The following is a 72,089-nucleotide window of genomic DNA, read 5'->3' as shown; positions in this document are numbered from 1 at the left end:
GCTTCCTACTGTCTCTAACCAAATAGAGTACTAAAACCCAAATGCCTGGGCCTACTGTCTTTCAACTAGTTTCCTAACACCCTCTTATGAGGAAATACAGGACCACTTGCTTGTTTCAAAAGAAGGCAGGGTGTGGTGTGGGCCAGTTTTGACTCTGCATTACTTGGAAGAGTCAAAGCAGCCCAGGGCTGCGGTCTGCAAGCATTTGGCTTTATTAGATCTAATCCACTGATGGCTTGTGTGGTAATGAATGTCTGAAATGCTTGTCTATGATTAGAAATTTTTCATGCTGTCCTCATGGGCTCTGCTGCACTCTCCTGCTTATAAATGGAGGCTTAACACACTCAAGTCATCCGTGGAGCCCTGGAACCCTGGGAGCTGGCAACACCCAGGGAGCCAACTCGCCATTGTGATGCTAATTTTCTTCTAACCTTTGACCAGCAGGGGTAATTATATACAACTTGCAGAAACAGTTCTTCTGGAATGAGAAAGCCTAAGGGAAACATGGAAATTTGTTTAAACTAAATTGAATACCTTTTAGATACAAATGCAGTTTGAACTGGATTATTCTCTCTGTCCAGTGATCAAAGTACTGGGGGATTCTGACAGCTCTGAAAGCCAGGAAACAGTGTGGACATTCTTACAGGGACCCCTCTCCGCAAGGCTAAGACTAGACTTGATGTAGCAAAGACCCTCCAAACAGCTGCCAGGGTTTTTGTTTTCTTCCATGACTGACATGTTCCAAAGGCACTGACAGTGACTCACCATAAAGGACTGTCCGGGCAGCAGCGTTCAAGCAACCTCTCTCTGTGCTTCTCCATTGCCGCTTCCCTTCCCTCTCCCCTCTACCAACCTCAACCAAGTTGTGTCAGGACAGACACACATGGAAAGTCAGTCTGCAGACGTGTGTAGATGACTCCCATGTCAGGTGGCCACCATTGCTGCCCTGAGACCATTGTATAAGGTGTGTGTTCCCTGTGCCTCTAAGACGAGTCTCTTGAGATATTTGCTCTGTCTTGTGTCCTAATTTCTAGCATTTTTTACATCAGAAGTGAGCTCTTCCAAGAGGTAAACTTTTCAGCAGTGCAGAAGAAGAAGAAGTCCAAGCAGACTGATGTGGACAACGGTCATGATTCCCAGGTTTAGCAATAACTCCCTTTCTGGTATAGATGTTGGTAGCAGAGGTACATGGATTTTAACCACAGTCAGGCCAGGAGCCAGAATGTTGGTATTTTACTATGAACTGAAACATTATTTCTATTGATTTCTACTATTGATTGAAAGTTTCAAAAAGTGAAAGTCAAATCTGGCCACTCCCATGTCTTGGAAACAGCATGAATTTTCAAGTCAGACAGGTCTGGATTCACCAAGTCAGACAGGTCTGGATTCACGTATTAGCCACACCACCTATGAACTGTATGGCCCTCGGCTTCTCCCATCTTCAATAGCCTCACCCCTAAAATGAACACCGCCTCATGCGATCTTTAAGATAAGATAGAGAAAGTGCTTGATATGTTAAAGCAAAGGAAAAAGAGGGAAAAAAAACCTCAATACTCAATGAAAGTTAGTTATCTCTTCTCCACTAAAAATAAGACAACAATTTTGAAGGGAACCATTTTGTTGCAAATCATTCTAAAGTCTAGCAATCATCTCAACTTAGTAATTGATGTCCATGGTAGACCACGAGAGAACAGCACGATTACAGAAATTAAAGAAGACGTGATGACCGATATCCTAAATGCCGTATCTGCTCCGTAATCTGCCTTTGTACCAAATGTCTACAGACAGTTTTCTTATGCTGAATAGTCATAATTCTATCTTCTTGAACATTGTGGTAAGAGCTGTTATCTTTTTTTCCATTTATTTCACAAAACAAATTTACAAAGTAGTACTTCTGTTTTACAAATGAGAGTATTGAAGCTCAAAATGGTAAAAATATTTGTCGCCGCACAAAGAGTGGAGATGAGATTCAAACCCAGGTCTGTTTGGCTCTAAATCCTAAGTTCCTCACCGCTGTGCACCCCGCCTTGTGCTGTCAGATGACGCGGTACGGAACCTCACCGCGGCATCAGTGCAGATAATCGTTCAGACTCTACTCAAATATTCCGATGACACGAAATTCGCTGTGCCATCTAGGCAACTCATTCCACTTTGGGATAGTCCCGTTTTCCTATGGTTCTTTCCCTTGAGTCTGATGATCGCTGCTGTGAGGTTGGGAGGGACCCCTGAACAACTGTCTGAAAAGAAATGCGCCGGAACAGGCAGGACACATGAGAAGAAGCTGTTGGATTCTCTGCAGGTCCCCTGGCCGTTATCCAGTTTCTAGAAATATGCCCCAAGGTCATTAAGTGTTATTTTTCATTTGCTGGAACATTTTCATGGCCAATATTTTAAAACTGTCCTTGCTACACTTGGCTACTAAGAACTCGAAATGTGGCTAGTCCGAACTGGGATGAAAATGCAACATATACACCGGATTTCAAAGCCCTCGCACCAAAAAAACAGTAGTAGTAAGTTTTAAAAATAACCAAGTTCTTTAACAATTGACCACATACTGAAATGATAATATCTTGGATATGAATAATACATTATTAAAATTTTCACCTGTTTTTTACTTTTTAAAATGTGCTTACTAGAAAATGTTCAATTACAGTATGTACAGATTTTCGTCAGCAGCTGACATTATATTTCTCCTGCACAACACTTCTGCACCCTCAAGCGGGGAATGTACCACATGTTTGAAGTGTATCATAATCCACACCTTGCCCCCTACAGTCCCAGAGAACAATAAAAGCAAAACCTTATTTTCCTTCCAACCTGTGCTGCTTTAGTGCTTTGAGTATAAGTTACTTTGTATGCACAGAGACTGCTTATATTTTGGCATGTGACTATTGTTAAAACGACTCCCTTATTCACCCTTATTTATGGTTGACAGAATTTTTCTTTACACCAGAAATAGGACTCTGTGTGTTACAGGGGAATGCATGGTCTTTGCTCTTGACATCGGAGTTAGCAATGGAAAAGTTCAGGCACTCATCCCCAGTTGTGTGTAGTACGCGTAGATGCCTACGGAGGGGTGACAAATGCGAAGCTGTGCTAAACGGACTTCGGGGGGAAGGCTGCTCCCCTGAGCATCTGTAAGGTCACCAAGGTCTCCTTACGTCCTGAGGTCTCCGTCTAAACACAACAAAGCATTATCCAGCGTAACCAACCATGCTAAGGACCCAAGCCACCTCTCACTGTTCCCCGAGAAATCAGATGGTGTTTCCAGCCACCCTACCTAGAAATAGTGTTTTTGGGTCACAGAGAGGAGGCTACAGCTGATTTCCATCTTGGAAGAAGGAACTGTTCCGTCAGCCTGCCTGCTGCCTGCTGCCTGCCTTCCTGGGATTGCAGCTGAGCCATATTTAGCCTCTAAAGCTCGATGTTTTAGTGCCTGGCTCTTTTTAACTGGCATATGTTAAGAGCTTTGAATTAACAGGTGCATAAAAACTGTCAAAAAACACTTAAATCTCAAGACAGACTGTCAGTTGTATTAAAAAATATGGTGTTACATAACCACGCACTCTCAACACGTCCAGCGTGTAACAGCTTGGAAAGCCCTTTCTCCCTGCTAGCAACCCAGTGGCGCTAACCCGGCCCAGGAAATAGTCCATGGTCCCTCAACCTCGATGGAGGATGCAGGTTGCACGTGTGCATGTGCTCGCACATGCGTGTGGGCAGGGCAATGGGTTAGAAGCACGGTGCGAAAATTTTCCCTTGTGCAACGGAATGTTCTTTCAGTTTCCAAGACCCCCATTTGTAAACTAAGCTGATTGAAGGAAAAAAGAACTCTTAGAGTCCTGGAAGGCACACACTGAAGTTGTTCTTTTTAAGGGAAATAAACAATTTATCATGTAATATGGTGAAATTTAAATTAAAATTAGCACAGGATGGCAGAGAGAGAGGAAAAATGTATTGCTTAAAGCTGGGTGAATGACAACAGTTTCAAGTGAATGTATAATACTCACTATGTGGTTAGAATAAGCAGAATCAAGTGTGATCCGGTTAAAGAGCACAAATAATGTTTGCATGATATTAAGAGTTGCTTTTCTGTGTTTTGAAAGACAATAATTATATATCATTCACTCTAAAATTGGGATGAGAGAACCAAGCATTTCTGAATTACATCCTGTATTGCACATACTGCATACTATTTAATTTAATCCAATTAAAAGTTAAGTGTGACCTTGGCTGTGTTTTAGGGAGTGATGTCTTGGATCGAGCATTGGGTCCTCATCTACTAAGTAGCTGGGTGACCATGGCCAAGTCTGTTACTTTAGCCTTATTAATTTTTTTTAAAACTGGGACGTGACGGTGGAGAGGGTGCGATGGGAAAGAAAGACTCCTTCAAATTCATTTTGATTCTAAAAAGAGGAAAAGCCTATGATTTATGGAATTTTACCTGGAGCAGGGGTGTCACTTCTGAGTAGCCCTATGTAGAATACTAGAACCACTAGGTTGAAATGATGAGGCAGGTTTTTGTTGATCTTTTCGTTTCTTCTGTGTCCTAGCATCACACTTGTTTTTCTGTCCAATGTTTGCTTCCATTTTAATATGCATTCCAGAAGGCCATCATAGGTCAGACTTCCCGGAACACGGACTCTGGGATGGAAACGTATAGGCGACAGTTGATGGGAGTGTATGTTTGAGGACAACAACGGCTAAGTGGGTCAAGGAAGCAGCACCGGCATAGAAAGGTTGTGTTGTGATGCATCACAACATAGACGTCAGCTGGCTGAGGAGCTCTGGCCCCCGGTTCTTCCCAACTGAGACAAGAGCGCCGGTCCTTCGTGGCCCCTCAACTACTAGTCTGTGATTGTAGGCTGCGTCCTGGGAGGGGTGCAAGCTTCAGCAAGGCTACTCTCATTAGCCGAGGCCAACTCCCGGAGAAATCATCACCAGTGAGCCATCAGTGGCTACCACTTCCCACAGTTGGGGGACACAATGTCTCATTCCTGAAGGCGGCCATCTGGCAGTGCACCACAGCACCCACTAGAGAGACAAATGTAGGATCTGCTTTCATGGTTATTATTGGAGTTTTCTCTTATTAGATATATGATCTTAGACAAGATACTTAATTTTTGTCTTCTTAACCCATATTTTGCTCATTCCCAAATTGGGGATAATAACAACCAGGTAGGGGCGCCTGAGTGGCTCAGTGGGTTAAAGCCTCTGCTTCAGCTCAGGTCATGATCCCAGGGTCCTGGGATCGAACCCCCGCATCAGGCTCTCTGCTCAGCAGGGAGCCTGCTTCCTCCCTCCCTCTCTGCCTGCCTCTGCCTACATGTGATCTCTGTCTGTCAAATAAATAAATAAAACCTTAAAAAAAAAAATCAACCAGATAAAGTTATAATAAAGACTAAAGGAAATAATATTTATAAAGCAGCTAGCAGAGTGCCTGACACATAACGGGCTCTCTTTAAATGTGCATTTTGCCTTCTGCTCTTACTAAGTGATAATCCTTTTTCATGGCTAGGGATAGTTTCAAGAAAGGAATATTTAACAAACATCAGATTGCTCTTGAGGTTAGTCCACAGATGAAAATATTTTCCTGTTGTAAACTGCCTTCCTTTTTGAGGAGTGCTGACGTCTTGGATCTAGGTTGTACTTTCTGCCTTCAGAAGGATGTCACTCTTGTCAGAAAAAAAAAAATACAGAAATTATGTAATTTGCACCCCCCCCCACTATCAACCACCTCTTCTCCACAGTATCTCAGGTGCTAGCATCATTGGACAGTAACTGCTAATACGTTAGGGCCTGAGGTAGGATGCGTCCTCCAGAAAGGCCTTTTCTGCCCTACGTATACGTTAATTTGAGAGGCCATCACGAAGCACCCTGCCAGACTCCTCTGACATCAGTTTATTAAGATGCACAGGGTTTGGAAAGGAGAGAGAGGAGGTAGACAGAAGCCCTTAGTTACTTTGCCAAATCCCATTTTAAATATGAAACCAAGCCAAAAACAGATAGCACATAGTTCCCAACACCGTTTTCCCATTGGAAGGTGTTAACATTATTGTTATTGTTGTATCCTTATTGATTGGCAACGACAAGTTAGTTTCTGTAATGGGTATGGAGAAGAAAGAATTTTTGCCAAAAGGAATTACATTCTAAGAAAGATCAAAGTGTGGGCGTTTCATCTGATACACATTTCCTCTCTGCTTGGATACCGGGCCTTACGGCCTGTTCTGAAATTCCGACGTGCGTGTCAAACAGTCAGGGTCTGCCCCCTCCTCCCCCGCAGACGGAGGCTTCCTTGCAGCTTCTCCCTGCTCAGCGCCAGCCGGTCGGACGTAACTATCACAGGCCAACGAAGGACATGCGATGTCATAAAACCAAACCCTGTTGGTAATTATTTTGATTAAGCTGAGAAACAATTGTTATTTTGGAAGTTGAAGGGCCAAGTCCCGGAAGGAAATTCCTGAAGAGGGACCTGGCCCTGGCACCGACAATGTCTTCAGCTGGGAGATATTTTTATCTTTGAATATGGAACAGAAAGATCATTTTCTCCAAACATCAGAATGAAACTGAATCTTTACCAACCCACCAGCAATTTATAATAGAATAGAAGAAAACTACTTGATTTCTAACCATGGAGAAGTTAAAACCATATCAATAAAACAAACTAAAAAGGCCCAAACAAAAACCACTTTTCATTTCACTGTGTGAGCTAAAACAATCCCATCCCTCAGGGTGTACTGGTTTTTATTTTAGTTTATTTACATTTAAGCATCCATTTTGCCTCTCTTTAAAGGAGTCCAAGGTGTCTTAGGGATGCAAGTTTAGTTTTTCTAGGTTATTTATACTAGCAGTTTTCATCATGCCATCTTGATGACTATCTAACGCATCAGATACATTTTTTCAATCTTTAAAATATGTAAGAAGTCCCTGAGAAATATTATTCAATTAAAACTCTATTCATTTTTAAGCCTTTAGTTTTGCTAAAAAGAGACCCAATGGCCTCATAACTGATTTATACTGACACTGTCAAAATTTAATGGACTGCGTTTCTATAGCACAAACATCAGAGTAAACCAAATCTTGAACTGAATTACAGAGTTCCTGGGGGGCTTTGATGCTCACAAGACTATGGGAAAGAGCAGGACAGAGGGTGAGGGAGAGACCTGGAGGTGAACTGACACCTTCTAAGCGTCTCTCACGACTACCGGAGCCCCTCGCTTACCAGACCCTCCCATCTTCCTTGCCTTGCATTGCCACACCGCGCCAACTCAGCTGGCCCTGCTGGGGTGAGCAGTCTGCTGCCTTGTGAACGCCAAACCCTCCCCCTCAGCTGCCCCTCCTGTGTCCGGACTTGGATAAAACAGCATACTGCAGGCTCACGACACATACCACACGCATTACATATCGGCATAGCAGCCACCACCAAGATGGTGGCAACCAGAAGCAGCGTTCCCCGAGGCCAACTTCAACCAGTGAGAAAGGGAAATAGGTAGAGGCTGGCTAAGTGAATTTCCTCTTCTTCTTCATACCCATTGACTGCTCTGAACCTCATTTCTTTACACAGTCTATCTGCAGAAGCTCCTGCTGGATACACCTGCTGTGCGACCAGCTACGTCTCTGTACTGTTGTGAATTGAGTATCCAAAGCAGTGGCCAGTGCAGTATTACTTCCTCTTCCTTCCCATCCTCCCTTGCTTCATCCCCCCTCTATCTGACTTCCCAAGCAAAGGCTAACCAGTTAGTTAACACTTGCCTCAGGATCTAGCGCCTACGGAGCGGGAGCCAAGACAGGAGAGCAGCATGAAGTCTTCTGAGAAACTAGTCTTTTCAACAACCCCTGTGGACCATTGTCTGAAACTTAGAAAAACTTGCGAATAAGAAACCTCTCTGAGTAGCTGGGAACGCTAGTTCCCCTTGAAGATCCTGGCAGCAGAGGTGGCACGACACACAGCTTTGAGCAAGGGCAAGAGAGGTCTCTCTACTGGCCCAGAGCAGTGATTCTGCAGGACAGTGAGGGCACCACTGGGGACTAAGGGACCACCAGGAGGAGGAAACAACTCTAGTGGCATGATGAAGACTCTCCATAGGAAGATCGCAAAAGAAAAAGAGAGAAGGAGAGAATATGGTGGGCGGTACACGGTTGTTTGAGGGAACTTGTTCAGAAGAGCTTGCGAAACCCCTCTTAGACATTTTAGAACTCTTTGGGAATTTGGGAAAGGGGATAATTGAGGAAAGGGTTAAAGGTTCTTCCATACAAGTTGGACCAAATCCAACTTTTACAATGTAGTTGTTTGGTTAAGATGACGAATGGCACTCTACATGAGCTAGCCACTGTGACACGTATGTGCTGTATATCCTTGCCAATTTGTGTAGGGCTCAGAGTGACAACCGTGAAGACCATTTACAAATGGGATGTATCATGATTGGCTTGACTTTATTACCTGCTTTCCTACATCCTAAACCCAGTCAACAACCCACGAGATGTTCCATTTCTATTAGAAATGATCATGCAACACCAACATCAAAATTCTTAAACAGGACTTTCCTATTATATACTCAAAGCTAAATGCCTCTCAGACAATAGCTCGGGGGAAGGTGAGACAGAAAACTGCACACTTGAAAAAACGTGTTCTGGGGAAGGGCTCCTTGGGAGAACCTCACCACTTGTAAGAAAGGCAGTCCAGACACTCTCAAACTGTGCTTGGGAAATTGTCAGTAATTCTAAAGCTCGAGAAGACAGTGACTTCAGGGAAGAGCAGACAGCACGACAGCTCAGTAAGAATGAGGACAGAACAAATGACTCCTTCCCTTAAATCTTAAATGACCTATCTCTTAATTTTTAAATTCAGCAACAAGCAAGGGGCCCTCCAAGTGGACCAGCACTAAGTGTCTGCGCAGCAAGGGGATCAGTGTGACGCGGCGGCAGCCACATCTGCATGCCCCCCAAGCCATCAGGACAGCACAAGAGTCCACCCCAGCTGTGCTCCTCTAATTCCTATTTTGGAATCTTGTGATTTTCTTTTCCTCCCAACTCTTTCCTCAAGTAGTTAGAGGGATCACTATTGTTTTGATTTTAAAATAAAAACAACAAATCAAAGAAATAAACTGTCAGAAATACTACACACAGCACAAGATTTGAGGTTCAAAATCTATCTTGTTTTCAGTAGATCTATTATCACTGCTTTATTCTAGTATATACTCGACCGGGACAGGTTTGCACATACGTTGTTATGTGTACACAAACGTAACAAATGGCTACCGTTCATTGCTGTTCCTGACGGTCTCTCTCCTCATACATCCCCTCACCGCCGTCACTATACCTTTTTTATTCAACCCAGGAATCAAATTTTGGTTGATTTTCACTGATGGGTTTCTAGTATCATAGCACCTGACATATGGTCGATGTTCAAGGAATGAAATCTTTTAAAGGAGGTCAGTGTTGTAGATTGAAGCTCTTGAAACCATCTCCTATTGTGAAAAATCTCTTCGGCTGTGCACTATGTTGTAGGAAGCACATAACTTTGAGACCTAACATTTATTCCTTTTATTCTTTTACCCTGAAGAGTATATTCCAGTTAATCAAACAAGTTGAGAGACCACAGGTATAACCATACAAATGGGAGCAATTATGTAAGTTTCCAGAGAAAAAATATACACAGTTTTTTTTGTGTGTAACAGGACATTCTCTTCCTCATCCTCAATGTGATTATCGCCAGCTTTGTCATCTACTGCAAGCTAACAAACACCACAGAGGAGGCAAGGGTAGTGCCAAGAAGGAAGTCTCAGAAGATAGTAGGATGTACTTGGAAAAGAGCACTGTGTTAGGAATCAAGAGATGGAATCTTGGTTAAATTCCTTAACCCCTTGATCCGCTACTTCTTCAGCTATAAAACTAAAGTAATGGTAATGGCCATGGCCTTGGCCTTGTCAACCCTAACTGGCCATGAGGAATATCCAGCAGGATCGGGACAGGAGGACTCTGACGTCCTCTATCGCTATAAAATGTTATTTTATTCTCATAGCACGTACTGAGGAGGAAATGGCAATGGCACGAGCTTAAATCCCGAGCCCGCTAACCAGAACTGTATGAGCTCGGCTGGGTCATTTTCTGAACCTCCATCTTCATCTTAAAATGTGGCTAATCGTCCTTATTAGAGGAGACATATGATAAAAGACCATCATGTTGCCAGGTGCAGCAGCTGAATACCTTGTTCATGTAAGTTTGATTTAAAATGTGATCATTTTAAACAAACAGACATTTGTGGACTATCTCCACTCAAGAGTTTGGCAAATTGAAGCCTGCCATTTATTTACTAAAGTATGTGCAAAATTTAATGCACTATATAAAATGCCTAATGCAAAACTAAATTAACTCCTTGAAGATGAAACCATAATCTGTCTCCTAACTGGTGGTGAGGCCCAGGAGAACCCAAGAAATAGCAAGCACTTAGCAGCACTTTGGTCACTTGTTGCTTACAAATAGAATAACTGTTTTCCATCAGATCCTAGTAACTACGCAGAGCAATAGTGGATATGGACTAGGAAAACAGCATATGCCAACTGAAACGACTCACCCATGATAAGTGACAAATTTTACAAATGGCATAGGGTATCATAAGAACCAGCAATTTGAATCATTTAAAAAATAGATAGAAGACTGGAAACAGTAGCATATACAGTTTTGTGGGGTTTTTTTTTGTTTTGTTTTGTTTGCCGCGACTGCTGGATTTGGTGGGCAGAAAGTCTCAAGTCTACTTGACTGGTTTACAAAATTTGCAAAAGGGCAAAATTACCCCGGTGTCTTTTTCTATGTCATTTTTCCATCTCTGATGGGACTTGAAGAAAGGCATTTGCTAATGGAAATACAGCAGGGGCTCAAAGGTAAGACCACTTTTCATAAGACAGCAATAAAGAGTAACACAATCATGAAGAAATGTACTAAGGGCAAAACCCACGGTGTCATAAGGAAATAATCCTCAAGGTTTCCCACGGATAAACAAGAGTGACCTGAAAAGATGGGTGACCAGATTCTCCTGGACCGGAAGGTTTATAGGTCAAAGAGTAGGAGAAGGCGAAGATGAGGCACACGCCTGTGGTCTCGGAGACCACCTGCCCCCGGCAGGAGAGTGGAGCGAGCCCTAGCTGCCAGCTGCCGCCGGCTCTGAGACATTGTGCTGAAATCCAGGACTTCATTCCTTGCTGCCTGATGAAAACCTCTCCGGCATCCACCATCAGATTCTGTCTGCCCCCGGCTTCCTTGCTAAGATCTATGTAGTCACCTGTGTCCACTGCTCTGGGTTTGTGCCATTCTGGACTCCTCTAGTCTCTCTGGGGGCTGATTGTAACATTTCTATTTTTAAAAAATCCTCACTGCTTTCTACTTTTCTGGTTAGGAAAACATGTGAATAGAAGAGAAACAAGAAAGGGCCGAGAGAGAATCATGGCGTGTGATCACAGGTGCCTTGTAGGACTGATTTATGTTTGGCCAACGTAGAAAATGTTTTTACCAAAGCAATCCGGTCCCAACTCATCGAGCTGTGCAGCCTTTCGCCCTCGATCTGATGCAAACTACGGACATGAGGTAAGCTCGAAGCGCACACACTGCCCAAGGCAAGGGTTTAAAGTGAGAGTCAAGTTCGTCGTCTTTTACAAAGTATACTTTCTCACCCCGTCACTTCTCCAGTTACCAAATCATTTCCAACCTGTCTGGACCTTCTGGGGCTCGTGCATAAATCAGGAGAAATGTGGTTGGAAATGGCTTCCTTTTCTTCAAAGCAACATGTACCCAACTCAATGGAGCATTAGAAATCCATAATGATCCATGTGGTTTCCATTATGCCAAGGGAAAGCCTGTCCCGACTGCTCCAAACTGTCTCTCTGTGCACAACATCAGAGTCCAAGTTGATTAAAAAAATTATGGAAAGGTCCCTGGGTTATAGTCAAGAAGGGATCTTCTAGCATCTCAGACCTAGTTTCTCATTCTGATAGAAGAGGCCAATGTACAGCGGTTTGGCATCATCTCTGAAGAAGAGACTCTGTTATGAGATTTCTGGACTTTAAATACCACTATCCTTTTGGGATTTTAGAACTCCTCTGAGGTTGTTCCCAGCCTGAGCCAGAACGATCACGAGAGGCCTGGGAACAAACATAAAACACGCAGCCTTGAGGCAACAGCGGTATGTTCACAGCTTTTTTTTTTTTCCTTCTTCTATTTTTCTTTCTTTCTCTCCTTCTATCTTCTTTTCTTCCTCCATCCCCTCCCCCTCCTTCCCTTACATCCCACTTTCCTTCTTTAATACCTTTATTATTGGCAGTTAGGCTTTTATTTTTTAGTTTTATGGCTGGGTTGGTGAAAAAGGTTAATAAATGTACATATTTGTCAGATGTCTTCTTCTAGCTCCCTTGTTTTTTCTTAAGACAACAATGATGATGGTCTGTTTTTATTCTGCTGTGACATCCATCTGTGGGGAGTAGCGTTGAAGTTCAGAGACAAACGGGTTAACCACCAGGACACATGGATCTTCAGGTGCCATTGAGAGTCACCTAGTACACAGGGAGGCCAATGACTAGGAGAAAACACTCATCAGAGCTCCTCGCAGTGAGTATACCAAAGACATACGCATAGCCCCATCCTCCAAAAATTACAGATAGTGGAAACAAAACAGAAGAAAGTCAATATTTACTACACACTGAATGTTCATAAGCATTAACTAAGCTTAATGCTTATGATAAATTAATTTAGCGTTTGCTTAGCAATTAATTGAGTTAATAAGCATTTTGAGCACCACTCTGTGCTAGGAACCCTTCTAGGTGTGAAAGATAAAGCAGGGTACAAGAGACAAAACTCTGACTTACTTTATAGAGTAAGGGATTAAGGGTTTTGGATACATGACTTTATTTGACATTGCCAGAACTCTGTAAGCTGGGTATGATGATTTCCAGTTTACACATGAGAAAATGAAACTTCAGAGAGGTTAAATTACTACAGTTTGTTAGGGACAGAGCCTCGATCTCCAACCAAGTCTGATTCCAGCTTCTCTATTTTCTATTATCCTCCATGGCCTTCAGGGACCAATGAAATCATGAGTGATCTCACAAGGCAAGGTAGCCTAGGCTGCGCATCAGCTGAGAGGAATCCAGATGAGAGCCGTCCGGGTCTGGCAAAGGCTAGTGCAGCCCGTGAGAGTCTCATGGAGGCACCCAGTCTAAAGGACAGGAAGACATAGCTTAGACAGGGAAGAAGGGGAAACAGTACAGGAAGGCTCAGAGGCACGTAGGGGCGTGGCCAATCAGGGACAAAGTGAAAGTGGCTTAATTGAAAAGACTCTTTCGGGACAGAACTGGGAGCCAGAGCCAGAGCCAGAGCCAGGACGCACCGTGGCCTGTCGGAGTTGGTGCTGCGTCTTAGGACACTGGGGAATGTGGAGTTTGGACCTAGATATCGTGAGAGTATGCATTCCCTCGCTCTATGATTGCCGAAAATTGTTTCACCTTGGCAAAGTTACCATTCCCTTGTCAGTAAGAGAGAGGACATGGTTTTAGGTGACTTCAAGAATGACCCACTTATAGAAACACTGGAAAATCGCTGGACAGAAAGGCTAGCATATTATTACATTTCCACCCTGGATGTTATTTTTAAATACCCGCTCAGATTCTTCTTGGGGCCGGCTTGGTGTGCATACAACTGGATACATGAGCATTTAGCCAATAAAACTGGTTGAAGAATGTGAAAAATTTATCTACTCCATGAAGTCATTGTTTCATATTTGTCTGAAGCTCCCAGCGGGCTCCGAACACCAGATTTTTGTTCCCTCTGCTTTCCACATTGCTCTTTCCCATGAGGAGGTTCTTTTGATATCAGCATGGGGTATATGGAATTCTTTGGGGGGTGAAAGGTGTTCTTTCTATTATAGTAGCTTTTTATTTAACCAGTTCATTTCCATGGAAAAGCTGCTTTTAATGCAATAAACTTAGAAGGGGCGTACCAGGTTTGTGTTTGAACTCTCCTCGGCTGGGGCAGTGCTGCTGAGCAAATTTGGTGAGCAGCTGCAATTGCTAAGGTCACACTAACACTGAAAAAAGAAGGTCCTGACATAAACATACCCAAAGGTCTGAATAATTCTGGGCTGCCTCCAATTTTGAAATCCATTTCTCCGGGCTGTTCGTTTCTTCTTTCTTTCTCCCACACCAGTTTCTGGCTTTTCCCCATTTCCTAATGAACTCAATTTCATGTGAATGTTTTAATTTTGCCTGCTGTAATGCAAACAGTTCCAATGGTATAACCTTTAGGTCAATTCTATCAAGTATTATTTGCTCGGTCTGTTCAGGGGGGAAAAAAATCACTTTCTTCTGCCTAGACCTTGTGTAATTGCATGAATTCTCCAGTTTAGTTGGCTCTGCAAATCTATTCCAAGGTGCACTGACTGCAAGGATGGAAGGGAGCTCATTATGCATTCCCTGCTGAAATGGTGACCTGCAAATAATGATGGGGAAATCAAGCTTGATCGCTGTGCTTTCTCTTTAGTCTAATTTCTGCTGAACTTTGGACTGTAACTTGTTTTTTGGCTGGAGAGCCCCAGGACATACTGGAGTCTGACCAAGGGGGTACCCAGACCTGGATTTTCACACCATGAAGCTGGTAACAGTTTTGACTTCAATGCCTTGAAAAGTAGGTGATTTCAATTGCCCTGTTTCCTTTCAGGGGAAAATGCTTTCTTTGCACCTAAACAATCTTCCGGTGCTTTTGACTGACAAGCATATTGTTATGATTATGACTGGACTTCTTGACTCCTGCAGGGATAGCATTTAAAACTGCCTGAGACTGGCACAAATCAAAATATTCATCAACTTAAACTATGTCAGCTAAAATGGAAAAGCCAAAATTGTAGTGTTTTATATCATGTCAGAAGTCCATGAACACAGTGCAAAACTGCTTAACTCTTTCCCTGCCTGAAGAAAATTGCAGCCCGTAATAGAAGTTATATGGCTGTATTTACAAAATTTTACCTACCATATAAATGCCCTATTATTCTCTCTTGAAGTATCCATTGATTTGGGGGGGGCCTTATTGATTTAATTAACTTTCCCTCATTCCCATTCATTGATTCATTCGGTCTTTCAAAGAATACATCTGAGTGCCTGTGATGTGCAGGGCACTCCGTTTGCCTTTGTGGGGAAGGGAAATTAAGTTCTTGCCCACAGGTTGCTGGTGGGCAGACATAGAAGAGACAGACATATCCATAACTAGCTATACAGTAAGCAGTATGGCAAGAGCTATGCTATAAGGAGAACTGCTGACACAGGTTAATGAGGGCGAAATCATCTCCATGCAGGTTGTGGTAGATGAGAGATCTAAGGAGTTACTGCTCAACCTCCACTTTTTCAAGAATCTTCTTCTCCATTGGTGATGCATGGTCCACAAGTCCTCCCTTAGGTACAGCCGCTGGGTCACTGACCGCACTGAGGCCAGTAGCCCTTCAACTGGAGTTCAGGTAGCAGCGTGTGAGATTTTGGTCTCACCATAGCCGCTGGAGTTGAAATTTAGACCATATCTACAGAGAGGCCAGGAAGAGTGGAGTGAACAAAACCAGCATGCAAGGAAGGGCAGAAATCAGAGCAAGGGGGTCCTGCTAGGAACTGAGGCCTTCGGTGCCTTGGTAAAAGACGTGATTACATTTCCGTCTCTGCCTCCACTCCTCCCTACCCCTTCTCCCAGCACCTGCATGTCATTTGCAGCGAGATGGTAGGCGAGAATGAGTTGATTTTTAGGACTCACATCCCAGAGAACCCTATCTAAAGCAGAAGCTTTGTAAGAAAGGAGAAGGATGGGTTTGTCTCCACTTAACAGAGTGTAAGAAAGAGAATAGAAATCCTAGTGTTGCAGGATATTTTGATGTATTAACAAATGTGTTTTTCCCTGTGATTTCCTGTTACCCTTGACCCTCCCCCATCCGGGCAGCTAGACCATGAGTCATTCCTTGCCTCAAGGGAGGGTTGTCACAGCAGAACCAGAGAACAAAAGAGACAAATTCTTGGCTTTTGAGTTTAAAAGGCTGAGCTTCAGGCTTCAGACAAAAAAGATTTGGAAGAATATTTGATCAATTTGAGCCAATTTTTTCCTGCCCACGTAAAATAAAAATTCCCCTGGCTGGAAGACAAGTTACTGCAGAGTAAGAGGGTTGGATGCTGGTGAATCTCTGAAAGCAGTTCTTACACTCTCTTCTCCCCTGCACCAACCCCCCAACAGGCTGAACCCTAGCATGAATGTGGAGTTTTCAGGTTCTAAGAACAAGAAGACATGTGCCTTCTTTCCGGGTTAGAATCCAAAAGATGGCAAATGTCAGAGAGATCCCCCCTCTCCACCCAGCACTGTGCAGAGAAGCTGTCGGGCACATCTAGAGCAAAAGGGTAATGGGTTTTTCAGAGTTTTCCATGGTCCCAGAGTGGTAAAGGAGGCAAGCCTAATGTCTTCAGTGGCGCCCAGAGACATGTAGAAGGGGTCGAGAGAAAACCAACCCTGGAGGTCTCCCAGGGATGTTGAAGATGTAGTCTATAAGAGTTGAGTAAGAGGAACCAGTGGTACCATATAGACCTTAGAGGATGTCAACCTGGACAGGTAACAACAGTCAAGAACCAAATCCTGAGGGGTACCTGGGTGGTTAAGCCCCTGACCCTTGGTTTCAGCTCAGGTCCTGATCTCTGGATTGTGAGACCCAGGCCAGAGTGGGCTCAGCACTCAGCACAGAGCTCTGCACTAATACTTCCCCCAATAGATGTCCTGATCAGATCACGCAGGCATCATTTGGATATGGCATATACCGCCCTAGATGGGGCAGAGTTTCTGCTAATTACCCTAAGGGTGGCTGGCCTCCTTTATGGCCAGATTGAATTTGGTTGTGCACACACATACAAGAGCTCTTGATTCAATCTCCTGAGCCATATCAATTAGCTACTGCTGCATAAAAAACTACCCCTCAAATTATTCTCCTAAAATAACCATTTTATTTGTTACTGATTCTGTGGATAGAACAGCAAAAGAACTAACTTCCCATCTGATTCTAGTCCAAATTTCTGACATAGAATGGTAAGAAAATAAAATAATGAAGTTCCTATTTTTCCTCAAAATCTCGTTTTGGAGGCATGATATATATGGAGTGAAATTTACCCTTTTGAGAAGCCTGTTTTAAGGAAGCCATACCTGAGTGAGAGGATATGCAGATGAGACTCTGGACTTCAGACCTCAGATGTTGGAATAGGTTAAGATTTTTGGAGCTGTGGGATGAAATTTGTTACAGCGGCATCCCACTGCCTGCTACCAAAATTGGTATTAGCTTGGGCCGCCTTAACAAAATGCCGCAGGCTAGATGGACCGCACACCACAAATGTATTTCTCATAGTTCCAGAGGCTGGAAAATCAAGATCAAGTTTCCATCAGATTTGGTTTCTGGTGAGCGTTCTCGTCCTGGCTTGTAGATGGTCACCTTCTTACTGTGTCCTCATATGAAAGGCAGAATGAGAGAGAGACAGAGCCTGTATAAGCTCTCTGTTGCCTCTTATGGGGACACTAATCCTATGGGATCAGGGTCTCACCGTTATGACCTCATTTAACCTTAGTTATAAGTAAGCCCTATCTCCAAATACAGTCACAACAGAGGTTAATGTTTCCACATACATTATTTTAGGACATAATTCAGTCCACAGTAGAGACACTGTGTCATATCTCCCTCACATACACAAAATCAATAGAGGTTTTCATTAAAAAATAACTGCAAACATGGCTTTGGAATTATGTGTGAACTCCACTAAAAGTCAAAGAGAACCAACAAAGTTTTAAGAGAGTCAAATCGACATCACCACCACCAGTTTGAACTGAAAGAGACTAAGACTTTCCAAAATGAAGAGAGGACTCTGGACCCTCTAGTTTCTATGGACAGGAAGCAGGCTGATAAGTTTCTCAGTTGCAAACATGGATCATTTCTTACGGAAAAGCAAAGGTATCTCCCAGTACAGAGCCGAGAATTGTGGAAAATGCTGAACTAGGGAGCCACTCCCTGAGATGAGAAGAACTAGGCCCTTCATTACACTCCCCAGAAGAGGGAGATGTGACAATGGACCCCAGGTTAGATTTCAGAATGCCTTCTCTCTGCCTCTTGGCCCTCTTCATTTTAAAAGGGAATGTCCGTGGAAGCTATCCTGTCCTGTCTCACACTGCACGCTGAGGTGTGGGAACAGGTGACGTTTCGTTTTAGCTCACAGATCTTTAAATGAAGAGGAGCCACACCAAAGGCACTAGAGTTGAGGAATTTCCTTCACATAAGGGCTGGATCAGATGATGAGATTGTGGACTGCATGCCTGAAACCATAATGGGATGAGACTTTTGGGGAGGAGGTAGGACATTCTGTGTGGGAAACAAATGTGAATTACCATGGCAAGTGGGGGCAGACTGTGGTAAACTGTTTGAAAAAATGACCACCACCAGTCCTCCCGTTCCTAGATGACGGTTCCTTTGCAATGCGAGTCTCCTACTTCTCCGAACAAGATGCGAAGTCCACTCCCCCACCACTGGAATCTGGGCTGCTCTTATGAATTCCTTTGATCAGCAGAATGCAGCAGAAGTGATATATGGGATAATAGAGCCTCATCTTTAGCTTGTCTTGCCATCCTGAAACCCTGGGACCTCCATAAATAGAAGTTCAAGCTAGCCCTCTTGCAGATAAGAGACTAACTGGAGAAGAGGCCCAAGTGACAGGCCACCAACTGCCGTAATGTGAATGGGGCTCTCCTAGACCATGTAGCCCCAGGGAAGCCACCAAATTACAGTAACCACTGGAGAGATCCCAGCAGTATCAGCAAACTGCCCAGCCTAGACCAAATTATTAATCCATAGAGTCATGAGAAAAAAGTGGTTGCTGTTTGAAGACAGTTAGGGGATGGTTTACTCTGCAGCCATGTATGTGGCTAGAATGGCAGATGTGGTTTCACTTCTTCAACTACATGTGCATTAGCAATAGGAAATCGGGGGAGGACAGCTTGCGGTAATTTTCCTCAAATGGAGATTAAAATGCCATGGGCAATAAAGGCTGCGGGGACTCAATTCCCAGTTCATGGAGTGGAGTAAGACCACAGGATCCCCTCAAGCCCTCTCCAGGCAGCTTACTCCACCTTCATTCTCACATCTGCTCTCTGATGCTTGAAATTCCTTTGATGGGGCGGTTAAGGTTTCCACTACGCAAGCTAAAATACATTGCTTTAATATATGTCATTGTATTAAATGGGGACACACAAGAAAAGTAACCTACTTCGTTTCCCCAAGACATAACTGTTGTCTAAGTCTATTTGGGCTGCTGTCACCGAGTAGTACAGACTGCGCCACTTAGAAACAACAGAAGTTGATTTCTCATAGTCTGGAGGCTAGAAAGTCCAAGATCAAGGTGCTGGCAGATTCAGTATCTGGTGAGACCCTGTTTCCTGGTTCACAAAGGACTGACTTCTTGCTGTGTCCTCACACAGTGGAAGGAGCAAGGGAACATTCTGGGGTCTTTTTTTAAGGGCACTAATCCCATTCATGAGTCTCTATAGGAGACTCACATTGCAAAGGAACCGTCATCTAGGAATGGGAGGACTGGTGGTGGTCATTTTCTCAAACAATTTACCACAGTCTACCCTCCGCTCTACCCTCTGGACCTAATCACTTCCCCCAAGTATCATGTCCTGACACTCTGGTGTGGCAGTCAGGTTTCAGCGCATGAATTTTGGAGGGATGCAAACATTCCGTCTGTAGTACTGCCATCAGTTCTTTCCTTAAGAGCAGGTTTTGGGGGCAGGTGAGAGCACTGGTCGCCTGGTCTATCTAAGTTAAAGCACTATTTGGCCAGGATTCCGTCCAGGGTACAGCCTTAGCCTGTGCGATGGGAGACATGAAGAACCACAAAAATTCTCAGAGGTTGGTTCAGAAGAGTTTTAAAGATGTTCTGAAGTGATGAAAAAGAACCACAGAAACATGGAGAGGGACCTGGAAGTCAGACAACTGCCTCTGTTCGCTTTTGAAGGCATCTGTCAGTCTGGAAAATTTTCATCCCACCGTGCTTAGTGGGGGTCTTGCTTCTCATCTGGGGGAAAGGCCTGCCTCTACCACAGAGTGGCTCAGTTGCCCGCTGGCTCTGGAGTTCTCCCTGACTCCCGCCAGCAGCACAGCGCTTAAGGAAAGCTCAGACTAGAAGACCAGCGATGTTTCTGGACCTGTGTGATGGTGGGGCCATGTCTCTTGGTAGTTTCTGAGGGAAATGCAGGGCAGGTAAATGAGACGAAATATTGCAAATGACTTCGGGTGGTAGCTTCAGCTATTTTTCAATTATAAAATCTAGGTCTATGTTCCTGCAATGAAAATTCTACCAGACTGTGGTGCCATCTACATGGCTGGGCGCTTCCAAGTCTGTATCTTCATGACTTGATTTTTGTTTGGTTGAGAAGATAAGCAGATGGACATGTCTGCAGGGTTAGAACATGAGTGAAGGCTCTGGTGTAAACCGAGAGCTACGCGCACTGTACGCGTGGGGGTATTACTGCCCAACGACTGGAATAACAGCTCTGCAAACTTGATTATTCATTTCCGTCTCCTTCTCCCTCCAAGTGTGATGCTATACATCGCAGGGTTATTACTTCACTCATCACATGAACCTTTGGCCTAGTGACTTATCCCTCGAGGCATGCTATAATCACTGAGAAATGCGTTCCCTGTCACGTCTTATTGCTTAATTATGGCTCTATTTTAGGCTCCTAGAGTCATTTGGCTTGGAACAACCTCTCTTCTATGTGATCTTAGAACACACATTCATGTTGAGTTCACACGGGTCTGTTCCATGTCCACCTTGCTCTGGCTTGGGTAGTAATTACTGCTCTTTGACTCGGCAACACCTGCGGGTACTGTAATGAGTTCTTATCTTTATGCTCCTCTCCGTGTAGGACACCATCAGAAAGGCGTGTACTTCCTTTTTCTAATACTTGGGGGTTTTTTGCACTGATGAATCCCAGTGGCCCCCTCTTTGAAATCATGCAAAAACCTCTTTTCTCAATAGTCTCACTGTCGTGGTGACTGTAATTTTTTTTGAACTCAGAATGTGTACCTGTTGTGTACCTGAGGCTTTTTGTTGTTTTAGTTGGGCGTGTGTTGCCCCTTATTGCTGAAGGCAAACTGAAAGATAAGGCAGGCCCTAGATACATTCATAGATTGGGGGAGGGGGGTGGAAAGTGTACAGAGTATTTAAAATTAGAAGTGTTCTAAAAATTTGGGACTTCCGGAGGATGCAACCATGCTGTGTTCCAACCAGTCATCTTGCCTCCCATCAAGAAGATATGATCTGTATCAGCCTTTGAGTGTACATCTTGGTCCTTCAGGTAGATGATAAGCTTAAGGACAAAAGGGGCAGATCACCTCTCACGTGGCTCTGTCCATGTATGCAGCTACATACAGTGGTTTGATCAACTGCATAAAGAGATAAGGTTGCATTTTCAAGACAGCTGTTTGGGATTAGGAGCTTGCAAAAGTAGTTGACATTAAGGTAAAGGCAGATGGAGAACAGTGTCCTGCTTCGTCCCTCCAGAGAGTAGTTCAAGTCAGGCCTGGGGCAGATCTACGTTGAGAGGGGCTATAATTACCCTGGTCCGGAGTGGCCCCAGGTCTTGTCTGGCAGACTGAGTTATATCTATCAGGGCCTTTTAAAATGCTGACTTGGCTCCTTAGAAATACAAAACCCAAAACATCATTTATAAAGGTCACTGGGAATGGCCTGGGTCAGAATAACTTGAGTCCGTTCTGTGCCAATGTTTCAGAAGAGGAAGTTGCTGAATACTTAAAGCTCTTTGAGAGTACTGTGTTGCTAATTCCAAACAAAGAATGAGAGACACTTAAAGCTGAGTTTTTACTCTCTAATTCAAACGCCAATCTAGCAATAATGTATGTTCTAGAAATTCCAATCAGAGATTTCTATCATCTGACTTGGAAACCAGCTGTGCTCTCAGTGAGTACAAAGATTTACCACTCGCAAGTGCTATAATTCAGTGGAATTATGCAGAGGTGAAAAGCATGAAAAACTCTCACTGTATTTTAAATGCAATGAGAACTGTGCTTTAAGAAATTCTCTGAAACCTATAAAAATGGTTTTATTTTAAGAAAGTAGTAGGAATCTAGGTATCAGAACTCTTAAATACAGGAGTACAAGTTTACCCTTCAGAGTATGGTTTTTTAAGACAATGAGTATGATATTACTGCCACTGGTTATCTTTCAAACAGAACAAGTGAGAGAACACAAAGTAGTTAACTCCTAAATTACACATCACCTTACTAAGAGCCCTGATAACCTTATGCTCCAAGAGAAGCAAGACAAAAGGAGTTTAACAATGAAGAGGGACAGCTCTACAAAGTGCTCCAATAAATTCAGGGCAGTAATTTTGAACCAGTAAGTTCCTTCACAGAAAGTAACAATTATGTGTGGATTTACGAAGCCTTATATCAAGTCCTTCGAATTATGTTTTAAGATTTTTAAAAGATATCAGGGCTACCCTGGCAAAGCCAGTGCATATGGGCCTCATTCCAACGAGCTCCCCCTTCTTCGTCTGCGCTTACTCCTCCCACACATGGAATACAGCTGCCTCGTGCAAAACTGATGCAATATAACTTTGTCACTTATATCATCACCTGAGCACTCAGATACCACCCTGGGAAAGCCAAGCAAAGCAAGTTTTTCCAAATAATGGTATCAGCAGACCATTTATAGACATATTTGAGAGCATTTCATAAGCACAAACACAATCCCTGAATGGGTTATAAAACAAAAATTTCAGGCGGAGGGATGCAGTGAACTTTACGGCCTGATACACGTTTAAAGGACCGACCAAGAGTTTTAGACCAGCGATGTTACTAGCACTTCACATTTACGCCAACATGCCCTCCGTGAAATCGCCAACTCTCAAATCCCTCCTCCACAGGGTAAGATGGCAAAATCAGATGATCTCTGAGGTCGCTTCTAATTCCTTTATTTCATGGTTCTTCTTTCTCCATCTACCTTATAAATACTCTGACTGAGAAGTAGATTATAGATCCCTGTATGTAGCTGATCTTCGAACCAATTCACTGATGAATTTCCCTTAACAGACGCTCACACAAAAGCAGATGACGGCATCTACCACAGAGAGACACAGGCGCGTGACCACCACGGAGCGTGTAAGAATACGTACTAAAATGCTTGAGGTTTTTTTAAGAGTAAACAAAAGACCACATTATAGATGTATCAGACTCGTTTATTACTTAGAAAAATAAGAGTATATTGGACAATGATGCTTTCAGTTTTTATGACTATCATTCATAAATAAAAACACAACTATCTATATAAATGCCTGTTTAGAGAAGTCAGTAACGGAAAGCTATAATTTTAACTCAAATTACATAATATAAAAATACACAGCTCATCCACACTGCTAGGATACCCTCAAACAAACTCATTTAAAAATAGAATGTACCCAACTTTTTCAGCATTACTATAAATACAATATTACATTTGTCCTTATTCTCTTTTATAGCAGTTCTTTTTTCAAGACTTAAAATGTAGTATTTCTATTTTTTGGAATTTCTGATAAATAGATCACGATTTAATGTGAATTCACGGATTCTGTGACAAACCAACAGTATTTATTTACACATTCACATACAGCACAACATGGTGGCCAAGAATTAATGACAATAATTAACAAACTATCAAAACATTAAGAAAATCATCATTTTAACAATTTAAATGTTTTATGATAATTTACATTCAACACATATTTCCTAATAACTTTAGAAAGTATATCAATTTTTTTTGATAGGATTCCTGTATTATTTTCACCCTCGCTGTAGAAATGTTTTCACTGTCTAGATTTAAACAATGTGCTAATTAAAAACATGTATTAACAGTAAAGTTACGTGTATTAGTGTTATATTTGTGTGTGTGTATCAAGTAATCAAAACTTAGGGTGTGAATTAAAGCCATTTAGAAGGCAAATTGAAGACAAAAATAACATTACTTAAGTGTCTTTCGTAAACTCCATCTCCCAAGTTGTGTTTTGCAGCTCTAGTTATGATCCAATAAACAATTCAACATGCTACTTTTGTTTGTTTTCTTTCTCCTTCTGCCTCTTTTCACATGTTAATTTTGGTGTCTCTTTACTGACCACACAAAATAGGACTCTCATCATCAACACCTCTCCTAGGAGAAGTCAAACGAGTTCGGTGAGGTGTGAAGTATTATTTTCCCTTTTACTTTTCCATATTTACCTGGTCCAGCAACACTCTTAACCATGTAGTTTTTCTTCTGTCTTTTTAGGTTGTCTGTTCTCCCCCAGTTATCAGGGTACACCAAGGGAACTGGCCCGGGATCAAGGTGAGCTGTGCGCCTCCGTAGAAAATTAGCATCATGTGAGGGTTTAGAATGTCAAACGTGTTCTACTAAAACTAACCAGGGATTCAAAAATTAACACAGTTTTAAAGCGCACTTATCCGAGCTCACGGCATGATCTCCAGCAGAAGCGCGCGCTACTGAACCCTGTACTAGCCACATGAACAAACGCCGGCACTTCATGTGGTCCGAGCAGCTGAAATGGCCTTTACAAGAGTTTTAATTTCTTGATTTTGGCCTGGACTTTGAAGGGGAATGCTGCTGGGATTTTCACGCTGTTCATCTATCTTTAGGGAAGTGGCGTGTTCTTGATCATTTTTGCTCTCTTCGGCAAATCCTAATGTCACACTCTCCCCAGAGGGCTGAAACGGCCTCTCCAAGTGAAGCACCTGTTTCCCTGCTCCGGTTTCTTGCTCGTAAAGCAATCTCTCCACCTCCACCTCGAGCTCCAGAGTCTCCTCGTCAGCTTGTACATCCAGCTGCTGCATCAACTCTTCCAACTTCTTAGCCTTGCGGAGCTCGTTCTGCTGTATGATTGTACAGAGGTGCTCAGTGAGTCGCTCTTTAGTCTCAGTCTTGCGCTGTAGCTCTAGCTTCGCCGCGACATACTCTGCTTCAGCCCTGTCATAGCGCTTCCTGTAGGGACAGGTACAAAGATCGGTCCGTTGGTTTTCCACTTAAGAAGATATTCAAAGGAGGGCCTAGAAACAATAATTAAACTCCAGAATTGGGAAAAAATGAAGTATAATGCAGATATGGATACTCATATTTTATGTACACTTGTCCTACATGTCAGACAAACCAGGCTGGTGATGCTGAAACTTTTACAACATCCACATTTGGACCCTCTTAATGTAATGACATTCTTCTGCATTCACTTCCTCTTTCCGAAGCTGGGCTTGGATGAAAGCAGGCTGAGAGGTTAATTCAGTGGTGAGCTAGCTCTGGTCAGGGAGAGCCCAGATTTGTAGGTGTTTCTCAATTTCTGCATTATAACTATCACCACCATGGCCAATTTCAGGCTGTTAATGTGACATCGCTAACTGCAGAACTGGAAAGAGATACACAAAATCTGCTCTCATGAACCAGTGTAACCTAGCTCCAGCACACAACTGGTCAACATGTATGAGAGGCCAAACAAAATAAGAGAAGAAAATCTGTATCTCTTAACAGATAAGAAAAGGAAGAAGAATCTTGGTAGAGAAGGATATGGACAGTGGTTGCAAGGTGAATGTAAATGATACTAGGTGAGGCAAGAAGCAAGCATCAAGAAGAACAGAAACATTTCAGGATAGGTTTAGGATGGATTTCTCAATGCTAGCACTATTAACCACTTGGACATATCATTCTCTGTTCTAGGGAGCAGTCCTGTACACTGTAGGACGCACAGCAACATCATGGGCTTTCTCCCATCCACTGGTAGCACCAAATATTTGTAATAACCAAAAAGGTCTCCAGATGCTACCAAAAATCTCCTCAGGGGCAAAAACTGCCCCCCGTTGAGAATCCCTGGGTTAAGTTGTTCCCTCTCCATTCTGCAACAACAGACTACTGTTAGACTTTGTTTAGGGCACTTTTCTATTTACACACACACACACACACACACTCTCTCTCTCTCTCATTCTAAAGATAGGCAACACCAGTCTTAGAAGTAAGGTGATTCTGCTGGGGAAGTTACCCTGTAATGTCTCTTTTTTTCCTTTGTATTAGGTTGACACAAAAAGAAAAACTAGTCAGTTTATTGTCTTTTACCTTTTCTTTCAGCCAGGAAAAGAGAATGACCCACATTTATCAACTAATTTTTCAGTTTAATTACCACTAACAGTTGTGAAAGTCATGGTGCCTTACCTTTACGAATGCCTACATCAACTCAATGTAGTAAGTACTTTCTGGCACTACAGTTACAGCAAAACAGAAACAGTTTTATCTCCTAACGCAAGATTCTCTGTCTTGAAAAAGAATATAGTGAAAAAAATGAAAGGATTTGATTTTTAGAAAAGCTATGGTTCAAAACCTGCCTTTGCCATTTACTGTGTATATACCTGTTTTGGTCAAGGCCTTTTCTGGATGTAAAGAACAGATGTCCAGTCAAACTAGCTCAGGTGAAAAGTGGGTTTTATTGTAGGATACAAGAGGCAATCTCACAAGCATGTCATCAGAATCAAAAACTATTCTCTTTAATGCTCAGCAACCACAGTTTCTCTCATTGTGGCTTTCCAATCGTACCTGCAGCCCAATACGGCCGCCAGCTGTGGCTCTGCACCATATACACTCCACTCAGTTACCCTGTAATGGCGGGCGGCTGGGGGAGGGAGGGAGGGAGAGAACCAGGTTGGCTGAGCGTGGCACATTAGTTTGGACAGAGCTCCTAGCATCCAGCCAGGCCACCGGACTCCTATTTAACCTCTGGCCTGAATGTTCTGGAGTCGGTGGCCCATCCTTGTTTTAATTAGGTGTGGCCCAGGGTCAGCACCATGAGTATAACACACACCTAGTTCCTAAGGAAGAGGCTGGAGAATATACGTGCCACGTCTGAAAATTCTAGTACAGCGATCCTTGGTAGTATGTTCATCTGAGTTTTGGTTTATTTGTAAAATGGCAATGATATTATTACTTCATAGGAGCATTAAGATTAAATGGTATAAATAGGGAAAGTGTCTCACCCGGTGCCTGGTAGGCACTTAAGAAACAGAACTTCTTCAGAGCACCAGAATCCAAAAGCATTATCACTAAACACGTAGTGTATCTCAAGCTAAAATTAGGCAAAGTTTCAGGACTCGGTGTTTATACTTGAAAACTGTTATTTATATAATGTTCATTTACCATTCTTTTTTTTTTTTTTAACTGTCACCTAGTAACTCTAAGAATGAGAAAACTAGCTGTTTTTCAATTACTCTCTATGATAAAAGAATTATTTCCAAAGGAGCCTTGTTGGACATGTGAATCCCTCATTTTCAAACTTTGTTAACATGTCCTGTTTATGAATGTTCTTGCATTAAGCTTAAGAGCTCTGACAATATCTCCACAGGTATATGATACTTTGCCCCTTCCCCCAACTCAAACCTCCTTTCTGTGTTCTGGGGTCTCCCTCAGCCAGCCAGAGTCAGCTAGTAAAGATTTACTGACTGGGCTCATGAATGCTGAATTGAAATTAAATTTGCAAATAGGTCCCTAGGTTTCCATTGATCTTTCACCCTGGATAAATCACTGAAGATTTTGCATTTTGTTTATTTACTTAAAGTTCCTCTGGCCAGAAACATGCATATATATTCGTGCACAGAGTGATTTATGTTTGAAATATTGATTAATTTCACAAACTGCACTGCAAGCCGGAGGGTCGGGTGAATAATACCAACTCAGTATGATGACGTTTTGGGACAGAATAGTAAGAGCATTATACGTAACGCAGTAAAATAAATTGAACTGGAAATGTAATTACAGAATTGTTTTGTTATTTTAAAGGGGACATCGAGTGATTTAATGAATGTTATTTAAAGGATTCTAGAATCTGTCTCTTGGTTTTGGTATCCTGATATTTTTTAAGAACTCAACCATTAACCCATGGCATGCTGTTTGGTTCCACTGGTCCACTTTTAGTTTTCTTGTTCCTTTTCCAAGCAGTTCTAACTATTTGTAAGGATCAACATATAAAGGTTCTTATACTAAGAAAGGACAGAATAAAACTACATTTTGCAATTACTGTATGGGCCCATTGGATCCTTTTATACATCTGAGATACATTGTAGGACTGTTGAGATAGGATATATTGTTCCTGTATCTTGAAATATTTTGCCATTTTATCACCCTGGGAATTATTTCCTTATTACTCATCAATTATTCCCATTTATGCAGAAAAACATTAATAAGAAAACAGAGAATGACGGAATGACCTAAAGGATGATGCCCCAGTGAAAATAAATAATCATTGCTTAGTTTCCTTACTGTTTTGTTCAAAGTATTACATCATCTTTCAAAAAGATCTAAAAAAAAAAAAAAGAGTAGAAACACCATATCTGTAATCTATTTTCAGCTTTCACTAAACGCACTTCAGAATTAGTATTTTTCATTTTCTGCCCACAGTGACAAAGTAGAGAAAGTTGACAGATGAAGACATGTCGCAGCTATTAGACAAATCAAAAGACCAATGTTGTGGTAGGTTAAAAACATGGCCACCCACAGAAACTCACTTCCTAATCCCCAGAATCTGTGAATATTATCTTACATGGTAAGAGATGTGATTAAGTTAAAGATTCTGAAAGGAGTTTATTCTGAATCATCCAGCTGCACCCTAAATACAGTCACATGTATCCTTTTAAGAAGGAGGCAGAGGAAGTTTTGAAAGAGAAGAGGAGGAAGCAATGTGACTACAGAAGCCCAGAACTTGGTGCAGCCACAAGCCAACGAGTACCCGCAGCTCCCACGGACTGGGAGAGGCAAGGAATGGATTCTGCCCTGAAGTCTCTGAAGAAGACCGACCCTGCCAACGCCCGGATTTCAAACTTCTGGCTTCCAGAAATATAAGAGAATAAATTTCTGTGTTTTAAATCACCCAGTTTGTGGTAACTTGTTAGAGCAGCCCTCTGAACCTAATATCAAGGCCGAAACAGCAGTCTAGGTTCTAGATGGTGAAACTGATCCCATACGGTGAAATCTCAAGAGTAGGAGACTTGAGAAAAACATGTTCTAGATGAACTTTCTCAAGCTCAGAGTCAATGAAGAAAAAACATATTTCTGAGTATAAAAAGGAAACACTATTCTCTTGGAGTTAATAATTCCAACAGAAAGAATTCGATCACACAGTATTTTAAGTACTTGGACCGTCTTGTGTTGTGAAAGGATGTAACTGCATTCTTTCAGCTTTCCATGATGTTGGGAGTCAAACGTTATTTGACACAAAGAGGTCTTCTATGCTTACATTCTTATTAAAATTGTTAATAAAGAGCTGTTTTCCACAATCCCTATTATTTTTACTTCTATAAATTATACATAAAACATTTAAGTATATATGTGTGTATATGTATGCACATGTAAGTGTTTATGTTAATGGGAGCATCTATTAAACATAGATAGCAAACACCAATTACAGTATTTCCTGGTCCACGAAGGGTCAAAGAAATGTTCTACACACAGCCACTCTGTTTCACAAGGTGGTCTAATGAAGCATACAGTAGCCTGGTAATCACTCTGTTTCACAAGGTGGTCTAATGAAGCATACAGTAGCCTGGTAATCACAGATGGGAAGAGAAGCAATAATTCTCTCAATTTGCTTCACTCAAAGTGTTGGTCTCCTTAAAGTGATCTATTCTAACAATGCCCTATAGAAACTAATTTTAAAGCAAAGTCTGGACTATTAATTATCTAAGAACCTTTTGTGGATACTGCACTATACTAAAAAAATATAATAATATTTTTATTTAAAAAGAAAAAAACACAAGATCTCCAAGAGAAACTGGCTGCCTTGGGGATTAGCTACCAGTAGAAATCTAAACTACAATACTGTATCACCAACCTCTAATTTCTCAATAACCACAGATGTAAATTTAGAAAATGTTTTAATCTTATGACTGAACCAGATACAACACTGGTCCTAATCACAATTGTCTATGGCTTCTCTTTGATTTCTCTCAACATCTTAGCTTTTTAAAGACAGCCTCACACATACAATATGGATATTCACATACAACTATGTCAGTATCAATACCACGAGAAATTGCCATCTTTGTTAAAAGACGTAAAATTTTATCTAAAAATTTTTACTATGTAAAAACTTACTAAAATTTCATTAAACACACTTATATATTATGGGATGTTTTCTTCTTTAACCAGTAATCCAACCTTCTTTGTGTTCTCTGAAGACTAAAACTGACATTTCTTATATTATGTTCAGTAAACAAAAGTATCCTTCTCCAGCCTCCTCTACCACAGAATTAAAATATAATGACATGATTTTCTGTAAAGGTATCCATAATAATCTGAATTATTCATATAAAGGGCTACAAAGGCCTAAGAGTGTTCCTCTGGTAAACTTAAGTTTACAGAGAATAAAATACACTGAAAATCCAGGATTAGTTTTATCTTAATAAAATCTTGGTTACTTCCTTAAAGACCTTATTAATAGAAATCTGGAACCTCCAGTTATCAGCTACTGATGACATTAAGTTAAGCAGCTAATTAATAAAGGCAACCCATTAAGCCTAATAACATATGGTCAAACAATTACGAAAATCACAAGGACACCACAAACCTCTTTCTTAATAAACCCTGAGTTAAAAACCACAATCAAGCATTTCTGCTTTATTAAACTGTTAAATAAACATTCTGATGCTGTGGTTTACCCTGGACTAATGAGGCATTCTGATTGATTTCTAGTGTTACAGAGAGAGATGCAAAACTGAGTCATTAACATGGCATTCCCTTGTGAAAAAAGACAATTCAGGATGATTAAAGCAATGCTGAAAGGACTGAAAACCCTGAAATTGGACGTAATTTTTTGCCCTTTTTTCTGCTTGCAAAGTTCATGTAATCCTTTACATGTGTTAGTTCATTTTGAAAATTCTCCACGATGAATTTTTCACTAAAAAATGCCAATGGTTGAAACCAAGAAAACACATGATAGCAAACTACTGTATCAGAATACAACTGAAAAGAAAAACAAAAATAGAAAAATCTTCAAGCTTTCAAGACAGAGTGGTATTTTCTTTAAAATACTCACAGGCTTTAAAAAAAAAAAAAAGCTAGATTTTCTTTCTTTGATGAAAACTGAAATGAGAATTAGGCTAATCTCTAAGGACCATCTCAGATAACCAAAATTTCTTAATATAAAGAGTACAGAGTTGGTGTTAGAACAACAGAATTTGGGGTCAAGTCATTTAGACACTTAAGAGTCCCAAACATTACATAGCTGATGGTTTAGCAAGAAAGACTAAAACGTAAATAAATAATGCAAGACACGCTCTAACAGGAATATGAACTAGGGTGGGCCAAATTTAAGGAAGACTTATGCTGCATTTAGTACCAAACAGGAAGAGAGCACCTAATGGTACTGTTACGAGGCTTCAATGACAACATACCTGAGAGCTCCTGGCTCTGCTGGCCATAAACATTAATTTGCTCTGACTGCTGGGTCAGAGTTCTCTCAACTCACCGCGCACACGAATACTCGAGGCTGGCCTGATCTATCCGGTTTCTGAGGATTCCAATGTCAGCTGACACCATGTCATCTAGAGCCTGTAACTCCTTTTGAATCCGCTTTAGTTTCAAGGTCTCTGCTTGAGTTCTTTTAGATCTAGAAAAATGAATAGAAAAATAAAAACATTTTAAAATCACGTATCTATACACAATATTAAGTGAAAAAAGCAACCTACTGTATATATAATATGACTTTAATGTATAATTTTTAAAAATTAGGAAAAAAAAAAAACCCAGCACAAATTGAAATAAAACAAATGCTGGCAACATTTTGGTTTATCTCTAAGACTGCATTTGTTCTGTTTTCCCTTATTATTCCAAAACACAAAGGAAAATGTAAGATTAAAAAAAAAACAAAAAACGAATAGTTCACTTATCGGTCTATGATTATTCACGAGGATGAGAGTAAACATTGAAAGAATAGATCTGTATTCTCTTTACATGGAACATCCAACAAAGCTTTCTAAATTTCTAGCCTTAAATTCTTGCTAAGCCCATTTTCATGTGTTTGATACTTAGTGGACAAAGAACTGATGCCTGTATTAAACACCATTTCTTTATATTTTTTGGTTTTAACCTTTTTAGGACCCATTTCCTCCAAAGTTGTATTACTTTAATTTTTGCTTTTTCGGCAATATTACAGTTCCTCAAAATTCCTTCAGGGGCTCAAAACTAAATACTCTTAACCCTTTGTTTAAAAGCACATTCAACTTCAGTGCCCTCACCACCCCCAAACACACTGAAAAAACAGAATACAAAAGCCAACCTTCAAACTGATTTCACTTATTTCAAAGTTTCATGCCCATTCTCACAGAATAAAACTCCCCCAGAAAACCACTATATTTCCACTTATAATCTCCTGATTTCTACTCCATTATGCATTTTCACTTGTTTTCTGCCTATAAAAAGTTAACAGTAAGTACTTCACTGGTGCATTTATTAATAATCTAATCAGGTTATGTTTCCTTACATTTCTGCCTGTATCAGTACTTTTTGTCTTCAACCAAATGCAAACAAAGGACAAGTGTTGAGCCTATAAATCTTTTTGTAAAATCCCCAGTGAACAGCTTCCCCTTCTGAAGCTGAAGACTAGTAACTGAAGTGATTTCTAAAATCACTTTTCACTTTCAATAATCATGTTGTTGTTTTTCTTGAAATGTAAGTTCAGTTAGTTGCATATTTCCTATGTTTCATGAAAGATCAAGGGGCACTAACTGAAGAAAAAAAAAATCATCATTTTCAAATACGTATATCCCTGACAGATAAATTCTGAATGACTCATACACCACCTACCTGCCCTTCTCTCTAGCCCTGTCCCTACCCCTCCCCCAACATATACACCAGCTTCAATAACCAACAGTTTTGCCAGGTTTTTTCTGGAGATCTGAAAAGAAAATGCCAACAATATCGCTTGCATTTCATTCTTACTATTCTCAACCATTATTTCATTGACTAAGTTTGGTTTCCTAAGGCCACAGCACACTGGAAATTACAAACTAAAAGGGCAGAAAGATTAGGTGAGAGAGGTGGAAAGTGGCTCAAATGGGAATACTGCTGTTGGAGGCTAGCACAGTGTACTAAAGGGAAAACAAACCGACACTGGGAGGGGACAGAAAAGTCGAAGTGCATGTTAATAGCGCAAAGGGCTCACAATGGTGACCTTGAATCACTGATGAAACATTGTATTGTGTATTAGTGAGGGCAGGTAAATTATTCAAGAAAAATATCCATAGAAAACACAATTAAGATTTCTGGGAGTGGAGTCACTTATGTGGAATAAATAATCTTAACTCTTTTACATGTTGCATGACTAGAGCCTCCCCGTATCAAAATTAAAACCTGCATTTGTTGCTAATACACTTATCCTGATGGCTATTCACCATTTCCTTAGGATGTGTAGATGGTTAAAATGGAAAACACTGATGTTGATTCTGAAGTTCTAACTGCATCTGTATTCACAAATTTGGTATAGTTTAGGCTTACAAAGTCCTCTTTAATAAATGAACACTGGAATTTCAGTATCATTTATAAAAGATAATTTGTATAGTTTAAAAGTAACACTGTAGAGGGCTGCCTGGCTGGCTCAGTCAGTAGAGTATGTGACTCCTGATCTCAGGGTTGTTGAGGTCAAGCCCCATACTGGGCATGGAACCTACTTTACAAAAAACAATTAAAAAGGAATGTTGTAGAGAAAATGTCAATTTATCAAAAGAGACAAGGGAAAACAAATACAGAACATGACAGAACCGATCCCAGGTTACTAACAACCTCTCCTAGTTCAGGTGCCTCACCTTTCTGCAATAGCTTTAGCCAAAAGAGCTTTCTTACGTTTATTTTTCTCTTCCATTAGCCGTTGTTCCTCCTGGAGGACTTCCCAACGAGACTTTTCTTGCCTAGGGAACAAAAAATTTAGAAAAATTAGTTTTTGAAACCCCATCCTACACCTTACCAGGCTAAGCCCCCCTTTGTATAAAATTTAATCAACCAGATTATGTATATTTTCTTTCAAAAACCCTCTTAAAAGGAACCCATCTGCAGCTCATTATTTTGTTCTAATAGGAACCAAGATTATGATTTGAAGTCAAGAAGGCTTACATAAACTGGACCTCTGAAATCCATTATATGTATATAATCTAGGAAGCCACAAACTGGAAGCCAGAGTACTATGGCGTTTCTTAGGAGAACAAAGAAAGTTGTATAAGTTAATTATGTATTATATGCAAAATGGAGAGCAAAATAAATTGACATCTAGCTAATACCATGTTCTATCTTTTAGAGTTTCTATACTGAAAGTCTCTACCACTTAACACTCTCAGGATAATAAACAACATTTATTTCATTTTTTTTTTTAATTTGCTTACTTCCAGCTCTCAAACATTTTTAAACAGAGTAAAACACCATGAGCTAAGTTTTGAATGCTGGGCTACCGAGAAACTTCAAAGATCTGAAAGTAGCTTTCCATCTGTTCAATTCTGAGAGACTTAGATTAAAATTTCTCATAAATTCAACAACATGATATCAACTCAAACAAGGTCACAATCAAGCTATTCATTCCTTTTACTGTCATTTCTTATGGCCATCGTTATCAAAATTCTCTAGTCCTAGCCCTAGTAACCAGTTCCACATTAATCACTTTTTTCCCCATTCCCACCGCCTCCACCCTGGACCTGGCACGGGGCCACTCTCATTTTCACGATCGCAGGCATCTTCTCACCCAGTGCTTGAGTTCCAGTTCAGCCAGCGCCCTCCCCTGAATGCGCTGCAATGCAGACACCTCCATTTTCTCTAACCTCTGTTTTGATCAGGGTATCGCTCCCTGGAGGCCTTCGTGATGCGCGACTGTATCAGGGAGCTCGACAGACCGGAAGCCTCAGCTTCCACATCCTCCTTCATCTCCCTCATTCTCTCCTATTCTCCGGCCTCACTTCTGCCTCTTCCAGAGATGTGAGATGCCATCTCCGAGCATTCTGTAGGATAGATCTTTCCTTTCCCTTTCTTATAGGCTCAGAATTCCTCCTTTTCAACAACAGTCCCCCAAATTGCACGTCTTCTATGAAAATTTTCCCAAGTACCTAAAAATTCTTTTTCCTAACAACATTCTAAATTGTCCAGCTCAATTTAAACCCACCCTCCCTACTGGTCTCAGGTCTGTGTAGATAAACTACATTTAAAGACATTTAAATGTATGCACTTGTTCAATGTTGTTTTCAGAATTCAAGAGGCTTTGTAGCTCTTGTAAAAATGACCTCTGGGTTGTGAACTCACAGCATAGAATCTGGATCAGAGAAATCCCAAGATACCGTGAGACTCAGAAAACAGAAAACTGATAAACCAGGAAGAAACAAACATGAGCGGATATTAAAACATAAGCTATAGGATAAATATTTTGAGAACTCACAAGTGATAGAATGGCAATTTCCATAAAGAATGTCTCTAAACTAAATTCTGGAGGTAGTTTCTATAAAAGCACAATAAACAAAGAATAAAAAGAAATCTAAGGCGGAGCTGAGTTGTTTTATTAGTTCTCTCCGTTTCAACTTTCCTTGGACCATCCTTTCGTATCTCTTCACATATGGGTCCAGAAAGACCTAAACGTGAACTCCAACTCTGCGACGTACTAGTTATGTATTTGCTTTGCGAATAAAGTTATCTTTTCTGAGTCCAAGAGATCTACGGAGAGAACATCATGAATAGGTACTGTAGGCTGCTGCAAAGACCAAGTGACGTCACATGTACGGCGCGCCCAACACTAACGCTTACAATACATTTAGGGGTAGGATTCTTTAACAGGTTATACATTATACTTCTAGGTTAGCACATAAAGGAGAAAATGTTAAAACTATTATTTCTTCAAAGCCTAACTGAGGAAAAAAAAGTAAAATGGAAAAAAGTCTCACGGATATATAGACTTACTAACAATTCCACTTTCTTTTTTTCCATTCTGCAGTCTGGCTTTGGGGGCAGAACCTCGGTGTTTTTGTGACTATCATGGGAATTCTCAAGTCCCAGTTCCCTTGGTGGACTTTCAGTCCCCTGTGATTTTCCATCACCGACAGGAGAGGCGAGTGTAAGAGGACCAGGAGGAACACGGAGAGAAGAATGTGGTCCTGGACTATTAAAGCTTGATTTTGGTGCAGAAAGCAGCTGCTCTGGAGGTACTGAGCTTGATCCATCTTGAAGTCCAAGTTTTTGGCTTTGCTCTTGAAGAGCTTTTTCCCGCTGAAGTTGTTGTCGACTTTTCTTCACAGGGAGACGTCGCTGTGGTTCAAATGGATCTGTGCGAAAAGAGAGTGGAGAAAAGTTCCCTTGTGTGAGCAGCAAGCAGAGTTTCTCTAAGAAAATAAAGGATTAACATTAAACTCTGAGGATCATTCTACAGGACTTCTCCCTTCTTCCCTACCAAAAAGCCCAGGGAAAAACAGCCATCTTCCCATAGCATTTTAATAGTTCTCCAATCATACTGTTAATATTTTTAAAAAACTGTCCCAACTCAAAATTTACCTTAAAAGATGTCCATTTGTCTGCTGAGTTAGGCCTCAGAATAAAAATGCAAGGCTTCTTTTTCAACTTGAATTGAGAACTGCCTCAACAATCAACTAATTTGACCACACAAGGTAGGCAAATGCATCCTTGATTGGTCTTAAATTATTTATGATTCTATCTGCTCTCCTGAACTAAAATGGTGGCTGCATTTACAGACAGGCTACACCTTTCTTAATAGCAGATCTTAGGCCTATCTGATACATAGGTAGATGATATGCACGAAGTATAATGAAATCTCTTATTTCCAAGAATGCTAGTTAACCCTCAATTGTTAGCTTTCATCTTCCAGAGCAGAGCAAGGTAGTGTTCCCCAAAGTCAGTTAGCCTTTAATCAATATATGCAAGCTAATTTTAATAGCAGCCTAAGCAAACCAATAGAGGATGATAAAACAATTGGGAGGAATATTTTTTTTTTAAAGCACTATAAAATAAATAAACCTCACTATACTTTTTGGGTTATCCATGTCAGTGTTAACCTTTTAAGACAGAATGTGGGAAAATTTACTCACTATCACACTGTATTTAATAAGATCTGTAAATGATATGGTTTACAAAATACCTGGGAAAAGAAACTGTGGTGAAGTCCCTGTGAAGGAACTCAAATAGAGCTTTTAAAATTCTGTACATTGACTTCTGAAGCAAAACAAGCCTAGTATTTAAATCTTCCAAAGGAGAATTAAAAGCTCTAGAGTCACAGTTCCAGTACTGCTTTTGTCCAGCTCAATAATCTTAAGCAAGTCAATTAATTATTCCACACCTCAGTTTCTTCATATGTCAAAGGGGTGAAAATTTACCTGCTCTACTTAACTCATGGAGTTTGTGTAAGGATTAAATGAAACAGGCAAAGAAAATATCTTTAGAAGATACATGTACCATCAAAAGTAAAATGTTATTACTGTTTGCTTTTGCCAGAAACACAAAGTAGCCCCCTCTATTCTGGGACAGAAACTTATTCTTAACCACAGGTCTTTAGCCGCACCATCAGAAAATGCCACTGAGACTGTTTACTTCCCTGCTACGCTCACGAAGCTGAATTAATAGTCCCTACGAAATCAGTACTGCAGCTTCCATTGTATTTTGCATTTTCACAGAACCTGCATATGAAATTAAAACTGCTACAATAATCAAGTAACAAGTAATAAATCAAACAATAAACTAGACCACTTAAAAATAGAACATATGATATAAAAATACCTGGAACTAATAAGCCATTATAAAAGGTTGCAGAATGCAAGATTAATATACAAAAGTCAAATGCCTTCCTATGTACCAACAATGAGCAAGTAGAATTTGAAATTAAAAACACGATGCCATTTGCATTAACACTAAAAAAACATGTAATATTTAGAAATAAATATAAGAAACCAGAAGATCTATAAAGAAAGCTACAAACTCTGGTAAGGAAATCAAAGAACTAAATGGAGAGATATTCCATATTCATGAACAAAAGATTCAATACCGTCAAGATGTCAGTTCATCTCAACTTGATCTACAGATCCACTGCAATCCCAATCAAAATTCCAGACAAGATATTTTGTGCAAACTGACACAATGACTTTCCAGTTTATCCGGAGAGGCAAAAGACTCAGAATACCCAGTATTCTGAGGTATTCAGAATAAAAACTGCAGGACTGGCATTACTTGACTTCAAAACCCACTATTAAGCTGCAATAATAAAGACAGTTGGTATTCGTGAAAGAATAGACAGACCAATGGAGCAGGACAGAGAGCACAGGAACAGACAAATGACTCATGAAATAGAAGAGAGAACCCAGGGAGAGGCTCAGACATGCACGGAGCACTGGTACATGACTGAGATGGCCCGGCCTATCAAAAGCAGAAGGTGGCCTCATTCAGTAAATGGACATGAGGAAAAAACTGCTGTAAGCAAAAGATAATACCATACCTCACACCATACAAAAACAAACAAAACATTCCCCAAATGGGTTAAGGGCTTAATGTCAAATCAAAACTTTAAAATTCTTTTTTTTTTTAAGATTTTATTTATTTATTTGACAAACAGAGATCACAAGTAGGCAGAGAGGCAGGCAGAGAGAGAGGGGGAAGCAGGCTCCCCGCTGAGCAGAAAGCCCGATGCAGAGCTTGATCCCAGGACCCTGAGATTATGACCTGAGCCGAAGGCAGAGGCTTTAACCCACTGAGCCACCCAGGCGCCCCAAAACTTTAAAATTCTTATTAGAAGCACATTTCTTTATGCAGCGTTTTGAATCTGTTGTAGTTTACAATAAAAATGACTGTTAAAAACTCTTAATTGAAAATAAGCATTAATATCTTATGGTAGGGTACTATCACCTCATGGTAGGGTACTAAGTTCTTAAGACACAAAAATGTTGGGGCGCCTGGGTGGCTCAGTGGGTTAAGCCGCTGCCTTTTGCTCACTCAGGTCATGATCTCAGGGTCCTGGGATCGAGTCCCGCATCGGGTTCTCTGCTCAGCAGGGAGCCTGCTTCCCTCTCCCTCTGCCTGCCTTTCCGTCTACTTGTGATTTCTCTCTGTCAAATAAATAAATAAAATCTTTAAAAAAAAAAAAAGACAAAAATGTTGAAAATTTTCACCATATTAAAATTAAATACTTTATCAAAAGGTAAAAGTTAAAAGACAAGTTACAAGCTAGGAGGAGATATTCAGAGAAGATATTCATAATATACCCAGCAAAGATCTAGTGTCAAGAATAAGTAAATTATGAATATTTTCTTTAGGCATTGACAGCATTGTAGCTGCACTTTTTTCAGTTTTTAGTAGGAAATAAGTCATACATCAAATACATGTATGTGTTATAGTCACATATCCAACCTGGATGGATAATTAAAAACAGTAACATTTACAAATAAAATATGACTATAATAGACATAACTGCTATTTAATGACAGACGTCATCCTCTCTTTTGGAACACACAGATAATTGCACTTATTGGCCTCCAAATTATATTACTTGCTTTTGTTAAATGAAGGGTAAGTATGAGTGACACCGATCATTTACTGACAGAAGCACTGAGTTGCTCATGCTCAATTCTCAACCTTTTTCTCTTCATGCCATGGTGAACCCCTAAATGATAGCACCAAAACACAATGTGAAGTCCTTATATGGGAAAGAGTGACTTGCCCGACCATATCGGACATGAAGCTAGAGTGAAAAATAAACATTACTTTAAACAGTTGATATATTAGGGCTATTTGTTATGGTAGCATAACTTGTCTCAACTTGATTTCATTATTACCAATACTGTTGAAATTCCCGATGTATTTGCCCCTTCCAGATAATATTTCCTTGCCTCTCTAGTATCCTGCACTTTGATGTCCTATGTTCCCAAAGAATATACCTATGCCGCATGATTCTGTCCTTCTACAGATGGTATCAGGTTGCTCTTCTGAGACTTGCTCTTTTCATGCATTTTATTTACGAAATTTACAAATGTTAATGCTTCATACATTATACTTCATACATTGACGTAGCTGTACAGCAGCCCACCGGACTGGTTATAATACAATTTACTTATCCCCCCCCTGCCTTTTTTTAAATGAACACTTGGTTTGTTCCCAGCTTTTTAATACTATAAGTAAGAATTCTAAGTACAGGGGCACCTGGGTGGCTCAGTCGGTTAAGCGTCCGCCTTCAGCTCAGGTTGTGATTCCAGGGTCCTGGGATGGAGCCCTACCTCAATCCTGCTCTGCGACGAGTCTGCTTCTCCTCCACCCTCTGCCTGCCACTCCCCCTGCTTGTGTGCTCTCTCTCCCTCTCTAACTCAAATAAATAAATAAAATCTTTAAAAAAAGAACGTTAAGAACATTCTTAATCTTTCCTCATGTGCATATGGGTTTCTCTAGAGTGCTGTCATGCATCTTTTTGCTAGCAACCAACTCCATCTTCATGGATTACTTAATTGTATTTTTAAGGTTGGAGAACAACTGGAAGAAGCCTTAAAAATTAAAAGTTCAGATCTTCTAGTTGTACAAATGAGAAGTCCGAGGTAAAAAGATTTAGAGGTCCAGCGACGAGATCTATATGCCAATCACTGTGTTTGGCTACGGGTGTACAAAAATGCCAAGTAGGGCAGACACAGACTGGTGGTTGGTGACTGTGCTCTAAGTCTCGCTATGGTACGACAGGCCTGGACACTAACATGCTTCCAGCTCTTCTCTATCCCAGACTGCAGAGAGAGTTACAAACGTACTTCTACATGATGAATCTACTGTTATAATTTAGTCTATATTAAGTCTTCTTTCCCTTGGCAAACTCACCTCTGCTAAAGCATAATCTCTGAAATCTTTCCAAGCTCCAGCCAACCCCCAGCTAACTTTGCAGCAAGCTCTTGTAAGCTTCCTATTACCCGTTACATTATCGTTTGTCTCCTCTCGACTCGGGGCGCTTTGAAGGACGAGGCCTGCTTCCTCTCCGACCGTGTCATGCAGAAGCTGGTAGCTCTCACTTCGTGGGACGGAAGCACGGACACTGTACTCTGTACACGCAAGTATGTGAGCCCATGTTCCAAACACAGAACATCAAGGTAGGAGTCCACTGTAGTATCCCTTTTATGATACAATTCTTTTTTTTTTTAAAGGATTTTATTTATTTATTTGACAGACAGAGATCACAAGCAGGCAGAGAGGCAGGCAGAGAGAGAGAGAGAGAGGGAAGCAGGCTCGCCACTGAGCAGAGAGCCCGATGCGGGGCTCGATCCCAGGACCCTGGGATCATGACCCGAGCCGAAGGCAGCGGCCCAACCCACTGAGCCACCCAGGCGCCCCTATGATACAATTCTTGAAGGCCTCTGGGCCAGTCAAAAGCCCCTCCACGGGGATCATCCACCCGGGCCCTACGTTCCCACTTGACCACTTGGTCCACGTCAGCCTCGGGATTTCACGTCCGCGCTGACAAGGCACAGACGCACCCGAGCAACACCAGTCTGATCACGAACCGACAGAACGCACGCCAGCTTCCTTCCATTTGCTCCCAAGCAGAGTCTGTCCGTGACGGTCCCGGGCGGCCGGAGCGCGTGGCACCTCCAGAGCCGTGAACCGTCAACCACACACAAGCATGATTCACCCCGAGAGCTTCTCCCCAAGCAAATCCAGTCCCTCCATCCCGAGAAAACGAGCGAGCACAGCGCGCGGCCCGGCGAGGCGCTCACCGCGGCCAGCAGGTCCGACCCCACGCGCACCTCTCCGAACCCCAGGGGCTCCCGCGCTCGACCGGCAGAGCTGGGTCCTGCGGCGACCAGAGCGAGCGCAGGACCGCAGACGTCTGTGAAAGCACCGTCTTCCCGCGTCTGTGCCGACCCCGCGCTCCCCCCTGCCCAGCCACCGGCGACTCCGGAAAACTCCTCAGAGCCGGACGCGGCGCCCGCCCCTCCCCGCGACCCCAGCGCCGCGACCCCAGCCCCGGCTCACCCGCAGCCTTCCACAGGCAGCGCGGGGCGGGCGGCGCGCCGCCTCTCCCGGGGCCCCTTCCCTCCGCCGGGGAAAGTCACGTCCACATCCCGGCGCCGAATCCCGAACTTGCCCTCCCACAACAGGATCCCGGTTCCTGGGACTCGCCCCTCGCGCCGCGGCTGCCGACACACGCGCCTCGGAGCCCCCCGCCCCTCCTCCAAACACCAACCCGGTACCGTCCCCCCACCCCCGGCCCCTCAAAGCGGCAGCCCCGCCCCTTCCCCTCACTGAACCCGAGGACGACACCTCCGCCGGCACGACCCGTTACCTTTAGCCTGCTTCAGTCGCCTCAGCTCCTCGTCAGAGAAGCCGGCCCAACCCCGCGCCATGCGCCTCGGCAGCCCGCGCCCCCAGAACGCCCGGACCTCGGAGCCGCGACTGCCAACGCGACGGCCCAGGCACATCCGGGTTCTCTCCCGGCCGCGGCCGACCGACCAATCAGCGCTCCGCGCTCCGGCGACGAGGCCCCCTCTCGCCTGTCGCAGGGCCCCGGCTCCGTCCGAGCTGCCTCCGGCGCTGCCGGACAAACCGCCCGAGGAAATCGCGGCCGCGGAGACATTTCTGTCTTTCACCCGAGTCTGTTCTCTCGCGCTGTCTCCTGCCCGCGTCGGGTTAACAGCTCCACGTGGTAAGGGGAGAAATGGCGCTGCGATGAGGGTGGAGACAAACAGGCAGTTCGGAAGGGGCTGCACGTCGGTGGCGGGAAAGCGCGGGCGCAGCTGCCTGCCGGGTGTCTGGGAAGCGCCTGGGGCGGGGCCTTCCCCTTGCTGGGCGGGGCGGGGCGGGGCTTTCCGGGCGCGCGGAGACCGTGTGCGGAAGCGTGTGGAGGGCCTGGGTGGAACAGTGGGAAGGGAGCCGACGCGTGTAGCGGGCCTTCCTGCGGGGTTGGGTCTCCCGAGTGACCCGACGGCCGGTCGTTGCCGCGTCCTGCGAACGGTTCTCGCGTACCTGTAGCTTCTTCCCGGGGGACGCCGCAGCCCCTCTCTCTGAACAGGGTCTCCCGTCGGCGTTTGGTTCAGAGACGGTGCGGGGCCGGGTCGGCGCCGGCGTGCGGGAGACGCCGCGCCTTGCTCTCCCGGGTCCTGCCTTCCTGGTCTGGTTCGGCCTCGAGCGCAGGCCGGCGCCCCCGCTCCCAGGCCGAGCTGGACGGGCGAAGGCACGTGCAGACACGGCAGGACGGCCCCGCGGCTCCGTCCTTCGTGTTCTCACCGGAGACGCCGCCGTGAAGAGAAAACCGGAGAAAACCCCGGGGGGTTGGTTACCTTCCCCCGGCCTCCGCGGGCCAGTGCTCGCCGCAGCTGGGACGAAGCTGAGCAGAAAGTAGGGGTCGCACCCCGCGATCGGGTGCGTGAGTGAGGTCCCGGGAGGGCCCGACGGAGCCGGCGATCGGACGTCCGCGTGCGGCCTGCGGGCTTCGCACTCGGGAGCGGCTTGTAGCGTCCGTGCTGCGCAGCCCTGCGGGCCCGTGTGGACTCGTGTCCCGCACCTGAATCCAGGTGCGGTTCGGATGGGCCGGCGGTGCGCGCTCCCCTCCGGGACGCGGGCTCCAGCTGTGGGACGCGGACTCCGGCTCCGGCTGCGGGACGCGGACTCAGGCTCCGGCTCCGGGACGCGGACTCAGGCTCCGGCTCCGGGACGCGGACTCAGGCTCCGGCTGCGGGACGCGGACTCCGGCTCCGGGACGCGGACTCAGGCTCCGGCTCCGGGACGCGGACTCAGGCTCCAGCTGCGGGACGCGGACTCAGTCTCCAGCTGCGGGATGCGGGCTCCGACTCCGGGATGCGGGCTCCGGCTCCGGGACGCGGACTCAGGCTCCGGCTCCGGGACGCGGGCTCTGGCTCCGGCTCCGGGACGCGGGCTCAGGCTCCGGCTGCGGGACGCGGACTCAGGCTCCGGCTGCGGGACGCGGACTCAGGCTCCGGCTCCGGGATGCGGGACGCGGACTCAGGCTCCGGCTCCGGGATGCGGGACGCGAACTCAGGCTCCGGCTCCGGGATGCGGGCTCCGGCTCTGGCTGCGGGACGCGGACTCAGGCTCCGGCTGCGGGACGCGGACTCAGGCTCCGGCTGCGGGACGCGGACTCAGGCTCCGGCTCCGGGATGCGGGACGCGAACTCAGGCTCCGGCTCCGGGATGCGGGCTCCGGCTCTGGCTGCGGGACGCGGACTCAGGCTCCGGCTGCGGGACGCGGACCGAACGTTGTCGCAGGCGGAGCCGTCCGGCGGGCGATCGGTTCCAGTTCCCAAGCGTGTGGCGAAAACGAAGCGCCCGCACGCCCCATGTTAAGTTTATACGAAAACTTTTCTTAAAGTTCTGGGTGAATTTCAAGCATCATCAATAATCTCACTAGAGAAGGAAATCTCGGTATTTTTTTCTTTTTAATTTATTTATCTGACAGCCAGAGATCACAAGCAGGCAGAGAGGCAGGCAGAGAGAGAGGGGGAAGCAGGCTCCCTGTGGAGCAGAGACCCCGACGTGGGGCTCCATCCCAGGACCCCGGGATCATGACCTGAGCCGAAGGCAGCGGCTTAACCCACTGAACCACGCAGGCGCCCCGGAAATCTCGGTATTTTAAAGGGGTTTTCATCAGCCCCGAATGAGCGCCGGCTCGTGAGGTCACACTGGAAGCGGCGTCGGTCCAGATGACAGTCCCAGGCTCTGCGTCGTGGTGACCCGCGTCTCGGGGCCGCGGAGCCCTGGGGGAGCGTAGCCTCGACGTCGTGCTCGCGGTGCGGAGGTCCGCGGGCGGGGGTGGACGGGCTCTGCAGGCTGGTTCCGCGGGCGCTGGGTCTTGCGGGGGCTTTGGGTCAGATGTAGAGTCGTTCTTTCAGCTCGTGCCCTGAAGTTGGATCTCTGTCCCCCGCATGGTCAGGGCTCAGGTCGCAGCAGGCCGGGTGTGCTCTGGTCCCCTTGGCACGGGGACCGGTGTCTACAGGCTGGAACCTGACTTGGGCGACCTTGTCCTCAGACGTGTACAGGAGCCCCGACCCCGCGCTCGTGGGCAGGTAAGAGTCCCCCTTGGGTTCGCTTTTTACGCCCCTTTCTGCTTGCTTTTACGTTCTAGGATCTATTTCTTCTTTTTTTTCCCCCTGAAGATTTATTTAGTGGGGGAGGGAGTGTGGGAGCACGAGTGGGAGGAGTGGGAGAGGGGGAAGGGAGGCAGGGGGCAGACTCCCCGCCGAGCGTGGACCCTGTTGCAGAAGAGATCACGACCTGAGCCGAAATCAAGAGTTGGAGGTTCAGCTGACTGAGCCACTGGGCGCCCCCGTATTTTCTTCTTTGTAAATAAGCGCGTGTTACATGTTATCCCGCAGCTTTATGTGTTCGTGGCAAAAGGGAATCATCTGTGATGACTTCGATCCTTATATTCCCTCTGGTGGATTCTCTACCAGAACTACTAGAGATGATCTTTTATTTTTTTAAGATTTTTTATTTTATTTATTTGACAGAGAGACATCACAAGTAGGCAGAGAGGCAGAGAGAGAGAGAGAGAGAGGAGGAAGCAAGCTCCCCACTGAGCAGAGAGCCCGAAGTGGGGCTCGATCCCAGGACCCTGAGATCATGACCTGAGCCGAAGGCAGCGGCTTAACCCACTGAGCCACCCAGGCACCCTAGAGATGATCTTTTAAAAAGTGAAAATCGAGTGTGTGTCATCTGGTTAGAACTGTGAAATGACTTCCCGGCCTGCTCGGAATGAAATACCAGTTCCTACCTGAGCCTGTGGGATCTCTGCCCTTCCTGCCTCCCTTACGCGATCGTTAGGCCTATCCTGCACTCCCCACGGAGTCGGGCACCCGTCAGGCTCTCCCCCTGCCGCCCTACACAGCGCTTTCCCACGTGCTGTCCTTTTTGGCCACAGTAATCTTTCCCTTTTCAGTCTGGTTATTTCGGCTTCAGGTTTTGACTCGAATGTGCACTTAGACTTTCAGCAACCCCCTATCCAAACAGCACCCCTCCAGCCCGCCCCCATTTTGTGTTCTTTATTGCTGTAACAGCACTAATTACAACTCAAGTAATTTGCATTGTTTCCTTGTTTACTTTCTCTTTCCCTCTCTTAGGTAACAGCTCCACCTGGCTCGGTAAGATCAGGGGATGCATCTTTTCTCCAACCAGTGCATAACAGAATGTTTGATGCCTACTGAGCCTTCACATAAATGTTGAAAGACTAAACCTTTCCGTGTACTGAAGTGAAACATTTCCACATTTCATGTATTCTCAGATGCCTTGTTAGTATGAATTTCTTTGATGGTGAATAACATTAACCCCATTAGTGCTAGTTGCAGCCATGGACTCATTGCTTAGTAAATAAAAAGCTAAAAATAGATTGAGAAGAGAAAAATCAAGATACTGTTAATTTTTTTTTTTTTTTTTTTTTTTTTTTTTACAAAACCTTAAAATAGTATTTCAACAATATTCTGCAGTTTTTGGTATATGGATTTTGCACATCTTCTGTCAGATTTATCCCCAAATAGTTAATAGCATGTCCCATTGTAAATAGCACTTTTAATTCAATATTCAATTTTGGGGGAGTATCTGCTATATAGAAATAAAATTGATTTGTTTGTTGTCAACCATGATAAATACACTTACTAGTTATAGCAGCATTTTTTAAGGTAGATTTCATTGGATTTTCTACATGGATGATCATGTCTGCAAATCAAAATTTTACTTCTCTCTTTTGAATCTACGTGCCATTTATTTATTTTTCTTGCCTTATTGCCCTGGCCAAGACACACCAGCATAATGTTGAATAGAACTGAGATCGTATACCCTGTCTTGTTTCTCATTTTAGGGGAAAAGCATAAAAATCTTCTACCATTAAATATAGTGTTGTTTTAGGTTTTTTTGGTAGATGCCTTTTATGCTGTTGAAATTCCTTTCTGGTCCCAGTTTGCTAAGAGCTTTTATCAGAATGGATAATGGATTTTCTTGAATGCTTTTTCTGGGTCTGTTGAGGTAATAACAGGATTTTTCTTTTTTAGATTATTAACATGGTGAGTTGCATTGATTGGTCAGTGTTACACCAGTCTTGCATCCTGTGATCAACTTGATTTAGCCATAATATATTATGCTTTTTATGTATTCTTGGACTTGATTGGCTAAAATTTTGTTTAGAATTTTTGCATATGTTCATGAGGGATACTACTGTGTAATTGTTTTGTGTGATGTCTGCCTTGTTTTGGGATTAGGTTAATACTGATCTCACCAAATGAGGAACATTTTTTCTTCTTTTCAATTTTGTGGAAGACTTACATAGCTTTGATATTAATTCTTCCTTATATGTCTGGTAGAATATACCAGTGAATCCATCTGGAGTTTTCTTTGTGGGAAACTTTTTGACCATCAAATTTAGTTTCTTTGATAGAGATAGGGTTGTTTAGATTATTTATTCTTGAGTGACTTTTCATGGTTTTTCTTTTAAGATACTTGTTTCATCTAAGTTGTTGACTGTATTGCCATAAAAATAAGAATTTTTTAAAGATTTTTATTTATTTTTTATTTGAGAGAGAGAATGAGGGAGAAAGAGCAGAAAGAGGGAGGGTCAGAGGGAGAAGCAGACAGATTCACTGCTGAATAAGAAGCCCAATGCAGGACTTGATCCCAGGACTCGAGGATCATGACCTGAGCCAAAGGCAGACACTTAACCAACTGAGCCTCATTGCCTTCGCTGATTTTAATTTGTATTTGGTCACTGTAATAAACTGTAATTGTGACTATAACAGCATTTCTGAGCTCTTTGAGTTTTTCTAGTGCTAATTATCAAAACTAAGGGTTGCATGGGGACCCCCAACATCTATTATCCTTTAATGATTAGGTTTTGTACTGATAACACTTCTGTAATCCTGATATTGGTAATTTGTATCTTGTCTCTGATCACTCTCCTTAGAGGCTTATCAATTCTGCTTTTCTTTAACAACCAGCTTTTGGTTTTAATGAATTCCTCTATTTATTAGTTTTCTACATTTTTTATTTCTTTTCTAATCTTTACTATTTTATGCTTACTTTGGGTTTCATTTGCTCTTCTTTCTAAAGTAGAAATTGAGGTCCTTGATTTAAAACCTTTCTTATTTTCTAAATAAATGTTCAGTGCTATAAATTTTCTCCTATTGAATGCTTTATCAGATTTCCATGCATTTTAATGTATTTTTTAAATTGTTTTCCTTCAAGTTGTTTTTTAGTTTTTTTAAAATTTCATCTTTTAGTTTTGATTATTCACAATTGTGTTGTTCAGTTTTAAATACTTGGAGATTTCTAGAGACCTCTCATTTAATTTTAATTCTGTTATGATCAAAGAAGTAGTTTGTCTAATTTGAATACTTTTATAGTTAATGAGACTTGTTTTATGCCCCAGAATGTGGTCTCTCTTGGGAAGTGTTTAGTGTGCAAGTAAAATGAGTGTGTATTTTACTATCATTAGATGGAATGTTCTGATAGTACCAATCAAGTCAGTTTTGGTTGACTGTGATTTTTAAGTCCTCCACATCATTACTGGTTTTCTATTTATTCAATTAAGAGAAGAGATTTGAAATTTGCTACTATAATTGTGTATTTGTCCATTTCTTTTTACACTTGTGTCAGTTTTGCTTTATGTGTCTTTTTTTTTTAAGATTTTGTTTATTCATTAGAGAGAGAGACAATGAGAGAGCAAGAATGGGGGGAGAGGCAGAGGGTGAGAGAGAAGCAGATTCCCCACTGAGCTGGAAGCAGGACATGGGGCTCCATCCCAGGACCTGGAGATCATGACCTAAGCCACAGGCAGACTCTGAACCTTCTGAGCCACTCAGGTGCCCCGCTTTATCTGTCTTAAAGCTCTGTTATTAGGGTATAATCATTAAGATTGCATGCCTTGTTGATTTTTGGATCTACTTATAATAACAAAATCTTCCCTTCTTTTGCCTGATAATATTAGTCGGAAATCTTAATCTGATACTAATATACTACATAAATATAGTGTATATATAGTATATTATATAAATAGAGTATATAAAACAGTACTCTAACATTCTTTGACTAATATTAACTTGATATATCTTTTTCCTTTTCTTGTTTTTTTTTTTTTGTTTTACACTTTTAACCTATTTGTACCTTTCTTTCAGGCAGCACAGAGTTCGTCTTGCTGTTCTATCTAATCTAACAGTTTCTGCCTTTTAATTGGTGTGTTGATACCATTTATATTTAATGTGATTATTATGTTTAGGTCTTAAACCTCTGAGCTAAAATCTAAAATCAAAACAAAACGTTCCAGTCTTTGCTCTTTTTGTCTCATATGTTGTTCCCTTTCCCTATCTTCTTTTGTATTCTTCTTTTCTAAAGATTTTGTTCATTTCCATTGGTAACTTATTAGCTATGACTTTTTTTATTATTTTAGTGATCAGTTTGGCATCATAGTATACTCCTTTAACTATATAAAATTGACAGTCAGGTAATATAAGTGTTATAATTTCTTAACAGTATAAGAAACTCATAAATATATATTTTTACTTCTTCCCTCCTGGCCTTTGTATTTTTATTTTTATACATTTTACTTATATGTGTTACAAACCTCACAATGTATTATTATTTTCATTGAAACAGTGGTCTTTTTCAAAGATATAAATAAATAAGAAAGTCATATATTTACTCATATAGGTAAAATCTCTGGTACTCTTTTGTCCTTTGTGTGGATCCATATTTCCATTGGGTATAATTTTCCTTCTGCCTAAATGAAAAAGGTCTTTATTTTACTTTTGTTTCTTCAGGGTATTTTACTGAGTATAAAATTCTGGTTTGATTTTTTTCTTTTAATGCCTTACAGATGCTGCTCCATGTCTTTTTGTTTGTGTTCTTTATGATGAGAAATCTATGATCATTAACTTTGTTTCTTCATATACAATTTTATTTTTTTATTCTGTCTGCATGTCAGATTTGCACCTTATCATGTTCTTGAGCAATTTCAGTATGATGTTCCATAGTGTACTTTTCTTCATATGTCTTATGTTAAGGTTAAATGAGATTCTTGGGTCTGTAGATTTCTAGTTTTCATCAAATTTGAAAATTTTCTTGCCATTGTTTCTTCAAATATATTTTCCATCTTCCCCACTCTCTGGGGGATTCCATTACATGTCTGTTGACCACTTGACATTTTCCTATAGTTCACTGAAGCTCTTTCTGTATTTTAATATTTTTTTGCTTCATTTTGTATAGCTTCTATTGCTTCTTCAAGTTCACTAATATCTTCTTGTCTAATGTCTAATTTCTACTAATTCCATCTGGTGTGTCTTTTTCATCACAAACATTATAGTTTTCATCTATAGATGTTCAGTGTGGGTCTTTTTTATATCTTTAATGTCTGTCCATACTCTTTGGACATGTGGAATATAATAGTGATGTCATTATTAATTAAGATTAATGGAATTTCTCGTGATTCTAACATCTGTATTAGTTCTGAGTCAGTTTCAGCTGACTAATTTCCCCCATTTTGATTCATATTTTTCTCCTTCTTTTCATACCTGGTAACCTTTGATTTGATACACATGGTGAATTTTACCTTGTGAATTTGGCTTGCTATTTTTGTTTTCCTATAAATATTTTTGAACTTTGTTCTCAGATGCAGTTCCTACTTGGAAATAGTCTTTTCTTTTTTGAGAATTATTTTTGAAAAAAAGATTATTTATTTATTTGAGAGAGAGACAAAGCCAAAGAGAGCACACAGGCAGGGGGAGAGAGGGAATCTCAAGCAGACTTCATGCTGAGTGCAGGGCCTGACACAAGGCTCAAGCCCATTACCCCAGGATCATGACCTTAGCCTAAATAAATAGTTGGACACCTAACCCCCTGAGCTACCCAGGCACCCCTTTGGGAATAATTTTAAAATGTGGTAGATCGGACCAGAGAAATATTTAGTCAAGACTAATTACTTCCTATTACTGGGATAAGAATCTTCTGAATATTTAACCAAATGTTCAATGAATTTTGAGGTTTTTCAGTCCGGTGACAATACCCACTATTCCTGGTCCTATGTGAGTGCTGCGTGCTATACTCTCTGGTGCTTTTGGATAGTTCTTTCCCTGGTCTTACATAGTTTGCTCACATGGCATTTGCTTGTCACTTCTCTGCTGATCCCCATTGTTTGTTTTTTGGGTTTTTTTGTTTTTGTTTTGCTTTTTTATTTTTATTTTTTATTTTTTTTATTTTTTATTTTCAGCATAACAGTATTCCTTGTTTTTGCACCAGCTTTTTAATTTTTTTTTAACTCTCTCCTCACTGGGACTTTGTCTTGCACTTTCTAGCCCCCTGCTCCCACTCTGAACTCCATCTCTTCAACTTAGGGAGCCCTGAAAGCTTTGCTTAGATCCTCCCCTTAACTCCCTTCTATACTGTGGTCTGGGAACTCTCTCAAAGCAATAAATTAGGGCAGTCATTCGGGATTGCTTCATTTGTTTCCCATGTCTCAGGGATCACTATCCTTCATTGCCTGATGTACTGTGTCTTGATAACCATTCTTTCATATTTTATTTCATATCCTATTTGTTTGTTTTTGGTAGTTTTAGGAGGGAGCATAAAACCAGTCTCTGTTGTTCCGTTTTGGACAAAAGGGCAAGTCCCAGCACTGTTTTAAGTACTTTGCGTATATTAACTGTTTAAACCTTTCAACAACCTTGTGGAATAGTTTCAACTATTATTCCCATTTTGTGGATGAGCAAACTGAGGCATCGAGAGATTAAATTAGTTCCTAAACTTGCATAGCTTGTTATTAGTAGAGCTAGATTTCAAATTCAGGTGGTATGGACCCAGAATCTGTGGTCTTAACTACACTGCCATTCTGATTTTACAGCATTCCTTAATTTACAAAGAACTGTGCCAAACATTTCATTAAATTTTTATGTAGCTCATACAAGCAGAATGTGAATGATTGACAGCCCTTTACCTCACACCCACATGTTATTTGTATTTTCAAAGGAATATGATTATTCATCCAGAAGAATATTTACTAAGTTAAATACTGACAAAGAGAAATGAGAAATATTTCTGAAGTGTAACAAATTCTTTTTAGTCGCTAACTCATCCAATTTCACTCTACCTTGGAATTTTCTGGCGTGGTCTCCCTAAGTCGGTCTTGATTTTTGCCAACTTGTCTTACTCCATTCTTTAAATTGTTACGAATGGCCTAAAAGTTTTCCTTTTTTTCTAGGCTTTGTATCTATGCCATCAGGTACTAGGAAAGATGGCGGTTATTTGTATGTTAGAGTCTTAAAAATGAAGTCCTATATTTCGGCAATGGCTGTAGCAGCCTTTTTCTAGATATATCTCCTGAGGCAAGGGAAATAAAAACAAAAGTAAACTATTGAAACTACGTCAAAATTAGAAAATTCTGTACAACGAGGGAAATAATGAACAAAACTTAAAGGCAACCTACTGAATGGGAGAAGATATTGGCAAATGACATATTTGATAAAGGCTTAGTATCCAAAATATATAAAAAACTGAATGACTCAATGCCCCCCGAAAAACAAATAATTCCATTAAAAAAGTGGGCAGAAGATATAAACAGATATGTCTCCAATGAAAACATCCAGATGGCCAACAGACACATGAAAAGATGCTCAACATCACACATCATCAGGGAAATGCAAATCAAAACTGCAGTGAGATCACCTCACACTTGTCAGAATGGCTAAAATCAAAACCACAAGAAACAAGTGTTGGCAATGACGTGAAGAAAAAGACAGCCTCATGCACTGTTAGTGTGAATGCAAGCTGGTGTAGCCACTGTGGAAAACAGTATGAAATTCCTCACAAAGTTAAAAAATAGAACTACCGTACAGTCCAATAATCACACTAGTGGGTATTTACCCTAAAAACACAAAAAACACATTAATTTAGAGGGATACATGCACCCCTATGTTTTTGCCAGCATTTATTTTTTTACAATAGCCTAGTTATGGAAGCAGCCCAAGGGTCCATCAGTAGATGAATGGATAAAGGAAAGGTGGTATATATATATACAATGGAATATTATTCAGCCATAAAAGAATGGAATCTTGCCATTTTCAACAACATGGATGGAGCTAGAGAGTATAATGCTAAGTGAAACAATCATTCAGAGAAAGACAAATACCACATGATCTCACTCATATGTGGCATGTAAGAAACAAAACAAATGAGCAAAGATCAAAAGAGAGACAAACCAAGAAACAGACGCTTAACTATAGAGAACAAAATGATGGTTATCAGAAGGGAGGTAGGCGGGGTCTGGGTGAAGCAGGTGGTGGGGATTAAGAGTGCACTTACCGTGATAAGCACTGAGTAGTGTATAGAATCATTGAATCACTATAGTATAATTGAAACTAGCATAACACTGTGTGCTAACTAATCAGGAATTAAAAAAACTTAATAAAAAATGAAGTGACATGAGTAATTTCACACCTTGCATTTTCCTTTGGGAAGCATTCAGAGTTCCTATCTGCTTTTGGATTCCAATTTATTACTTTATATTAGAATTTTTTGTCTGTCTCCAAGTACATAACTATTAGGCCGTTAGGAGAGGTATGTGGGAAAGTATTTTTGTTTACAGTTACATGACAACTAGAGCAGTGCCTGAGGTGGTGGCTCAGGTGTTGTTGAATAGATGAGTGACCACGTGGAGGGATCAGGGCACGCTGCGACCAGCTGGAGGAACAAAAGGGATCTGGGCAGAGTGACAACAGCGGCAGACCGCATACTCACCGCGGAGTGCCGAGTGCGTACCTGGCGCACAGGCAGTGAGTCTTGAGTACATGATGTTCTGGCTTTGGGATGTCTTTTCTACTTACATTTGAATACAGTTGTGTTTTGATTTCACAATTCATCATACTTAAATCATACTGATTCTAAGATGATACCGGGAAACTGAGTTTCTCCTTCTTTTCCATAGGCCATCTCTACTGGAATTTTAAATATGTGTCTCAGTGAAGAGGCAGTTCCTTTTAACTGCCCTAGTATTTCAAGCAATTTTTAAAAGTGAAAATGCATTAAAAGCATTGATGTGAATTGCTGTGCAAAATAGCTCTCCTGTTTAAGAGTTTCCATCAGTCCTCAGTTTAATTACTACGTTATTTTGCCAGCTTCCTCCAGAAATCATTGACTGAATGAAGTCATTTCATAGGATATTTACAAACATTGGACTTGTAAAGGGGGTGTCTGTCAATTCCCCTTTGGCTTGGAAATGACTGAGGCCAAGCCAGCAGTACACAACTGCTATTTTGGGCTTAGCATATTTTCATAGTCACCAGCTCAGGAAGATGCTGGGAAGAAAACACAGGAAGGTAAAATGTTTGGTTTTTAAACTCAGTCCTGGTTTTATAATCTGGACTATAAGTTTACTTGAAAAATGAGAGGGTAAGGCTTTATTTGGTCGAAGACACAGAGTGGTTGGATAGTGATTTGTGTGTGTGTGGTTGTTAGCATATCTTGTTAAATATGAATAGTCTGGAAGAAATGTGCAGTTTTGAGCATCAGTAGTCAAAGCTTAAATGTTGGCTTCTCATTCATGGTAAAAATGAATTACCAAAGTCAGTCTGTGAATATTACCAATTTAATAGTCACAATAAAGTTTTTGTTTTGGATTAAATGATAAGATTTGATTGTGAAGGCATAATGTCAAACTAGAGATCAGACAAGAGGAAGATCAGGCTGGAAATTACTCAGCCTATGGGAAATTCCAAGAGACAAGACCAATATAAATGAAGCTTGTGAAGAATGAGGTAGAATGTCAGATCGCAGTACTGCACGTTCAAGTTTAACTGTGGCAGCCCCACTCATGGAAAAAAAAAATCAATACAGAAACTTCACATGGTCCTCAGAAGGAATTCCATCCGTGGCAATATGTACAGCGTGTTGCGTTCAGAGTGGGTTCACAGTGGGAAATGCGGAGAGGCGGGAGGGCGGAAGTAAGACTATCGGGTAAGGTGCTTATTTACCCAGATAGTAGATACGGGAAATGTCTAACGAGGAATGCTAAGAAGTGAGATGGTTGAAGTTCATGGAATTATGAAGAGTATAGAAATAATGGATCTAGATTTAGTTCTTATTTGGATATACATTTTAGCCTCAGAGGAGGATGAATCTCTCTCTCTCAAAGGTGACCCCAGAGTAATTCAAAGTGCATTTTAGTCTGTCACATCATTAGCATGTTAAGTTCAACTGTTTCAATCCCAACTTACTAATTTGGTGAGAACCCACTGGGCTGTTTTCATCGGCTATGGCAGCAGCGAGTTTTGCAAGACACAAAGCCTGTACAGGGTTTGTGTGTGTGTGGGGGGGGAGGGCTTCCTTAGGAAAAAAATAATAAATCCACACTTACCCGCATCCCTCGAGAAAGCAGAAGGCCTTCGAGTTTGATCTTTTGTAGCTTCAAGTTGATGCTTCTAGTTGACAAATTTCATTTCTTTTATGTAGGATGACAAGCTTCTTATAAGTGAAGAGCAGCTAGAAGGTCAGGGTGGTGGAAAGAGGAGTGGGTTCGATTGAAAAGCTGCGTTCTGGCCCAGGCTGCGGCGCACACCCCGTTTCTCCTGCGCTGGGTGCAGCGGGGTAGAAGACGCTGCGGAAGTAGCTGTGAGCACAGAGGATCTGTGCTTTGGGAGTAAAGTATCCCAAGCCCAGTCGGAATTTAGGAAATAGTATGCACCCTACTCTCCCCGCCTTAGTGAGACACCAGACTTCGATATGTAAATGGCTCTGAGAGATGCTGCTGTCTGAAAACACGCGCATCACACACACCCAGGCTGACTTCATTTATTCCAGTTTTTAGCTCTTTTCTTTTTCAATGTGTGTAACACGGAGTAACATCACCTGGAACATTTGGGGCCATGCTGCTACGAGGAATTCTCTCTCTCAGCCTCCTTAACTGTCATCTGCGTTCTCAGGCTTTCCCCTGTGGCCAAGTGGGGACTGTGTTATCCAGACTTGCACACTGGGACTCGGTCCGCGGCTCCTACTAAGTGGCGCCCCCCATCAAGCCGATGGTGGGGACCGGATGCGGACACGTGCTTTACTGGGAAGGGGGAGCCCGGGCTTGTCTGAGCAGACCATCTGGAAGCATCCTCCAGGCACCTCGGACGGGCTCTGTCTGCGTCACGGCGCTGCCGCCTGCGCGGGTGCGTGGAGGCCACTGCACTGGACCCTGTGTACCACCCAGGTGGCCTGAGCAGCAGTTGGAGGGCCAAGCCAGAGGGAGACTCTACCCCTTCCTCAGGGTATTTCTGGATGTGGAAGCCTGAAAAGAGGCCTTTTTGCCAACTAAGGCTTGAAATCCAAACTTAATGTCAGAGCCACCACACCTTTTTAAAGGTAATTGCCACTTACCAAACATTTCTGAGTTCCTCATAAATTGGTCCCCTCGGCCCCTTAATCCTTTTAGTAACTCTTCTCTGAACTTGGTCCAAATATTCTACAATCTGGGGAACGAGGGGCTCTGGAGGGAATGCAGTGTCCAGGGGCAGCAACCTTGCCAGGGCGCTTGGTGTGGCAGGAGGGAACAAGAGAAAGATGACAACCACCCGTGTCCCTTCGGCGCTCGTAGACATTTGGCGGCTTTCCAACAAACAGTTACACTCGTGGTAAGCGTGCAGGCGAGGAGACTGGAAATTGCCCCTTCCTTGATTGAGGTGGAAGAGGAGCCAGTGGCCTGGCTTGAAAAGCAAGTACTGAGTGTATGGGAAGTTGAAGAAATCCTTCACTTTCCATACTCGACAGGAGAAATGACATTTAGCCATACTTGACAACAAGAAATCATCTAAGGGGGTGCCTGGGTGGCTCAGTTGGTTGAGCGCCTGCCTTCAGCTCAGGTCATGATCCCAGAGTCCTGGGATGGAGTCCCGCATCAGGCTCCCAGCTCCATGGAGAGTCTGCTTCTCCCTCTGACCTCCCCTCTCATGCTCTCTCTCTCTCTGAAATAAATAAAATCTTGAAAAAGAAAAAGAAAAAGAAATCATCTAAGGCCAAGGCTGAGAGGTTCTTAGAGGGATATTTTGAAGCAAGGTTAAGGCCTAATCTGACAGTTACTGTTGTTCTAGCGTCTCTCAGTATTAACATCATATTTGTGTAAATAAGATCATTAAAGCAGTGTTCATTATTTTTGTTTTCTCATTTTTGGGTGGATCTCAGGGGAAATCTGATAAAATCTAGAAGTCACTTGAAGTTGAGCAACTTTCTCAGGATCAAACAAATGAGTAATTGGAAGAGTCAGAATTATACCCCAAGTATGGATGGTTTCAAGCCCTGTACTTTTCACTTGCGGCTAAGCAAGCCAAACAAAAACACTCCTACCTCCATATCCTTTTTCTAACACTGGTGCAGGAAGTGAGATGTTAACACTTTCTGACAAGTCTGTTGGCTTTTAAATGAGTTACTGTATCATTTGTGTCCATAGTTTTGTTGTTGTTTTTTTTTTTTATCTTGTAGTCATTAGTTTACTTTTCTTGGATAACTTTCTCTTATACCAAAAAAATGAAATTCCAAAGACTTAAGCATCTGGTACTATGGTAAAAGTAAGTTATGTCAAATTTTGTTGGGGTTCTGGGAGACCCTAACAAGGATACTGGTGAAACGTTGTTAAGGTTTAAGTGCAAAAGTCAATAATAAATTCCTGAAAAATATAGGGTACTCTTATTTCTTGATATCTGGGACATTTAAACAACTATTTAACAATCTGATTCTAAGGCTAATTAAACATATGTAAAATGGGCCACCCTAAGAAATACATAAAATTACTCATGCAGGAAAGTACGTATCTCTATGGCAAACTAATGTTTGGACCACATTTAAAATGCATAAATATTGCCATAAAATAAAACTGGGCAAGGAGAACCATACCAGAAGGAGTATAATATTTAATGGCAAATATGCATATTATTGTAGCAGTTTAAATACACTTTTTATAATCAGAAATGCTTAAGATTTCAACTGAAATGCCATTATTTCTCACAACCCTGGAAGATTGCTTGCTATTAAGATTCTCAATTCACCATCTCTGATGGTGGGGAGGGGTGGCCGTTAAGCTCCCAATATTGGGTTGGGCTTGGGTTCTAAGCAAGCTTTAGTGTAGATTTCTCCCTGACCACTGCAGGGTGGCTGCTTCATTAAGGAGCCACTAATCAAGTGAGGGTTTTTAGGGGCTCGAATACTAACTACATGGAATACTACCAGAACTATACTTTCCTTCTCAGACCTAACAACCCTTTGCACCAGCCCTATCCAGCTTTGGAGGCTGGGTTCTGGAGATCTTTGAACACAGCTGGACTCTCAGGTAGTTTGGTCTTTGGGGGCTGGTATACCTAAAATAACTTCGAATAGTTAAATCTGACCACGTGTGAAATGGCAGTTGCCTTTTAATTTTAATGGAATATTTTAGAGCATTTTTATGGAAAAGCTCTTAAAGTTCGTTTTTTCACTACCTTAATGAAAGGGGAAAATGTGTTGCTGTTGCTGTTATTTTTTATAATAAATTTAAAGCAGTTCCTGCAAATCTTAACAAGTAGAATCAAATATTTAATGCTTTTGGCAAAACCCCTTTATAAAATTTCCAGAACAAAATAAAATATTCTGAATTTAAACTTCTTTGAATAAAACAGACTGGATTTCGAAGAGTACTTACATCATGTATCAACATTTCCAAGTTAATTTAGTATGTGGAACCAAACCACATCATTTCCACAATAGTTACTGTTGCATCTGAAAAGATTTGTGCTCAGACTTTTAACCCAGAACAGAAATATCATGACTATGATATTCCAGATAGAAATATATTTGTTCTTTTTTATACCACATTTCTTTTATATATGCAAATCAGTGTATCTTATACTTGCTTTTTACTTTGTAAAAGCTGCATCTTAAAAGAGTAAGATGGGTACTCTTAACTTTGGGACTTTGCAAAGAGGCTGGTTCTTTTGGACAAGAGGTAGTGATGAGCTGGTAATTTTTAACAAAAAGCTCTCCAGGAAAAAAAAAAAAAAAGTCAACAACCACCTCCATTGGATGATTTCTAATAGTGTAAGTGTGAAACATGGAGGTAAGAACAGGTGTGTAAATCACCTCTTGCCAGTCCACGCCAGCCTCCTGCAGCAAACCATTGATGATGGGTTCCTTTGTATTTGCTAAACAAGCAGTATGGAAGCTATCAGTTATAAAAGCCTTTGTTAATGGTAAAAATCAGTTTAACTGGGTAAGATGGACTAGTAAATTGCTGTGGGCATAGACACCTGGGCCCAGGTTTCAACAGGACTTAGTAATTTTTCAGATGGATCATTCTGAGAAAATGCCTACTAATAAACTATCTGTTATATGGTCTGATGAAAGGAATGGAAATAGAAAAAGTCAAAGAAGTAGTTTTTTTATTTATGTCATCTGTTATTCATAAAGAATCTGACTGTTCTGTTCTGAATGAGCTTTGAGCTGAATGAGCAAAACAACCATCATCATTTGTAGGATAGGATGCTAATAGAATTCTGAGAAAGATGTCTTCCAGGGAATTATTTTATTAAAATGGTCGTAGCTAACATTTATTGTGGAAGCCTCTATTCCAAGAGATTCTCGTGCATTATCTTACTGAAGCCTCACAACAACCTTTTTTATTCCCCCCACTCCCATTTCACAGGTGAGAAAACTGAACACAAACAATTGTAGTCACTCGTCCAGGTTGCCACACCTGCTCGCTGGGATCAACCCAGGCAGTCGGCCTCACGGGTTTGTGCTCTTAGTAACGCACTCTTACAAGCCAGGTGTTGGTTTTGCTTTGTTTTGCTTGAAAGAAGCCTACTCATTACTACAGTTAGCTGGTCACTTTGAATGTTTCAAGTTCTGCTTTCTTTCCACATATGTGCTTAAGAGCTACAGTGAAGCTATCATTGATTTTCAGAAGAGTAGTCAGTCTGAAAACCATCTTAAGGTTAGGACAGTTCTGGGCTAGTAATCTTTGGATTACATTAATAAGATGGAGATTAAATAGTAATGAGTTAAACCATATCCTTGTCTTTAGTTAATTGAAATCACCCATCAGACTATAAATGTATATTCTTTCTATCCCTGCCTGGGATATATATATATATATATATATATATATATATATATATCCATTTATATATATATATATCATATATATATAACCTAAAATTCAACATATATACACACACATATATGTGAACATGGACATACACACACATGTGCAAATATATACATGATCTTTTTAAAAGAAATAAAGAAATCCAAATTGAGGGAACATAAGGATAGGAAAAATAAAATGGAGCCAAGAATGCTGACAGGACATGGAAACCACATTTCAAGATATGATACTTTCTAGAGCTGCATTATGATTTTGGGTCTGAAACATTTTAGGGCCAAAGCAGGGGAGGAAAATAATATGGGGTGCCTATGTTATCCCGATTGAAAATTATTTATATACATTTATAATCACATAGTGATAACAACCTTACTGTTAACATCCAGAATTAATCTGCATCTAAGAATCTCTGCCATCTCGCAGAGCACACACATCCCTTAGCAGAATTTTTCAACACCACACCATCAACTTCCATTTTAAGATTTTTTAGAATCCTTTTCATTGATTGGGTGTATTTGTATACTCTCCTATCATTGTGGTTTTGATTCCTGATTCCTTAGGAATCAATTGCTAAAACATTAGCAATTGACTTAACTTTAGGTTCAGTCATCAGTTGTTATTTGAATTTAACTGCAGACTTTACCTTTGGTTACAATTTTTTTCTTATATTATCTTCTTTCTTAAATTCAGTTTTTTAGTTTGTTATAGTACATTATTTTGTATTTTTTCATAAAGGCTGTATGTGTTCAACTCAGACTTTGCATATGATTATTTGTTCTGGTTTACATTTTTAAAAAAATTTTTAAAATTTTCCTGGTTTTTAAAGGATGGTTTAATTTTTCATGTGAATTCTGATTGTTCCTGGTTAATTCAAAGTATTGTTCTGTTGTCTCCTGGCATCTGTTGTTACAGGTGAGAGGTCCAATGATGTTTTAATTTTTCTTTCCACCTGGTTATATTCTATTTCTTTCATAGTCTATTACAACTTCCTACTTAATGTTGGAGGTAACTCATTTTAATACAGTATGTCTAGATGTTACTGCTTGCCCTACTGAAGAGACTTTGTTCATCTGGCAGAAATTTTGTCTTGCTGTTCTTGTTTCTGCTACTTATTTTATTTTTTCCTTCTTCCTCTTTTTTTTTTTTTTTTTTTACTTTAGCTTTCTTGAACACTTAATAGATGGACTTACTAGATGAATGGCAGAACATTTAGATATATATATCTCACCTTTTCTCTCTTCCTTTTAATCTCTATTCTTGTCACTGAATTCTGATACTATCTTTTTGTTAAATAAAGATTTTATTTATTTATTTGACAGAGATCACAAGTAGGCAGAGAGGCAGGCAGAGAGAGAGTAAGGGAATCAGGCTCCCCGCTGAGCAGAGAGCCTGATGCGGGGCTCGATCCCAGGACCTTGAGATCATGACCTGAGCCGAAGGCAGAGGGTTCAATCCCTGAGCCCCCCAGGCGCCCCTGATACTGTCCTTTGGCTTATTCCTCCAGCTTACTATTTGAATCTGAGGTCTCAGTCATTCTGCAGTTCAGCTGCATTTTAATAATCGTAATAATTTCCAAAAACTCTGCTTCTTTTTCATCGCATCCTTTTTCAAAGTATTTTTTTTAATTTGACATATTTTCCTTTTGAAACTATCTATAGTTTACAAACTGTGTTTTTCTGATGATTCTTTCCAATTCCTGCATTTTTTCTTCTTTAGAAATTAGCTCTCTTGTGGAATATTGCAGGTTTTTAAATTTTTTTATTTTATTTTATTTTTTCAGTGTTCCAAGATTCATGGTTAATGCGCCACACCCATTGCTCCATGCGATCCGTGCCCTCCTTAATCCCCACCACCAGGCTCACCCAACCCCCCACCCTCCCCTCCAAACCCTCACTTTGTTCCTCAGAGTCCACAGTCTCTCATGGTTCGTCTCCCCCTCCGATTTCCCCCAACTCCCTTCTCTCCATCTCCCCGCGTCCTCCTTGTTATTCCTTATGCTCCACAAATAAGTGAAACCATATGATGATTGACTCTCTCTGCTTGACTTATTTCACTCAGCAGAATCTCTTCCAGTCCGTCCATGTTGAAACAAAAGTTGGGTATTCGTCCTTTCTGATGGCGGAGTAATACTCCACTGTATATATGGACCACATCTTCTTTATCTGTTCGTCCTTTGAAGGACATCTTGGTTCTTTCCACAGTTTGGCGATTGTGACCATTGCTGCTATGAACATTGGGGTACAGATGGCCCTTCTTTTCACGACATCTGTATCTTTGGGGTAAATACCCAGCAGTGCAATGGCAGGGTCATAGTGTAGCTCTATTTTTGATTTCTTGAGGACTCTCCACACAACATTGCAGTCTTAAAACAAGTGGTTGGCCTTCTCATGCCGTTGATACTTGGTTCCTGCTCATGCTTGCTGGTGAGTCTGCGGTCGGAGGTTTTTAACTTGAAGACCACAGACCAATGCAGATAGAATTCAGGATGTTGTGACTTTGTCACTGATAGACACCACACACATTTCCACATCACAGTAGTTTGTAAGTGTGAATTATAATCATCACTGCTTTGAAACTTTGGCTGTGTTCAGCCTGCTGGTAGATCCTATCATTTTATGTGTTAATAAAGATGCAAGTATATTTTTATAATTTAAAAATATTTTGATACTTTTCTTTCAATGTAATTGGTTTCACTTATAATAGTATAAATTTTCAAAACCTTATACATTTCAAAATATTATTCTGAGAAGGACTCCCTAGGCTTCATCTGACAAAGAAGTCCACATGCCATAAAGGAAGCTGAAACCCCCAGGCTAGGCCGATCACTGCTGCCTGCTGGGACGCATTTCACCAGCCTGGGGAATGATACTTGTCCCCTGCTAATTAGCCCATGAGCCCTGACTCTGTTGGCTGTGCAAAGGACGGGCATGACATAGGCAGGCTTGGGGGTAGGAGATACTTGTTTTCTTCTATGAGATCACCTAACCCTTACGATAGCATAGCCAAGGGCACATACCTCTCCCACAGCCCATTCTACCTATCCTGGATGAGAGCTCCCATTTTTATGGAAGACCAGTATTTGTGCTTTCTGCTTTGGGCAACACCAAAGTGGCTCTGTGTGTGGAGCTGGGGTCAGCTGCTCTATGCCCTTAATTACTTGTTCACTCAGGTTTATTCCTCCCAGCCCCTGCTGTCTCTGATTCACAAATTTAATCTAGGATTCTACTAAGTAAACTTAGATTTTCAGGAGAGTGTCTCCTTCATTTGTGTGGATTTAAGGGGTGTGTGGGTGTGTGGGTGTGTATCTTTTGGAATTTGCACTCAATCTGATTTCATCTGCCAGTTCATGGACACTGGTGATATCTTTCCTGGCACTTCAGTCTTACTGTGGATTTATTTTGACTTTCATGCTTTCTCTGATTTGGGGGAGGTAGAACAGATGAACAATTATATATAGTGGCTTTTTTTGAACCAAAAGTCTTGTCTTCTTTATGTTGGCCTAAGATAGGATTTAGAGTGTATAGCAATGGTCCTCAAACCTCAAACTGGCAGACCTCTTTTAAAGGAAAGCCGAAGTTTTTGCAGGATCCTAGCTAGAATTTACTGACTTTGCTTTAGAAACAGTGTTGCACCTTGAATCTTCACTGGGTTTGTACTTCCTTTTTAAAAACAAAAACAACCCCAAAGATCCTTGTAAATTGGGCAGTGATCACCCTATAGTTCTTTTTTCTGACCCAGCACACCTCTCATCCAGAGGTTTTAGTGGTCTCTGTAGTTAAAATCATATTTTTGCTGAGATACCTATATCAGACATTTATAACTGTTCTTTGTTGGGCTGCTGACTAGAAACAAATGTAGCAAAATCTTATGTGTGCTTTGATCCTGGTTACACTCTTGTTCTTCTGCAGGTGTCTTCTGTGTTGGAGACTTACCAGTACAGACCCAGGGCAAATCCCACTTGCGGGGACTGCCAACGATAAAAGTCTGTATGCTAGGTTTTCCCACATCAGAAAAATCCAAGTGTTGATACTGACATAAACATTTAGGGATATTTCAGTTTGCACCAAAATAATTTGTCATCACTCAAATTTAGAGATGGAAGTCATGGTTCCTGCCTATATTTTTAGCTTATTAAGTGAAGTTTTACTTCTTAAACTTATTTAATTTCATTTTAGAATTAGCTCATAATGGAAATTCTTCATAATTTCAGTTTTTAAATCACATCAGAACTTTTTAAATAATGGAGAAGAATAATTTTGAGAAGATAGAGAATTGAAAAAAATCATCCCACCTCCCTCAGTTTTAAGTATAAAACTCAGAATCTCAAAAGATTAGTTCCATCTCAGGTTGGATCCCTAAATATGCAATATGATTGTGGGCAAGATAGGGCGGAGGTTATTGCTTGGTGCAGTAGGGAAATGAGCATGGCCTTACAGAGCTTTGGGCGTGTCAAGAAAGGGCTGGGGGAAAGGTCAAAATTTATTGAGGATTGTAAGTTTTGCTTAAATCTGATCTTTCAATGTGGGGAATTGACTAAGATCAGGCAAGCAGTCCAGAATTGGTAAAAAGATCAAGGGAAAGGTTTTGAAGCAAAGGATTCAAAGAATCCAGGGGCTATACCTGTCAGTCGGTGGTTTCCACGGAAGAATTGGTGGGTCCTTGGGGGAAATTCCTGTAGTGAACATTCATACCATTTCTTGGTTGGGCAGGACAGTCCTATGAAAGTTTAAAAAAGTGCTAATGAAGACTGAGGAATAGAAAAATCACATGAATGTAAGCATTAAGATGTGATTTCCTTCCTCAGTGCCCAAGCTGATATGTGGGTAGATGATTTTACTTCTCAAGATTCTCAAGATTTATCTGGGTTGTACAGCCCTGCATTTGCTCTGTGGTCAGATCTTTTCAGGGTCCTCCTGATTCTCTACTCCTCAATTTCACCTAAAGCAGGAATACCAGTGGTGTGCCTGGCACATTCTGAAGTCTTTGGATCATGGCATGAGACAGCGTGATTCTCCAAAGCCCACATCCAAGAGACAGAAGACCCAAGGTTCAGTTCATCCCCTCCCCAGCGTGGGCAGGGGCAGGACATGTGTGACTTTGTAAGCAGCAAGAGAGCTTTAGCTACGGAGAAACGAGGGCCTAGCGGTGGATAACATATAAGCAGTTTGTTTCCAGAGTGACCAGTGAGATTACCAGGATGGGAATAAAAACGAAGGCTCTTTAAGGGTGGCTTTCAGTTATCTCTTCTGTTCCACAGACTTTGTCAAGGCCCCAGCTACAGCCCAAAACAGCTGTCACAATGTGAGTAAGATGAGTAAGTCTCTCCTGTGACCAACACAGTCTTCCTACTCTTCTTCCTCCAAATACCTATCACCTTCCTACCTGGTATGTGAGATCCAAATGTCCATTCTATTACATTTTGCACGGAGACTCCTGTTAATGTACTATTTTCTGTCTTTAAGGTACTTCCAAAGGTGCATGATAGCCAAAGCTCCAGAGCACCCATCAGACTATTTTGCACCAAGGTACTGAATTTGGGGTGGGGGAGGGAGGGAAGAGGCTGAGTAAGAGGAAAACAAATTTTCAAAATCTTATTTCAGGGATACTCAAAGGATCTCTCTGCTTTCAAAACTTTCAGAGCAAGATAGGGTCCTTTGTTTTTTGTAGCTTGGAGTAACTTTCCTGCCAACCGCCCATCTAACCTCTGTCACTAGAAAGCTATGTGCTGGCAAACTGGCCTCCGCAGTTCAAGGTTGGAGAACCCCAGCCAACGCCCGAGGGCGGGACAGAACCCAGGCGCCAAGCAGTGTCCTCGGGCTGCTAATTTGCTGGACACACAGAGCCCTGTTCTGTAACCTCTCCTTAGGTTGTGGGTGAGTGGAACCCATTAACATTTAAAAATATTTGCAGAAATCAGAGGGGGAATAAGGTATTTCTGGAGGCCAGTACTCAGTGCACTTTCGTGTGTGCCAAAGTTTGCTGGCACGGCTCAGGCTGTGATAGAGAACATCTGGGCGACTGCTGCTGTAGCGTATAGTGGGGCGGAGGGCAGGGAACAAAGGGGGCTTGTGAGAGCATGTTCGAGGGGGGAAATGCTCTGCGCAAAGGCGGCCTTACTTAATGCTCAGCTGGGGGAGGGGACTGAAGACAGGAATGGAAGGTTTTGCCCTTCTGTTGCCTCGCTGATGAATGCCGGAGACAGGAGCAGCACAGCACTAGGTAGTGGGGTGGCAGAGACTTTCATTTCCACTGCTAGACAGGTATGTGCCAGAGTACGAAGATGCGGCTGGTCACCCCTGTTAGCCTCTTCATGCTGTCCTTCTCTTGGAGCCAAGCTTCTCTTGGAGCTGGGGGCAAGGGAGCAGGAAGTAGATTGGAGAGGAGGGAGGATTGGTAGACCGTTTCCAGTGCAGACAGATTTGTCATTGTTTCCTCCATTGCCAGTCCCATCCGTTTGGAAACAAGATAAAATGAGTCGCACATCATGAATAGGTATATTTCAAACACAAAAGTGCTTTTATTGACTGAAGGTTAAGGTCAGACTGCTGAAAATCTGTTATTCGTGAGTAGAATTTTGGATTGGATTCTGATTTATGCCTGCCACACCTTACTGAGCGTGCACGTCTATGCAAGAGAAATCCATGTTTGGGCATTTATTAAATCATGGAAGCCAAGAGCTGCTGATATATGATAGGAACCACTACAGTTCTTTATACGAGTGAATGAACCTCTACCCTCTTTACTGGTCATATACTAGTTTATGTGTAAGCTGGTCTGGGTGTTCTAATAAGTGTGATGTATATGCTTCATTTCAAAGTCTTCCCTCTCTGCATGCTTTGTTCTTCAGGTCATTCTTACCTTAGTGCTCAGCTCTGAAAAATGAGTCCCACATTTTTAATATTGCGAAAAGCTTTCTGTCCTGTGGATTCATCTCAGAACCCAGACATAAAACTTAAAAGTGCTACAGGTTTTGTGATGGCAGGGATGTCAATACTGTTGGCCTGAGGATGCCAAGTTTCTGGAATCTTCATACTCCATTCATTTAACAAATATTTATCAACTGTGTACTTGCAGCGGACTCTAGGGTTATGATGTTCAACAAGATAGCTCCTCCTTTCCAGTGCTGGGGGTCCCAAATGATATACTTGATACGTCAAATAGTGAATTCTGGCTTGCTTGAAAATTGGTAGGCAAACATTATTCAATTCCCCTACTTGCTCTGGTGACTTTTATTTTATATTGACTTCTGCTATTTCAGATTGTTCACAACATTTTTAAACTTATACTGCTAAGATTGCCTGTTCTGCTGTCCAAAGACAGCTACTAAATTAAGGCTAGTCCATGACTTTGAATTTTAGGTGATCTGCTAACTATGATCTGTCTGTCTGTCTGCCTATATTTAGCCTAAAACAGATCACCTAGTGTCTTAAGAGGTTTGACTTTGGCAAAAAATAGTTTAAAAACTATTGTTAGTCCTAAGTTTGTTGAGAATTTGAGTTTACTTCAATTGTTTGTGTTAAGAATTATACTCTGCTACTCATGGCTTCACATTTCTAATTGCTTTTCAGTATTTTAAGATTTTTCTTTTACCCCTAAGTTTTTCTAAGACATTGCCCCTTTCCCTCTCTTGCATTTTCCAAGCAAAAGATCAGATCCATCAAATGGTAGGTTTATGGCCAGTTGCTCCAGGAGAAACCATTTTTCAAACTAAAATCACTACAGATTACTTCAAATTGCTTCAGGCAGTCTCTCTCTGAAATATAATTCTCATAAACTATAAACCCCCTTATCTCAGAAGTGATAGGCATCTTGTGTTATGTAGAAATAAAATCTACAACTCAAGCTACAAAACAATAATCTTGACCAATTTTTAGTCTGATGGAAACACCAGAAAGATGCATATTAACCCTACATTTTGCCTCCAACCTTGCACAACTCTGTATCTGTCAGTAAGAAAGTGTGCCCCAGGTGAGCAGCTCCACTTCCGTTTGAGGTTAACTGGCATTCGTATGCAGGCATTGCCTCTGGTACGTATTGGATGTTCAGATGTTAAATAGAACTTACATTCTTGAAATCAAGACATCTTAAGGGTTGAGAAAATGGCTTATCAGTCTTAGTCATATCAGGGGTATGGAAGTTGATAGCAAAATCCTTAAAATACTGTCCGATATATCCGGCACATGTTAACTGAGAGTGAACCTACATATGCGTGTTTGTTTCTCTGATCTCCAAATTGTTATGTCACTTTTGTGTTATATGCAGACTCAGACAACCCCAAATGATTCATTAAGTCCCAAAGTAAATGTAGACATCATCGTTTTAAACCCAAGAGTAATTTTTTTGAATTTATTATTCTGAAGCAAATAACCGAGTTTTGATTAGAACCTTCGGAGGGTCTACTGGGATTTTGTTTCCTTGACCAGACTAACTAAAGTGAGTCCTTTGGAATTAACCCTCCATTGAAGGGCAGTGCTAGTGGTATAGGTCCATGTCCTGATTTCTTCCTTCATCCGTATCCAGTCACCAACGGCCTCTAACATTTGATGTCTATTTCTCTTTGTCCCTCCAACTGGCTCATAGTGACCTGTTTCAGCTGGCAAGACACTGAAGGGACGAACACATCCAGTGGTCAGTCTTACGAAAGCAATGGCTTATACACATTGCCCATGGTTCCACAGCTGGTTTTCAAAGAGGTCTTCTGAGTTTGATGTCAGGGACCCACTGCCCATGGAGAATCTCGGGCATTAAGGCCACCTAGCACAGTAGTTGGTTCGTCCAAAGCTGTCCCCTGGGATAACACGTGCGCGTACAGCAGGAGAGTTTGGGGTTGCCCATCTGGACATGAGGGGGAGGATCGACCCAGCTGCTACAGATGATCCAAAAAGCTCTGTGTTTTTCGTGACTGATTTTATGACCCTATTTCATCCCATCCCTGGATGAGCTCAACTGTTTTGTCAGCCCTTCATCTGCATAGTGGCCCTGCTCTGCTGCTTCGGCCAATGAACGTGGTCTTGAAGCACCCTTCAAGCAGGAGTTGTGACACGTTTATTGAGCTGCTCAGACGTTTCTGTTACACAACGCCACAAACAACCTCACTGCTGTCTGAGATCTCAGCTTGAGCCCGTCCTTATTCTACCGCATTATCATCGCCCCGTCCCTGAGCAAGACCCGGGGAGTCTCAACCCACGTAATAGTCACCCCCAGCCCACTGTTGTCACGGTTCTGTCACCTCTAGCTTGCTTACTCCCTCTTTAATGTGAGCTCAGCCGTTGTTCTGTTCATGTAAGCTCAAGTGTCAGCTGGTAATTTTGGCAATATAAACAGGCACTCATTACCACAAACTGTCATTAATAACAAACTTCCCTGAAACATTCGGAAATTCAGCAGCAGGTATGATACTGGGACCTGCCAGGACTGGGGTTGTTCAGTGCTACGCAGATCATCTTGAACTACTCACTATTGCCCAGAGAGAGAGGATCTGTTTATCTTTTGTGTAAAATATTATTCAACTCAAAAAAATCTGACCTTTATGAGGAGCCACACTGAAGAAACAGGGTTGAAAACATGCTGAGCAGAAATCCCAGTGAGGCTGAGAGCGGTGGAGTGCGCTCAGACTCCGACTGTAGGCGACAGTGCCCCTGCTCTGACAGAAGAAAATGTGTGTCAGTGTTGTCTCAGCTAAGCGAAAGGTCATTTTCAAAAGCAATGCATAAAACTTCGTATAAAACTGACAACGGTAAAAATAATATTTGTTTTGCCATTTTCCTCTTTAAATGAGTGTAGGATTGGCGGCGTGTGAAGAGTGAGTGAATCCTCACCCGGGGATCTTGTTCCTCTGACTTAAGTTTATTCCCAAGAGACCAGATAGCAACAAAGGTCGGACATAGTCACTGCAATAAAATCTCTGGTGGAACCCCTTGAGCTAGTAACCCAATGTTTATAATCTGATTTTTTGGGCTTCATTTACCACAGAGGAGATTAAAGGCTTCAATTCATCTCTTTCCTGTAGCATGCCTCACGGGGAGAGTATGTTGTCCCTCGTGATGTTTAAAGAGTTCTCCAGCTGCTGGGTTTCTAAAGGTGTTTCTCAACCTTTTTATAACCTCTGCCCCTCTTTGATAAAGAAAAATCTCATGTTTCTCTGGAAATTATTTCATGCCCTGCCTGTTCATGGGGAAGGCGGGAACGGGTGGGGGGAGGGGGGCTTCCACTTGTTTTCTGTTTTCTTTACCGGCCACAAAGATTACATCAAACTTCCTCCTGCAGCTTTTGAAAAATCTTTTTGTTTACTTGTTTTTAGATACGGAAAGATATGATATTGAACACGTTTTATCCAGTCCATGTATGCTCCACACCTCAGTTCTATTACCCTTCTCTGGATATGCAAGACTCTAGCAACGTGCTCTAATAAATGGAAATAGTATTGTTTCTCAAAATGTCAAGCTAAAACTAAAATTTTGAAGCACAGGATATGTTTTTAGCCCCTCTGAGGATAAAAATATGAATCTGGTTTATGTATACCTCAAAATTATAATCTATTTTTTTAGTTCTTTAGCCAATGGTTTTAGTACAAGATAGACAACAACCAATTTCAGAGAACAATGAAAACACTATCGTGTCATTTTACACTTATCCAGCCAAATGAAGGAATTCTTAGGGGACATCTTCAAACTGTTAGTAATCACCAACAAGTAATATTCTGATGAGTATTGTGCTTTTAGCACTTTTTGTCTTTGTTGGTAAATTTTTCAGTTGTCTGATGAGAATACATCTAGATATCTTTTACCCGTATCAAATCATCTATTATTAGCAAAATCTACTTTTAGTCTAGTTCTGAATTTGAATTACAAGGTTACTAATAATCAGCCATTTTACTTAGAAAACTAGAAGATTTAAATGGCGCTTCTGCACTGGTCATGCTGTCTGACTTCCGATGATAGGACACTGCTCCTTTCCGTGTAGTCCACATAATTTTTTGTAAAATCTTTTGGTTACATCTGTGATCCCCTGAAGCTACTTTTTTTTTCTCATTTTTTTTTCTATGAGCCAAAAACCGTTAGGCATTCATCCCCCTGTGCCTCCCTAACGCACAGCGGTCTATTAAGATAGTCAGTGGTATCCCCATTTTCTAGATGAAGAGACCGAGATTCAGAGAGACTAAGTAACTTTCACAAGGTCAACCAGTTAGTAAGCAATAGAGCCAGAATTCAAACCCAGATCTGTCTGAGTCCACAGCCTGTGGTCTGCAGTGTGACTGCATCTAGTTTTCAGATGTGATACGTGACCCTTCTCCCAGCATTCTTTGGATCTTCACTGAATGACTTCTGGAGCCAGTTGCTTTATTTGATCTGTCTTGTCTGAACTTTTGATAAATATCTCATACCAACTTGGACAATATGCAGGTCACTTGCCGACGTTCCCAGTCTTCTGGTTTCCTTTGAGGACCCTGAGCTAGACTATTGCTAAGCAAGTCCCTGTTGGTATAGTTTGCTCAGACCAAATGCTATGGATGTCTTCTTTTATCCTGTACAGTCATTTTTCCCCCCTTGTGGAACTTCTCCTTTGAATTAGGAGAATAGGAATAGGCTAAAGTTTTTTCTAAACTTGAAAATTCAAGAAGTTGTCAATGGACATTAAAATACTGCTTTCTTTCCTGGGCTAGCAAAGTCTCCCCAAGACTACATTTTGACAATTCAGATTTCGCGTGCAAGAGGCACTGATGTCACAAGATGTGAGAATGGTGACCAGGCCCTGAGAGCACGTTTCCATCTCTGCAAATTGAGAAATGTACACAGGAATTTTGGAACCCAAGAAAGTATTGATGGCCGTGAAAGTTCCATATATTAAAATACACTATTTGGAGTTTCTTCAGTGAGGGCAACCAAATTTGAGGACCAACTTCAT

At 41.8% G+C, this 72,089-nt stretch overlaps 2 protein-coding genes across 2 annotated transcripts; one reads left to right on the top strand and one right to left on the bottom strand.

The window, feature by feature from the left end:
* Positions 1-23,277: 23,277 nt before the first annotated feature.
* GORAB (golgin, RAB6 interacting) lies at positions 23,278-42,552 on the bottom strand. Its single transcript, XM_004756877.3, has 5 exons — positions 42,379-42,552; positions 36,034-36,391; positions 33,908-34,009; positions 31,573-31,713; positions 23,278-25,064 (listed from the first exon to the last, which is right to left on the bottom strand). Exons 1-5 carry the CDS (start codon positions 42,512-42,514, stop codon positions 24,608-24,610), a joined length of 1,194 nt encoding a protein of 397 aa, XP_004756934.2. The 5' UTR covers positions 42,515-42,552; the 3' UTR covers positions 23,278-24,607.
* Positions 42,553-42,761: 209 nt separating this feature from the next.
* LOC123393264 (elastin-like) lies at positions 42,762-46,680 on the top strand. Its single transcript, XM_045084735.1, has 4 exons — positions 42,762-42,953; positions 43,105-43,395; positions 43,607-45,114; positions 46,168-46,680. Exons 1-3 carry the CDS (start codon positions 42,762-42,764, stop codon positions 44,393-44,395), a joined length of 1,272 nt encoding a protein of 423 aa, XP_044940670.1. The 3' UTR covers positions 44,396-45,114; positions 46,168-46,680.
* Positions 46,681-72,089: the final 25,409 nt, after the last annotated feature.

This window comes from Mustela putorius, unplaced genomic scaffold (genome assembly GCF_011764305.1).
Source record: "Mustela putorius furo isolate JIRA1106 unplaced genomic scaffold, ASM1176430v1.1 tig00000785_pilon_pilon_pilon, whole genome shotgun sequence".
Lineage (NCBI taxonomy): Eukaryota > Metazoa > Chordata > Mammalia > Carnivora > Mustelidae > Mustela > Mustela putorius.
The sequence above is the reverse complement of the archived record's forward strand: the minus strand, read 5'-3'. Positions and strand labels throughout refer to the sequence as shown.

What these genes read in the sequence shown, in the direction of transcription:
- LOC123393264 (XM_045084735.1), top strand. Translation starts at nt 42,762, where the DNA reads ATGAGGGTGGAGACAAACAGGCAGTTCGGAAGGGGCTGCACGTCGGTG. An exon ending in TGGAGGGCCTGGGTGGAACA is followed by an intron (nt 42,954 to 43,104) that starts GTGGGAAGGGAG and finishes CTCTCTGAACAG; the next exon opens with GGTCTCCCGTCGGCGTTTGG. An exon ending in CCCCCGGCCTCCGCGGGCCA is followed by an intron (nt 43,396 to 43,606) that starts GTGCTCGCCGCA and finishes ACCTGAATCCAG; the next exon opens with GTGCGGTTCGGATGGGCCGG.
- GORAB (XM_004756877.3), bottom strand. Translation starts at nt 42,514, where the DNA reads ATGTGCCTGGGCCGTCGCGTTGGCAGTCGCGGCTCCGAGGTCCGGGCG. An exon ending in GAAAAAAAGAAAGTGGAATT is followed by an intron (nt 34,010 to 36,033) that starts GTTAGTAAGTCT and finishes TTTGTTCCCTAG; the next exon opens with GCAAGAAAAGTCTCGTTGGG. An exon ending in CTCGAGTATTCGTGTGCGCG is followed by an intron (nt 25,065 to 31,572) that starts GTGAGTTGAGAG and finishes CTGTCCCTACAG; the next exon opens with GAAGCGCTATGACAGGGCTG.